The sequence below is a fragment of the Miscanthus floridulus genome, chromosome 3 (genome assembly GCF_019320115.1).
Source record: "Miscanthus floridulus cultivar M001 chromosome 3, ASM1932011v1, whole genome shotgun sequence".
Classification (NCBI taxonomy): Eukaryota; Viridiplantae; Streptophyta; class Magnoliopsida; order Poales; family Poaceae; genus Miscanthus; species Miscanthus floridulus.
The window spans coordinates 55734531-55805999 of record NC_089582.1 but is presented as its reverse complement, the minus strand read 5'-3'; the positions used below and the strand labels follow the sequence as shown (position 1 = coordinate 55805999).

The 71469-nt window shown below is 47.4% G+C and overlaps 4 protein-coding genes across 4 annotated transcripts; 3 read left to right on the top strand and 1 right to left on the bottom strand.

Annotated features, from left to right (window-relative positions):
- The first annotated feature begins 22087 nt into the window (after positions 1-22087).
- On the top strand, positions 22088-24021 carry LOC136545770 (CASP-like protein 1D1). The gene is made up of 3 exons (XM_066537747.1): positions 22088-22483; positions 22622-22748; positions 23641-24021. The coding sequence occupies exons 1-3, from the start codon at positions 22233-22235 to the stop codon at positions 23860-23862; spliced, it is 600 nt and encodes a 199-aa protein (XP_066393844.1). The 5' UTR covers positions 22088-22232; the 3' UTR covers positions 23863-24021.
- A 14497-nt stretch (positions 24022-38518) lies between these two features.
- LOC136541674 (glutamine-dependent NAD(+) synthetase) lies at positions 38519-69611 on the top strand. Its single transcript, XM_066533682.1, has 14 exons — positions 38519-38948; positions 39573-39878; positions 40264-40487; positions 41150-41253; positions 42188-42322; positions 43236-43404; positions 46764-46899; positions 47699-47837; positions 48745-48921; positions 49068-49235; positions 61147-61242; positions 68657-68785; positions 68855-69114; positions 69225-69611. Exons 1-13 carry the CDS (start codon positions 38755-38757, stop codon positions 69074-69076), a joined length of 2199 nt encoding a protein of 732 aa, XP_066389779.1. The 5' UTR covers positions 38519-38754; the 3' UTR covers positions 69077-69114; positions 69225-69611.
- Positions 43676-46038, top strand: LOC136542892 (uncharacterized). The gene is made up of 2 exons (XM_066535520.1): positions 43676-45264; positions 45979-46038. Exons 1-2 carry the CDS (start codon positions 43900-43902, stop codon positions 46036-46038), a joined length of 1425 nt encoding a protein of 474 aa, XP_066391617.1. The 5' UTR covers positions 43676-43899.
- On the bottom strand, positions 58417-61106 carry LOC136541675 (uncharacterized). Its single transcript, XM_066533684.1, has one exon. The coding sequence runs from the start codon at positions 60454-60456 to the stop codon at positions 58417-58419; it is 2040 nt and encodes a 679-aa protein (XP_066389781.1). The 5' UTR covers positions 60457-61106.
- Positions 69612-71469: the final 1858 nt, after the last annotated feature.

Genomic DNA, 71469 nt, shown 5'->3' with positions numbered 1-71469 from the left:
CGGACGCTGGGGCGCGTCAGGTCGGCATTGACCTGATGCATCTGTTCATGTTTTCGCGCTCTAGATGCTCTCTATAAACGACCAGATGCCGAGGGCTCGAGCGTCAGGTGGCGCATGCGGCGCTTCCGGTCATGACTTAACCGCTGGGGATCAGGTTCTAGCCATTGAGATTGCGCGGTGGAGGTTGAATAGAGAGGACACATGGACGGCGATAGTGGACCGGGCGCTGGGCTCATGTGTCTGGTCACAACCCTTCTGCGTGTCTGGTCATCCCGTGAAAAGCAGCAGTGAGAGCCTAACGACTCTATTCCTTTGGGGGCGTCTATAAATAGTTGGGGGTTAGCTCCAAGGTGTTTCTCTTGGCCATTTGACATCTTTGACATCCTTGTGAGCTGAGCATACTCCCTCCCACTTAAGGATGAAAACGGACGAAAATGGAGGGAAATAGCTCTACCGTTTTCATTTTCATAATTTTTGATGGAAACGGGAGCAGGAGCCGGACAACCGGAATCAGAAACGGTAGCGAAATAAACGGTAATGCAAAAATGAATAAATACGATAAAAAAATAGGTGTAAACAAACAGTATGCGAGAACTTAAGCCGGAACTACATGCCACGTATGACAAGCCAAAAGGCTTGCTACGGTACTCCCAAATAAATGTGAACCGTCGATTTATATGATTTTTATCGCATATTACCTTCTAGGAGGTAATAGAACGAAGAAATATATATATTAGCAAAATAGGTAAAATATCTTCCAATTAGGTCTAATTTCCATATCCTATTAGATCTAACTTGCATGCATGATGTAAATTATTCCTATGTTTGTGATGAAGTGACATATCAAGCTAAGATGATTTTTAAACATTTTTGTAACATTTTTTTCAGATACGTTTGCGTGTACGTCACTTGCTAAAATACACGTGTATATCCATGCTTAATCTTTTTGTGCTTAACCCTTTTATGGTAGGCAGCTTTCATGCATAGCACATAGAAAAAAGAGACATTTGACACATGTTTTTGCATAACATATACATATATGCATACATGTACGAGTTACGAGTAATGTTATGTTCTGCATGCAGCCGAACAGCGCAGAAGCTAGCTGACTGCCCGCTCATGGCACACCCCGGCTCAACGCCCTCTGGGCTTGTCCCGGTGAACGTATAAACAGGATAAAAACAGAAATATCCCGGTCAAAAACGAGATACCAGCAATACGGACGGAAAAACGCTCAACCATTTATGGTCCCGATCCCGGTGTATCCCGTCCCGTTTTCGGTCTCGTTTCCGTTTATCTCGCAAAAAATGAAAATGGACAGGAAAATACGGTATACGGTTGCGGACGGAATGGGATTCATCCTGTCCGTTTTCATGTTTACTCTCACTCATCTCTCTTGCTTGATTGCCAATTCAAAGTGAGATTGAGTGATTCCAAGTGCATTTGATTGAGTGATTGCCTCTAGTGGCACTTGGGGATCGTTATGGCTGTGGATTTCTTGTTTCTCTTTGTGGTTGCCGCCACTTAGATGGCTTGGAGCAGCGGAGGAGCTTCGGCACGTGTTGATGATTGTTTGTGGTCGGCTCCGGTGATTGTAAGAGGTCTTGCACCTTCCACGGCGAAGCGCCGCGAGGTAGCTCTAGTAAATTGCTCATGTCATTGAGTTACCTCACTTGTGGGTAGGTTCTTATGACGTCCAATTATGTGGACGAGGTTCATGCAACATCTCTTAGCCGTCGAACCAACAAGTGTTGGTCGGCACAACGGGGACTAGCGTGTCGGCAAGTACGTGAACCTCGGGAGAAAAATTGCTTGTCTCTTGCCCATTGGTATTCTCCTGGTGAGTGAATTGGCATTCATATTATGATTGGTTCATCCCTCAGCGCAGTGGTACAATCATCTTACTCTCTCCATTACTTTCCCGTAAACTAGTTGTAGCTTAAGTTCATCTGATTTGAGAGCTATTAGTGAGTAGCAACTTAGCTCTTATGTGTGCCTAGTGATCATAGTAACTAGAATTATTGGGATAGGTGGCTTGCAACCCTTGTAGAGCTAGAGCAAGTTTGCATTTCGCCTTTTGTCATAATAATCAAATTGCTCTAGTGATCTTGTAGATTTTTAAATAGGCTATTCACCCCACCTCTAGCCATATTAGGACCTTTCACTCTCTCCCTTGTATTACTTTGTATCATACTTGTTGTAGCTTGAGTTGAGGCCGATAGCTAGTTGAATAGTTTATTTAGTCTCTTGTTAGTTTGTAGCTAGCTCAACTAGAGTAAGAGTCGTGACATAGTTTGTGTGTGTGCCTAGAGATGGTAAAGAACTAGAATTGTGATACAGGTGGCTTGCAACCCTTGTAGAGCTAGAGCCAAATTGTTTTTCACCATTTAGGTTACTAACTCTTTGCTCTAGTATATTTGTAGAGAATTTTTATAGGCTACATTTGGGACCTTTCAGCTGTCCTCCTCCCACTAGTAGAGAAACGACCTTTGATCCAGCTTGAAATTTGGCTTTAGTCCCAGTATTTTTCACGTCCGGGACTAGAGAGACCTTTAGTCTCGGTTTGTAGCTCCAACCGGGACTAAAGGTCCCTACCCAACGGCTACTGCGGTAGGCTTTTGCTGCAGGGGACCTTTAGTCCTGGTTGAAGCTACCAACTGGGACTAAAGGTTAACTTTTACTCCCGGTTGGTCCCTCCAACCGGGAGTAAAAGTCTACTCCCGGCTAGAGGCTCCGTCCGAGACTAGAAAGGGACCTTTAGTCCCAGTTTTTGTCTCCAATCGGGACTAAAGGTCCCCTCCTATATAGCCCTTCTTCCTCCCCGAGCCCGAGCCACTTCGAGCTCAGTGTTCTTGCTTCATCGCCGGCCTCTCTTCTTCCTTATCGTCGGTAATCATATGATTTCTTCAATTCCTCCATCGATTCTTCAGTTCTAAAGGTTACCAACTTTATACTCTCATATTTCATCAGTAGCATATCTCATTTTGTGGACTAGATATATGTGGTTTTTTATGGTGGATTTTTTTATTTGTAAGCCATTTAAGCTCAAAATCACTTTAAAGTTTGCATATTTGGATGAAAGAAGGTTAAAGTAGTTATTCAAAACTAGTATTCAGCTTTCATTTGTAGCATGCATAGCACACTTCATGGTTTAGAGATATAGAGAATTTTAGAGTTTTTTTTTAATTTTATTTGTTTATAAAATGAGAAGTTTATATTATATTAAAAATGAGTATAGAGAGTAGATGTCAACTGCTTTCGGGTCCTCGGCCTCTCATTGGGTTCCAAAGCGACTGAGGCCAGACCTTCCTCTCATTGCATGCGGCAAGTGTGAGGAGAAGATTGTGATGGAGTACCGGGTGAGGAAGGAGTGTCCCAACAAGGGCCGTATCTTCTACAAGTGTCCAGATCGCAATGTGAGTTATTTTGTCGTATTTGATGATTATGGTTAATTTATACTTATTTTCATGATGATTGTGATTAAAGTTCTAATTTTTTGTTTTAATTTCAGTGGGATGGCACTGGATGTTCAGGCTAGTACTGGGAGGAAGAGTATGTTGAACACGTACAAAACTCTCTTGCATAGGCGGCTACGGTGGCTAATGAGGCAGTGATCCTACGAAAGAAGCCCATAGATGTTGAACAAACGCATGATCTGTCTGTTTTAGTTGGGATTGGTCGCAAAATCCTTATGCTGCTGAAGTGTATTTTAGCTTTAGTTTTTTTAGTGGTAGTTGGGATTGTCTACATTGTAGAAAGACTTTCATAAATTAATACCTTGTGTGGTAGCATACATGTCGTATAATTAACTAATTATGTTCTAAGTTTTAATATGGTATGTATGTCATATAATGCAGATGAGCTGGCATTGGATGTACAATGCTGATTGCCGCTCCCAAGAGTTCATTGAGGGCGTGCATTCTTTCTTACGTGTGGCCGAGGCAAACAAACGCGATGGTTTCATGTGCTACCCATGTGCCATATGTAAGAATTTGAAGGAATATGCTAGCTCAAGGAGTCTTCATTCACACTTGTTGAAGTCAGGTTTCATGTCAAACTATATTTGTTGGACGAAGCACGGAGAAACCGGGGTTGTAATGGAAGAAGGTGAAGAAGAACAATGGGACAATGATGACATTATTGCTGAATATGGTGCCTTCAATGATACTACAATGAGGGAAGCTGAAGAAGAGGTAGTGGCAGAAGATGAGCCTGCTGATGATCTTGGTTAGGCCATTCGTGACGCACAAAGAGAATGCAAAAGTGAAAAGGAGAAGATCAAGTTCGAGCACATGCTAGAGGATCACAAGAAATTGCTATACCCAACTTTTGATGCGGGACAGAAAAAATTGGGTACCACACTGGAATTGCTGCAATGGAAGATAAAGAATGGTGTATCTGACAAGGGATTTGGGGAGTTACTGAAAATCCAAACGAAGATGCTTCCGAAGGATAACAAATTGCCTATCACTACGTACGAAGCAAAATAGGTAGTCTGCCCTTTGGGATTAAAAATCCAAAAGATACATGCATGTCCTAATGACTGCATCCTCTACCATGGTGAGGAGTACAAGAAGTTAGATGCATACCCGGTATGCATCGCGGTATAAGATCAGGCGAGATGACCCTGGTGATGTTGAGGGCGAACGTCCCACGAAGAAAATCCCTGTCAAGATTATGTGGTATGCTCCTATAATACCACACTTGAAACGTCTGTTCAGAAACAAAGACCATGCAAAGTTATTGCGATGGCGCAAAGAAGACCGTAAGGTAGACAATATGTTGAGACACCCTGCTGATGGGTCCCAGTGGAGAGCAATCGATAGAGAATTCTCGGAGTTTGCAAATGATGCAAGAAACTTAAGGTTTGCTTTAAGTACGGATGGTATGAATCCTTTCGAGGAGCAGAGCAGTAGTCATAGCACTTGGCATGTTACTCTATGTATCTACAACCTTCCTCCCTGGTTATGCATGAAGCGTAAGTTTATTATGATGCCAGTGCTCATCCAAGGCCCAAGGCAACATGGCAACAACATCGATATGTACCTAAGCCTACTCTAAGTAATCTTTTAGGACAATCAAACAAGGGATATAATGCATGCATGCACTGTTTCGATGACATTAAAGGTATATTCTTAAAAAATGTCAAAAGGTCATGTACCTTGGCCATCGTTGATTTCTTCCTGTGAATCACCCCCTAAGAAAGAAAGGCAAGCATTTTAAAGGTAAGGCAGACCACCAGACCGAGTCGGGTAACCAAACTAGTGAGGATGTACTCAATATAGTCAAGGATGTGAAAGTAGTATTTGGAAAGCACATGGCAGCGAACATGTTCTGAACGACGCTGACGGTCACACACCCATGTGGAAGAAGAAGTCCATATTTTGGGAGCTACCCTATTGGCAAGTCCTAGAGGTCCGTAGCGCGATCGACGTAATGCACCTGATGAAGAATCTTTGTGTAAACCTGCTAGGCTTCATGGGTGTGTATGGGAAGCCTAAGGACACACTTGAAGCATGATAGGACCTATGATGTTTGAAAGAACGAGACAACCTACATCCAGAGAAGATAGATGATGGACGCCATTACTTAAGTCCTGCCAGCTACACTCTTAGCAAAGAAGAGAAGGAAAGCATGTTTGAATGCCTAGCAAGCATCAAGGTGCCATCTGGATTCTCCTCGAATATAAAGGGTATAATAAATGTGCCAGAGAAGAAATTCCTAAACTTAAAGTCCCATGACTGCCACGTGCTCATGACGCAATTGCTTCCAGTTGCATTAAGAGGAATTCTACATCCAAATGTACGTCTAGCCACCGTGAAGCTATGTGCATTCCTCAATGCAATTTCTTAGAAGGCAATCGATCCAATGGATCTAGCTAAACTATAGAATGATGTGGTTCAATGCCTTATCAGCTTTGAGTTGGTGTTCCCTCCTTCCTTCTTTAATATCATGACACACCTCCTAGTTCACCTGGTCAAGGAGATTAGCATTCTCGGTCCTGTGTTCCTACACAACATGTTCCCCTTTGAGAGGTTCATGGGAGTCTTAAAGAAATATGTTCACAACCGTGCTCGGCCAGAAGGAAGCATCGCCAAGGGCTATGGAATAGAGGAGGTCATTGAGTTTTGTGTTGACTTTATTCCCAACCTTGACTCGATTGGTGTTCCTGAATCGCGACACGAGGGGAGACTAAGTGGAAAGGGGACACTAGGGAAGAAAACATATATTGGTACGTAGGACAATTATTTTAATAAAGCACACTACATAGTTCTGTAAAACTCCTCCTTGGTGGATCTGTATATCGAGACACATAAAGAGTTGCTTCGATCCGAGTTTCTAGAGAAGTCTGAAGCTTAGATTACACGTCAGCACATGGAAACTTTTAGCGACTAGTTGCGAAAAGAATGTCAGGGTGATTAGAGTATTGATGAGCAACTGTATTTGTTGGCTAGGCAGCCATCGTGGCATATCCTTACATACAAAGGGTACGAGATAAATGGGAATACATTTTACACAGTAGCCCAAGATAAAAGGAGCACCAACCAAAACAGTGGTGTCCGCATAGATGCCACCGACCCTAATGGCAATAAGCAAACATATTATGGCCGCATAGAGGAGATATGGGAACTAAACTATGCACCTACTATTAAGGTACCTTTGTTCAAGTGCTAATGGCTAAAGGCGACTGGAGGCGGGGTAGCAGTCGACAACCAGTATGGAATGACAACCGTGGACCTCAACAATATTGGGTACAAAGATGAACCGTTCGTCCTTGCCAAGGATGTGAATCAGGTGTTCTATGTCAAGGACATGTCTACAAAACCGAAGAGAGGGAAAAACAACAATGACCCAATCAATGAGCCAAAGCGCCACATAGTTCTTTTAGGGAAAAGAAACATCATCGGAATTGAAGACAAGTCAGACATATCAGAAGATTATGAAAAGGATGACCGAATTCCACCCTTCACAGTGAACAAAGACCCAAGCATCCAGCTAAATGATGAGGACACTCTATGGTTACGGCGCGATCATAACCAAGGGATATACGTTAAGAAGAAGTTCACTACTGTGCCCGCTTGATATATATAGAGTATTCATATTTCTGTCATGTATTCATATTTTCTATCATTTAAATGAATTTTCTGCTTGACGGTGGATTTCCTGTGGAGAATGTGTGATGAAAAAACAAATGATCAACATCAATAAGATGTGGAAACTAATTTCCTATCGAAGAGCAATAGTTTTAATGATTTTAATTAAGTAGTACATTTTTGCATGGTGAAAATTATGATTATTATTTACACTATGTTAAATATTTATACGGTAAAACAAAAGAGTTTAGGTTACAGATTTTTCTTATGTACAATAATGCAAAACCAGGTCCCAGAATTCTTTTTGTATTTTTTGCTAATATTTTATTTACTAGGCAATTAACAACTCTCTGCATATTTATATAAAACAAATATATAAAAAAGAAAAAACTTCTACAAACTGGCGGGAAGCCAAACTGTAGCCTACCTTTACTCCCGAGTGGACCAACCACCCGGGACTAAAGGTTAGACCTTTAGTCCTGGTTCTAACCATCTCCTGGGACTACTAAAGATGGGTTACGTTTTCGTGGCCCGCCAAAACCCCCTTTACTCTCGAGCCGCGGCTACACCCAGGACTAAAGGTCAGACCTTTAGTCCCGGTTCTAACCATCACCCAGGACTAAAGAACCTTTAGTCCTGGTTCTAACAATCATCCGGGACTATAGGTCCCCCTTTATAAACCACGCCCTTCTCCCTTAGTTCACTTCCTCTCTGTCTTCGCCGCCTTCTTCTCCAACTGGATCTAGTAGCCGCCAAGCCTTCTTCTCCGTCGTCTCATCTTCTCCACCAAATCGATCTGATCTAGCAGCGCTGCCTCCCCCAGGCGACCACCCTAGCCTTGCCTCGTCATGCGCGCACGCTGTCACTGGCCCCACGTGCACGCGCGCTTCTTCTCTGGCCGGCCAGTGCACGCCTCACATCGTCCTTGTCCCCGGCCCACCTCGCCCCCAAGCGGTTCAAGGTTCTTCGAGGTGTCTATCTCCTCCAATTCATCCCCTTCTTCATCCTCCTCTCTGTGCTATGTTTGAACTTTGAAGCCCTCGTTCTTGTGTTAGATCCACGAGATGCAGTCTTCTCCAAGATCCACAGCAGGCCACAACATCTCTATTACGGCATGTCTTCTCCAGGTTTGGCCCGGTCTCCCTCTTCCTCTGCACTCTCTTGCTGCTGTATGGCCAACTCGTTTAGTGTCGTTGCTTAATGAATGTATCGCTTTGATTTGGTGCTAGCTAGTAGCCTTTGCAATTGGTGCATACTTCTGTTTATATGTTAGGCTCCTTGGTGCTAGAATGTGGGCGACTGAGGCCATGAATTCATACTGATATTTATGCTTGTGTCTGGCCCTATGTAATATGTATTTGCATGTGCGTGTCGATGATCAAATTAAATGGCAAAGACGTGTACCACTATTATTACCGATCAATCACCCATGCCACTTGAGGTTGAGGGTAACAATTTAGCTAGTCTGCTACTTTTGCATGGCAATATTTGATTTCACCTAACCATACTTACTGCTCTTAAGAGGCAAAGCTCGAATGGATGGGCTTTCCTGCAGCCATATTTACCATCGGCATGTGATCCGTGACTTGAATATTCTTTCTGATTGTAGGAATAGTGATAGCTTCCCAGTCCTATAATGAAACAGATTATTACTGTTTTTTAGTAAAGTCTAAGTCTCTAACATGTTTTTTGGCTGCAGGAGCTGGACCACGCGTTTGACACCTTGGATGTGAGCCACCTCCGCCACCATATATAATCCGTTTATGACGGATTAATTGCTCCAACCTTTTGTAATCGGATGGATGCGTGTGCCGGCAATCTTGTAATGCAATTTTGCGCTGAGCCATCGAGCTCAGTGGAGCATGGGCGTGGCCCGGTGTCTCGTCGTTTCCTCCTTTTTGCGCGGTAGCTTATGATGATGCCGGCCCCTAGATCCGAGACGTTCGACGGCGTCCGTGACGTTGTAGTAGCAGGGCATGTAGTTCTCATACTCGGGTGGGCATACCTCCACCTCCTTGGCGTGGACTATTTAGAAAATTGTAGAAAATCCGTACTAGTTGAACTTGCAGACCGTGTTCATCTCGGCTAGCATGTTCTCTGCCGAGCGATAATGGATGTCAAGGAAGAGCTTTGATTCTACGAGGGAGAGCGGCAACGGTCGTGGAAGACCGTGTTCCCTTTCTTGTAGAATCGGAGCTCTTCCGTGGCCAAGTACGGTGCCATACGGTGGCGAAATGCCCGCCGAGATGATCATGTAAGCAAGGTCAACTAGTATGGAAGCTTACGTGGTCTTAGAAGATGTGTGAGGTTATGAGAGCGTGTGTTTTTTCTCAATTTTGTTGAGCAGGTCACTTAGAATTAATTTTTCCATGAAACGCCCGCGAGCTCGCCGATGTCGACAGGTCACTTAGAATTAATTTTTCCATGAAATAAAATACTTAGAAATCATGCCTTTTATTTTTTAGAATTAATTTTGCCATGAAATGAAAAACTAAGAAAATAGTTAGAAAATTATAGAAAATATGTACTAGTTGAACTTGCGGACCGTGTTCATCTTGGCTAGCATGTTCTCTATCGAGCGGTAACGGACGTCAAGGAGGAGCTTTGATTCTACGAGGGAGAGCAGCAACGGTCGTGGAAGACTGTGTTCCCTTCCTCGTAGAATTAGAGCTCTTCCGTGACCAAGTACGGTGCCATCCGGTGGAGAAATGCTCGCCGAGATGATCACATAAGTAAGGTCAACTAGTACGGATGATTATTTATTTAAACATGTTTTGAGCTAGAATTTGATGGATATTTGATAGATATAGTTTTTATTTTTTATAGATATATCTAGTGGTGTAAAAGCTAGATGGCTGCCCCGAGAGGCAACATGGATGAAGAAATGATGGATATTATCAACACCGGCACTCAATTTGCCAATGGTGACCAGCAGGATGTAGATGACAGAAGTCAATACCTGGCTCTTGAAGATAACCAAGAAAATATTGTGCAAGAAAATACTGGCGAGGTATATATATTTATATATATATTTAAATATTATATATATATATATATTTGAATATCTATCATCTATTATGTGTACACATGATATTTATTTATTCTTTTTTATACGTAGCCCTCTGGATCGACGACCACAACGGCAAAAAGCAAAAATATTCGAGGCCCAAAAAAGCCATTGGAGGGGCGCTACATAATATCGGAATTCAATATCGAGACAGGCGAACCACTTGGTCCACATGCAAGGAAATTCGTGCAACACTATGGGTGCCTTGTAAGGGACAGACTTCTGATCAGTGCCCGTGAATGAAAGCAAAAGATCAACGAGCCTCATGTTAATTTTGTCTCTGATCTTGATAAGAATTTAATTTAGGATGATATCCTTCAACATTTCACGTTGCAAGCGGATAATTATGATGCTATCAACGATGATGAATTGAAGGAACTAGTTCGAAAGTGGGCTATGAAGAAGATGACCACACAATTTCAAACTTGGAAGAAATCCCTATACACGAAATACGTTAAGAAGAACCTAACGCCTAATTTCAATACTAGTGGCCCGCTCACGAAGTTGAGGCGCTACTGGAATGATTTTGTACAGTACAAGACATCAGAAGAGGGTGGGGAATGGGTGAGAAGGAACCAAGAGAATGCCCGACAGAAGGTATACCACCATGGCATGAGATTAGATGGCTACGCGACTGCCGTTCCCGAGTGGGCAAAAATGGAAGCGGACATTCTTGCCAAGGGTATCACACCAGAATCACTCAATTGGCCCAAACACGTGAAGAATTGGTTTTTCACTCATGGGGGAAGACTGGACCTAGAGACCGAGAAGCTGGTTCACGGCCCAAAACTCGAAAGAGCAACACAAAGATTTTCTTATGCTCTACAAGCTAAAGCTATTGATGCGTTCAGGCCCAATAGAGAGAAGGATGAACTGACGTATGACATCGGGACTGTTGAACACAGTGGCCGAACGAGAGGTTTAGGACGGAACATTTCTTGGGAGCATGGTTTCCCTAACGACAGAGATACCTACAGAAGCCGGTAGAGAAGGAAGGATGAGGATGCAGCGCGGATCAGCAAGTTGGAGGAATATGTTCGTGAGTCACGAGAGGCGTTGCTTCAAGTACAGGAGCACGAAAAAGACATGTAAGCTAGAATACATGATGAAATCATAAAGTGCAAATAGCAATGAGTGCCCAAAGACAGGCATCAGATCTAGGAATCAACATTAATATTAGCCCCCTGATTAGTTGAAAAGCAGCTACGCTTCCACGGAGTTGCCAAATCAGGTTGACGCAATGCTACGTTTCCCCGTGGATGACATCACTGCACTGTTTACATCATGTGAGCTACATATTCCAAAAGAGAATGCCACAATCATGGTGGCTCTCGGTGTTTTTTCTCCTCCAGATCCTACCAAGACACCAAGAATTCATGGGACAATAATACCACCTGGATATGTTAGCGTCTCAGTGGATAGAGTTAACAAAGGTTTTAGTGATCTGGCTCTTGACATTTCAGGAGGTGATGGGGAGAAGACTCTAGGAGAAGCAGAGAAGACATTCATACTATGGTGCAAGCGCTACATCATTATTCCCGGGGTCTCTAGTCCACCGCCGCTTCCTCAACTGCTAGACAATAGGTGCGGACAAAAGTGAACAAAATAATTTTATCACTAATTTTCTATTGACATGCATGATTAATAATAACAATATTTCTTATACCTAATTATTCTTTTTTGTACTCACACAGTAGGGCCTCCGCCAACCTAAGTCCAATTATTCAATCTCCAGATCATCATAGTGCTTCGGGCAATGCGCCACCACCGCCACCTCTAAGGAGGTCTCCAACGCCTTCAAGGAGGTCTCCAACGCCTCCAAAGAGGTCTCCAATGGCTGCCCCGTCTCCTTTCATGACCAAGAAGCAGCCAGCTCCTAAGAGGTCCGCCCCACAAATGAAGCCGTTGGCCCACCAGCCGGCAAAGAAAAAAGCCTCTTCTAATCCAGTTATTCCCCAAAAACTGGCTTACGAGAAAAGTGAAAAGGAATTATATGCTGCAGTACAAAAAGATGTGAGCAGTTTCATCGAAAAAGTAAGAAAGCAACAAGAAGCGAGGGAGAACCCGGAGAAACCGTACTTCTACCTACCTCCAAATCTTCTAAGAAAGAAGGTCGACCAAAAAAAGCGGGAATCTCAAAAGACCCTGCCAAAATCAGACTACAACCGCTCTCTCACCAAGTCATTTGAGGCGAAGCAGAAAAAGACTAGAGCAGGGAAAGGTGTTGCACAACTCAGACAACAATCACAACAATCAGTCCCCCCTCTTGTCATTCGTAATGAATATGGTTCAAACTTAGACGTACTGGACGTTGATTTTGAGGACCTAGCTCGGTTTTACGAGGATACCGGTTTGGACCTTGCCCAAGTGCTCGCTGAAGGACCATCTGCTCCGAAAGTGGATCCTTGGAAGAAATTTGAACATGGAAAGAGACTATACAACCCTAAGGCCTTAGGTGAACTGGGTACGCAAATGTACCTGCTAAACAAGTGGTACATGACGGCGTGTGAATGGGGAGAGACCTTTGTTTCTGTCAGAGTTAGAAACCAACATTACTTCTGTGGCGATGACGTTATATATGTCTAGTTTTCATAATTACACCAACTATGCCACCTGGACTCTCTCAACAAAAGTCTCATTAGCTGCTATTGTCTGTAAGTGTGATTATTTTCTACTATTAAAGTGTATATATATAAAGCTACATGTATATATATATATATATTATATATCCTCACACTATATTTTTATATATGCAGATATGAGATGACAGAACTCAGAAAGAGAAAGGATAATGATGTTGGTTTCGTTGATCCATATGTCGTATTCAAACATCCTAATCCCCCACCTCAATGGAAAGCTAAACTCGAGAAAAATCTTATGAGGTTCTTAGTGAACCAACAAAACAAGGATATACTCTTCCCCTACAACTTCAAGTGAGTGTTAAATAATTAATGTCGATCATATGGACATTTGTTCAGTTATTTGCTTACTAGCTAAGCTATCTTCCATATATATATGTTGACTCTAGTTAATGTCGATCATATCTGTGTATAAAAACATATGCAGCAATCACTAGATATTGATGGTCATCGATATGGCCAATAGTCGGTTGAGCATCTTAGACTCATTAAGAAAAGAGCAAACAGAGTACCAAGACATGATAGATATTCACCCTGTTCGCTTGTTAGTTTCAGCCAGCCCAAACCAGCCAGCCAACAGTACTTTCCTCTCACAACAAACCAGCACCAGCCAGCTCAAACCAGCCCAGAAACCAACCAGCGAACAGGCCGATTATCCAAAGGTAATTTGGTCTCTTTAGCAACTATATATATCCTGATCTCTTAACTGCAACAATTATTAAAGGCCAAATTAATTTTTTATTTTATTGGGCGCAGTGTTTGGAAAAGTTTCATTGAGGAACACCACACGAAACATTGCAAAGCGCCATTGGATGTAATTGCACACAAAGTAAGTACTATATATATATATATATATATATATATATATATATATATATAATTTAATTAACACCGTGCATGCTTTTAATTCACCGGCTCTTTTTCTCGTAAAAGTGGGTTCTGAGGCAAGAACAGGGGGAACAACTACTGCGGATACTATGTTTGCGAGTTCATTATGGCGTACTCAAAAAGAACTTCTTAAGAGAACCTCAAAATACGTTATATAAATATATTCATATATTCATAATTTCTTTTATTGCTCATATATATAAGTAATCACGTGACCAACACACACACACATATATATATATATATATATATATATATATTAATACTTTTCCTTTAACTTTTTATTGAAGACTCTATGGTTGAAGGAAAAAGTCATACGATGTGACCAACTGAAAGCAATTCAAGATACCATAGCAGGATTTCTTAATGATCATGTCCTAAACCCCGCCGGTGAGTTCTACAATGACGTGAACGAAACATGAAAGCCAAACCAGATGGAGTGAATTTGTTATCTCAAGGATATGATAGAATATACAACGCAAACTTTATTTGTAATATATATATACATATTATATGTACATAAAATAACGTACATATATATATATGCATGTAATATATACGTTAGTTTCATAATTTAGTTTGTACAAAATATTCGAACATTATAAACATGTAGAATACATATATTATTAGCAGCGTAGAATGCGTATTCGAAAACCTATTCAAAAACCAAAACGAATCATCAATTGAAAATAGAAACAAAAAAAAAAGAAAAAAAAAGAAAACCTTTAGTCCCGGTTGGTAATACCAACCGGGACTAAAGGGCCGGACCACGTGGTCAGGCCGGGAGGCCTCTTTAGTCCCGGTTGGTATTACCAACCGGGACTACCTTTAGTCCCGGGCGCGAAACTGGGACTAAAGGAGGGGCCCTTTAGTCCCAGATTCGTGCTCCCGGTTCCAAAACCGGGACTGAAGGGGGTTGAGAACCGGGAGTACAACTAGTTTCTCTACTCGTCGCCACTCCCTCCCTTCCTACGCTCCTCCCTCCCATACTGCTCCTTCTAGTCCACCTCTCCTCTGCTGTCGTCAGCTCGTTTTGTTGGCCACATCGCCAAGCCGCGCCGCATCCTCTTCCGCCGCCGTCCTCCACCTCCGAGACCGCCGGTGACTTGGAAGACGCCGGGTGCGCGCTACTGCTCGTATTGGGAGCGAGTCCAGGTCCCTCATCTTTGAGGGATTGGAGGATGGATTCTAAGGGACGACTGAGAATTTTTTTTCTCTCGTTGGGGGCTAGATTGGGGTACTACCGGAGGTCTCAAGTCCTTGAAATTACAGTTTTTTCTGGTTGGGGTGGAAATTGGGGACGTACTGTTGGAGATGCTCTAAGAGATGGAGATTAAAGTGCTAGAATAAACCACCTTAATTTTTTTTAAAGAACAGAATAAATAAATTAAAACAACAGGCAATAAAAAGTTGTTTTCTTCTTCCATTCCCTCAGCCAAGCACAACCACTCCTGGCCGGGCCCCCGTGACTGTCTAGCTAAGGTCCATGGAAAATGGCGACCTAGCCGAACGTTCTATTCTAACAAGTTGTCCGGTGCCGTCTCTGAGTGCACATGATATACACACACATACATACACGTAGATGTGAGCATCATCATACGAGAAGGTTGCTTGACTTCGTCGAGTGTGAACAAAGCACTCGAAAACGACGTGGTACAATAAGGGCCGCGCGCGAGCTGAGGTTGCCTGCTTTTTAATTGCGATGTCTAAAAATCCGCCCTCATCTTCCACGTACTGTATACTGATAGTATGATCTACCGTCGGATCAGCAGAGGATGGCGTATTGGCGTAGCACTCCACTCGCTAGTCACTAGTCAGAGCAAGCTAAGGCACACTGGTAGAGAACCGAGCTTTACTCCCGGTGGGGAACCCCCTCTAGTCCTGGTTCCCCACCCGGGAGCAAGCATCCGGGACTAAAGGGGGGTCCTTTAGTCCCGGGTCAGGAACCGGGACTAAAGGAGGACCTTTAGTCCCGGTGGGTAACACCAACCGGGACTAAAGGTGCCTCCTGACATGCCACGATGGCCGGCACCTTTAGTCCCGGTTGGTAATACGAACCGGGACTAAAGGTTTTTTCTTTTTTCTTTTCTTTTCATTTTTTTGTTTTCTTTTCAAAATAGGTTTTCGAAGTCGTATTGTACGCTGCTAATTATACATTTATATGCGCATATAGTATGTTTCGGTTCAAGCACAATGAACATATTAAATCACACAATTCAAGCATAGAAATATATATATATATATATGCATGCATCATATATATATTTACATGCATGCATGCATATGTGTATTTTACATTATATTATTTCATGTGCATATATTACAAAAGATTGCATTATAGTTGTTGTGACATAACAAGTTTCTTCTCATCCTCTAGCTTGGCTTCAATGGCAGTGTTGGGTCGAAGTAGAACTCGCCCTTGGAATCGATGACCTGCTCATTAAAAAATCCGGCTATAGACTCTTGAATTGCTTTGATTTGGTCTTGCCGTATGACCTTTTCCTCCAACCATCGAGTCTACAGGTTTGAATTAAAGGAAAATAAATTAATATATGTACATATATATATATAAAGACATAGTAACACAATCAATAATAATAATTAAATGAATATATAGTGTATTTTTAACGTACTTTGAGTCTCTCTGTAGGAGTTCTTTGGGAGAGCACCTTGATAAACTTGCAAACATAGTAACCACAGTAGTTGTTTCCCTGTTCCTGCCTCAGACACCACTTTACGAGAAAAAGATTTGTCATCCAATCTGGTGATCCGGTGAAAGCTATATGTTTAATTAATAAAGATGATGCGATTCAGGGGACTTACTTTCAATGTGATTACATTCAGTGGCGCTTTGCATTTTTCCATGTGTTGCTTCTCAATAAAGGTTTTCCAAACACTGCCTAATAAAAAATTTGCCACGTCATCAGATATAGTTAATCATCATGTTTGTGTGTATATATAGTTGCTAGAGATCCCGAAATTACCTCTGGATAATATCTATCATATCTTGGTAGTCTTGTTGTGGTTTTCTCATCGAGTCATAGATTATCAAGTGACTTTTCACCAGATCGATGTCCATCAATATCCAGTGATTGCTGCATGTGTTTATAGGATATAACGCATAACACTCATTAATTAACTAGAATCAACATATGAGCCATTAAGGCTATGATCGACATGATTAACACTCACTTGAAGTTATAGGGAAAGAGTATATCCTTCTTGTGGTGTTGGTTCACTAAGAAGTTCATGATGTTACTCTCTGACTCAGACTTCCAATTAGTCATTGGAGTAATTGGGTCTTTGAATACTATATGGGGATCAACAAAACTAATTTCATTGCAGCCTTCCTTTCTGAGCTCTGTCATTGTAAATCTGCATATATATAGTACTTGTTAGGATAATTTATATGCATATGCACACATATGATGAGTTTAATAATAGATCGAAAGAATTATTACTTACAGGCAATAGCAGCTAATGATAACTTTGTCCAGAGAGGTAAGGTGGCATAGTTGATGAAATTCTGCAAAGTCAACATACATAACATCATCGCCATGGAACCAATGTTCGTCTCTAATTCTGACACCAACGCAGAAGTCTCCACTGGTAGACGCCTGCATGTACCACTTGTTTAGCAGGTACATTTGCGTCCCCAGATCAGATAAGGCTTGAGGGTTGTATAGACTCTGGCCTAGTACAAATTTTTTCTTCCAAATATCAACCTCCGCCGCACTCTCAATGTTTCCATCACCAAACATCTGGTAAAGGTCGAGACCAGTCTCATCAAGAAATTCACCAAGGTGATCCAAATCGACATCCGGAGGTATGTTTGCCTGATGCATTAATCCTAAATTCGAACCATATTCATTACCAACAACTAGCGGGGGGATTGATTGGTGCGCTTGTTGTCCGAGTTGGGCAACTCCTTTCCCTGCCCGCTTCTTTTTCTGTGCCGCCTCAATTGACTTGGTGAGAGTGCGGTCATAGTCTGATAACGTTGATTTGGACGGCTTACGAGATTCCTGCTGTTGATGCTGGTAAGAAGTCACCTTTTTTCTTAAAATATCCAGAGCTACGAAGAAGTACGGTTTCTCTGGGTTTCTCCTTGCTTCTTGATTCATTTTAAGTTTGTCATAGAATCTAGACATGTCTTTTTTATATGCATCAGTTCCTTCTTCCTTCTCTTTAGATATTATTTTGGGAATAGCCCTTGGTTTCACGGTGGCTTTCTTTGCAGGCGGGGACTGATTCTTCGTTTGAGGGGCTGGCCTCTTGCTAGGCTTCTTGGTAGGCGGGGGCGGGGGAGGCGTTGGAGACCTCCTTGGAGGTGTTGGCAGCGGCGTTGGAGACCTCCTTGGAGGTGTTGGCAGCGGCGTTGGAGACCTCCTTGGAGGTGGCGGCTGTGGCGTTGGAGACCTCCTTGGAGAGGGTGTGGATGCAGCCTCGTCTTCCAACACAATGAGTACAAACAGGAACACGATGGCCAAGGTACACGACCTTTCGACATTTTTTCAAGAATACACCTCTAATATCACCGAAGCAGTGTGTGCATGCATTATATCCCTTGTTTGACTGTCCTGAAAGATTACTTAGAGCAGGCCAATCATTGATTGTTACGAACAACAATGCTCGCAGATCAAAGTGTTCCTGTTTGTACTCATCCCACACACGTACACCTTCTTTATTCCACAAAATGAGAAGTTCATCAATAAGTGGTCTCAGGTACACATCGATGTCATTGCCAGGTTGCTTCGGGCCTTGGATGAGCACAGGCATCATAATGAACTTCCGCTTCATGCATAACCAAGGAGGAATGTTGTAGATACTTAGAGTAACAGGCCAAGTGCTATGACTACTGTTCTGCTCTCCAAAAGGATTGATACCATCTGTACTTAAAGCAAACCTTAAGTTTCTTGCGTCATTTGCAAACTCCGGGAATTCTCTATCGATTGCTCTCCACTGGGACCCATCAGCAGGGTGTCTCAACATATTGTCTACCTTACGGTCTTCTTTGTGCCATCGTAACAATTTTGCATGTTCTTTGTTTCTGAACAGACGTTTCAAGCGTGGTATTATAGGAGCATACCACATAACCTTGGCAGGGATTTTCTTACGTGGACGTTCGCCCTCAACATCACCAGGGTCATCTCGCCTGATCTTATACCGCGACGCATGGCATACCGGGCATGCATCCAATTTCTCGTACTCTTTGCCACGGTATAGGATGCAGTCATTAGGACATGCATGTATCTTCTCTATTTCTAGCCCCATAGGACAGACAACTTGTTTTGCTTCGTAGGTAGTGGCGGGCAATTCATTGTACTTCGGAAGCATCTTCTTTTGGATTTTTAGTAACTCTCCAAATCCCTTGTCAGATACACCATTCTTTGCCTTCCATTGCAGCAATTCTAGTGTGGTTTCCAACTTTTTCTGCCCTGCATCACAAGTTGGGTACAACAATTTCTTGTGATCTTCTAGCATCCGCTCGAACTTGATCTTCTCCTTTTCATTTTCACATTCTCTTTGTGCATCACGAATGACCTGACAAAGATCATCAGCCGGCTCATCTTCTGCGGCTACCTCTTCTTCAGCTTCTTCCATTGCAGTATCATTGAAGCACGCACCATCAGGAATAATATCATTGTCGTCCCATTGTTCTTCTTCATCTTCTTCCATTACAACACCGGTTTCTCCGTGCTTTGTCCAACAAATATAGTTTGGCATGAAACCCGACTTGAACAAGTGTGAATGAAGAGTCCTTGAGCAAGGATATTCCACCGTATTCTTACATATGGCACATGGGCAGCACATGAAACCGTCGCGTTTGTTTGTCTCGGCCGCACGTAATAAAGAATGCACGCCGTCAATGAACTCTTGTGAGCGGCGATCAGCATTATACATCCAATGACGGCTCATCTGCATTACATGACATAAATATCATATTAAAACCTAGATCATAATTAATTATTTATACAACATGCGTGCCACCACAAAAGATACAAATTTATGAAAGCATCGCTACAATGTAGACAATCCCAACTACCACTAAAAGAACTAAAGCTAAAATACATTTCAGGAGCACAAGGATTTCGCGACCAATCTCAACTAAAACAGACAGATCCCCCGATTGTGCAACATCTTTGGGCTTCTTCGGCTGGATCACTGCCTCATTAGCCGCCGTATCTGCCTGTTGTGCAAGATATTTTTGCACGAGTTCAACATACTCTTCCTCCCAGTAGAAGCCTGAACATCGTCCACTGCCATCCCACTGAAATTAAAACAAAAAACTAGAACTTTAATCACAACCATCATGAAAATAGGTATAAACTAACCATAATCATTAAATACGATAAAATAACTCACATTGCGATCCGGACACTTGTAGAAGATACGATCCTTGTTGGGACCCTCCTTCTTCACTCGGTACTCCATCACAATCTTCATCTCATCACGACACTTGCCGCATGGAATGAGAGGAAGGCCCGGCCTAAGTCGCTTTGGAAACCCATGAGAGGCTGAGGACCCGGAAGCAGTTGCCATCTACTCTCTATACTCATTTTTTAATACACTATAAATTTCTTTTTTTATAAACAAATAAAATTAACAAACTATAAAATTATTTAGATCTCTAAACAATGATATTTTTAATGGTCATTGTGTTCTCGTCTTTTACTGCGGCAGGTAAGTAATTCATATGATATTTCCGCAAATTAACAGAAGAATGGGAATGTACACACATAACAGACTACTACGACGATATCGGGACGTGTGAATAAATAACCATCCGTACTAGTTGACCTTGCTTACGTGATCATCTCGGCGAGCATTTCTCCACCGGACAGCACCGTACTTGGTCAAGGAAGAGCTCCGATTCTATGAGGAAGGGAACACGGTCTCCCACGACCGTTGTCGCTCTCCCTCGTAGAATCAAAGCTCCTCCTTGATGTCCGTTACCGCTCGACAGAGAACATGCTTGCCGAACTGAACACGGTCCGCAAGTTCAACTAGTACGGATTTTCTATAATTTTCTAACTATTTTCTAAGTTTTTATTTATATATACTACGTTTAGGTACGGTGATTGACAGACTACTACGACGATATCGGGACATGTGAATAAATAACCATCCGTACTAGTTGACCTTGCTTACGTGATCAGCTCGGCGAGGATTTCTCCACCGGACGGCACCGTACTTGGTCAAGGAAGAGCTCCGATTCTACGAGGAAGGGAACACGGTCTTCCACGACCGTTATCGCTCTCCCTCGTAGAATCAAAGCTCCTCCTTGACGTCCGTTACCGCTCGGCAGAGAACATCCTCGCCGACCTGAACACGGTCCGCAAGTTCAACTAGTAAGGATTTGCTATAATTTTCTAACTATTTTCTAACTTTATATTTATATATACTTTAACCTTCTTTCATGTAAATATGCAAGCTTAAAGTGATTTTGAGCTCAAATTGCTTACAAATGAAAAAAAACCACAATAAAGAACCATAAATATATATAGTGAATAAAATGGCATAAGAAAATGGTAAAAAATGAGAGTATGAGATTGGTAACCTTTACAACTGAAGAATCGACGGAGGAATCGAAGAATGGATGGAGGAACAATGGAGGGAGGGAGGAAGCAAGAACACTACTGCAGTGAGCTTCAAAATGTGCTGAGCTCGGGCTCGGGGAGGAAGGAGGAGACGGCCGATTTATAAAGGGAGAACATTTAGTCCCGGTTGATAGATCCAATCGGGACTAAAGGTAACTTTCCAACCCCGGGCGCAGCCACGACCCGGGAGTAGACCTTTACTCCCGGTTGGAGCCACAAACCGGGAGTAAAAGTATACCTTTAGTCCCGGTTGGTGGCTCCAACCGGGACTAAAGGTCCCTGCCACCTCTGTCTGGCGTAGTAGCCGTTGGGCAGGGACCTTTAGTCCCGGTTGGAGCCACCAACCGGGACTAAAGGTATTTCTAGTCTCGGGGGCAAAAAATTCCGGGACTAGAGCCCATTTTGGCCGAGGATCAAAGGTCTGTTCTCTACTAGTGGCAGATAGAGACTAATCAAAGCTCTAGCTATGTGGACATATTGTCCTGTTCGCTTGGCTGATAAGCCATGACTAAAAGTACATTTGACTGATTTATTGTGAGAGAAAAATTTTATTCGTTGGCTGAAAAAGTAGGATTTATATAGCGATACATCCCAGACTAGCTAGAGGACTTCCGGCGCCATGCTGCTGGGCCCTCTAGCTGGGCTGGCTGCTGCCCCCGTATCAGACAAGTTGACGTCGCGTTCTCACGTGCCGGTGCCGCCGTTGCATGCTGCCACGCCGTCCCCTGTGTGTACATGTACGTACGTGCCACCCGGCCCACCCCGGCCGCCCGGCGCGCGGCTCGGCTATATAGCAAGCATCTAGAGCCGCCGTGCCGCAACACACAACAAGAGACACGCCCCGATCGACGACTGCCGGCTAGCTAGCTCCTGCCCTGCAGCTTCGTTCTCTAATTAGCTAGCTACTAGCTGCCTTAGCCAGAGAGTCGATCATCAGCGCGCCATGGCCACCGTGGACGTCGCCACGCCGACGGCGGAGCCCGGCAACGGCAAGCAGGCGCCGTCCCCTCCGGCGGCGCGCAGAAGCAGCTTCTCCGGCGCCGACCTGGCGCTGAGGGCGCTCCTGTTCGCGGTGACGCTCGCGGGGCTCGTCGTGCTGGCCACCGCCAAGCAGACGGCGCTCGTCCCGGTCCCGCAGATCCCGGGGCTCCTCCTCTCCCGCCCCGCCAAGTTCAACCACTCGCCGGCGCTCATGTGAGTAGTAGCTTAACTAGCACGCACCAAATGATATTTGTCATCACGGCGCCGGCGCGCCTTAATTGCATGGAGCATGGCCTCTGACGGCGCCTCTTTGCATGCATGTGGCCATGTGCTCGTCGCTCGCTCTGGTAGATATCTGCTGGTGGCGCTGTGCGTGACGTGCTTCTACAGCCTGCTGACGGCCCTCACCTCGCTCAAGCTCATCATCTCCGGTTCCTCTCCCACCAAGACTCTCTTCCTCCTTGTTCTGCTCGATGTGGTGAGCACCTTGTTTATTATACAAATTATTAAGCTTGGACAATATATTTAATTTCTTCTTCTTTGTAATAGTGTTCTTTTTCCCTGCGCTTAATTTGACATATAAAAATTTTGGGCAACTACTGTGTTTTTTAATTAAAAAATGGCTATGTCACGCTTAATTTGGATATTGTTATAGTATTTCACGTTTATTAATTAGTCTCTGATCTTCACCTAAATATTATTTCATTAAAAAAATCTTTTCATGAAAACATAATAGGGATCTTGCTAAAAAAACATAATAGTGATATCATGATTTCCATATATATATATATATATATATATATATATATATATATATATATATATATATATATAACCATCTTTCGTAAGAAAAAAAAACAATATAGATTTTTCTATTTTTTTAATAAATAATAGTCATGTTACACCACAATATTTTACTAAATTTCGTTTTTTAAAGGGATTAGGTTTCAAAAAAAAATCGTTTCAATATAATACACGAAGTATTATGACTAGATCATATGTTCCGGTGGATAAGAAGATATTTTTCCTATGACAAAAGCGACAATTATTGACTATATAGATGTGACATGTACATCAAAATATTGAGTATTTGATTCAAGTTACTTTAATTCACGCAGAGTTTTTCTTTTTCTTTTTGAGAAATTCACGCAGAGTTATTAGCCAATCTCTATATATAGGCAGATCTTATTGTTACTTACCAGTATTTAGTCTCCAGTATTTGAAGTCACTGGGTCCATCTTTGAAAACTCTCAAGAAGAGAGCTTATTACTAGTCAGCGCGAAAAGGAAATGTATTTATTTCTAACATAACATCCATTTAATTTGGGTGCATCTCTATCTCCCTGTGTGCGCGTGCATGCATGGCGGCAGTTATACGCAGCTATCATGGCTTCAGCGACCGGCTCAGGGGGTGGTGTAGCATGGATCGGGTTCAAGGGCAACACGCACACCAACTGGAACAAGATCTGCAACATCTACGGCAACTTCTGCCGTCACATTGGCAGCTCCATCTTCCTGGGCCTCATCGCCTCCATCATCCTCGTCCTGCTCACCATCCTCAACACCCACTCCTTGTACCGCCGCAGTCGCTAAGCTAGCTGATTTACATACATCGCCGGCTCACGGTGTGACATCTATTTCTATTGTAGTCTAAATTTACAGGGAATCGAAGAATGTAGAGGGTCCGCTGTGTATTATATTTGTGTGTTTGTGCTGTTATACTTCACTCTTATAGGTATTTTTTTCTCCGACCATCGTTAGTCGTTGCTGTATATGTCATTATTCTAGCTGGTTCATCTTTTGCTTGTGCAACAAACATTTCATTATTAGTTATAACAAGGTGCGGTTTGGTTAACGATTTTTTGGCCTTAATCCGATCATTACACATATGCGCAATACCGTTACACAACCATGGAATTGGATCCAGACCCTATAGAAAGTTGTCACTTCACTCCCAATCGAGCGTGTTACGGGCCTTATTTAATAATTTATGACTGCATGTCATCCACTCATCCTTCCTAAAATATAACAAACTGTGCGTATTAACCGGTTAGGACCAATTACTAATTTGTTTTTGAACAGAATTAGAACTAATTACTAATAAAAAAAAGAACCTGGTCCGTGGTCTCGCACGTGTGCTTGGTCCACGGTGATGGGTGAGGGAGTGAGAGAGGAAGGCCTGGTTTGAGCCCAGGAACCCAACCAACAGGTCCTAAATCTATATCTATATATACTCTTATAATAAAGCTAAATCCCACTAGATGGTTTTTCTTTTCATGCAAAGTGTCCACATCATTCCTATAGATGTCCATGCAGCCCGTAGCCCAGTGGCCCGGCCCGAAGCACGTTTTTTTTGGCCCGGCCCAAGCACGGCACGGCCCGGTGTTGTGCGGGCCCGGACCGGTCTGCTACGGTGCATAGGGCCGTGGCACGCCGGGCGGCACGGCACGGCCCGACATTTAGAGGTCGGCCCGGTGGCAGCCCGGTTGCTGGTGCAGCCTGCTAGAATTCCCCACGCCCCTAGCCCAGCCCAGCACCCAACCCCCTCCTAAACCTACCCAGCTGAAAGCTCTAGTTTGGTTTTGGTGAATTGATGAAACCCTAAGTGCTAACCTATTTCTCTAAGTGATCATGAGATAGGGTAGCACATTCCAAGTGGTGGAGCAAGTGATGATGATCATGTTGGTGGTGATGGCCATGGTGATCATGCTCGGGCTTGGAAAAGAAGAAAGAAAAAAACAAAAAGCTCAAGGCAAAGATATAATTTGATTGGAGCTTTTGTGTTTTGATGATCGAGACACTTAGCGAGTGTGATCACATTTAGGATAGATAGCCGTACTTTTAAGATGGGTGAAACTCATCGTGAAATGCGGTTATCAAAGTGCCACTAGATGTTCTAACTCAATGAATATGCATTTAGATTCTAGTGAGTGCTAACACCCTTGAAAATATTTGTGAAAATATGCTAACACACGTGCACAAGGTGAAACACTTGGTGGTTAGCACATTTGAGCAAGGGTGGAGAGGTTGGTGAAGTCGAGAAAGTCACTAGAGCTAACCGGACGTAGGACCGGACGCTGGACCTGCGCATTCGGTCAGTGTTGTGCAGTGAAGGGCTCAGCCTCGGCCTGTGACCAGACGCAGGCGAGGGCAAGCGACCGGATGCGACGGTGATGAGTCCGGTCATGCCGACGTACGCTGACATAATGCGTCGAAGTTGGGCAGTGGTGAGTGGATGCTGGTGTGGGTCCGGTCACCGTTGTTCGGACGCGTCAGGTCACAAAAAAGGCACTCGGGGAGCTTACTGGAAGTGACTGGACGCCACATTTGTTGCACGTTCGGTCAATGCGTCGGTGCATTATGTCGCCAGCTTGCTGGCTCAGGCGCGCGTGCGATCGGACGCCGCGGTGGTGAGTCCGGTCGGCTTGCCTGCGCATCCGATCATGACTTAGCTGTTGCGCTGAATCACTTGACCGTTGGAATCGAGCGGCAGGCGTTTGAAGTGGGGGACATGTGGACGACATCCGTTGACCGGACGCTGGGGGTCATGCGTCCGGTCATGGTGACCAGTGCGTCCGGTAGTCCTGAGAAAAGTGTAGTGAGGAGCCCAATGGCTCTATTCATTGGGGCTCTCTATTTAAGGCATGTGGCCGGCTCTAGCTCATTCTCTTGGCCATTTTCATTGACATGGCAACCTAGTGAGCTAAACTAAAGCCCTCCCACTCATCTCCATCATTAATTCATCATCTTTATGAGATTGGAAGTGAATCTAAGTGCATTGCTTGAGTAATTGCATCTAGAGGCACGTGGTGATTGTGTTTCGCTGTGGGATTCACTTGTTTCTCTTGGTGGTTGCCACCACCTAGATGGATTGGTGCAGCGAGGATCGTTGAGTGGAGGAAGATGATTATCTCCGGCTCTAATCATGGTGATTGTGAGGGGTTCTTGACCTTTTCCCAGCGGAGAGCCAAAAGGTACTCTAGTGGATTGCTCATGGCTTGTAAATCCTCATCTTGTGTTGGTTGTGAGGCACCCAATTGTGGGTTAGGCGTGTGATGTATATTAGCGTGTGAACCTCCAAGTGAGTGAATCGCCACAACGGGGACTAGCTTGCCGGCAAGCAAGTGAATCTCGGTGAAAAATATTTGTGTCATCTTATCTCTGAGGATTTCATTGGTATTCATTGTGATTGATTGATCATCTCTTGCCACGGTGGTATAACTCACTATCCCTCTTGTGTATTTATATTCCTAGTGTAGATATGCTCTTTAGTGTAATTAGTTTTGAGAACTAGCTTGTGTCTTGTCTAGTGGTTAGTGAGGCTCTTTAGTTAGTCTTTGAGAGCTCACTAACTTAGTGGTAGTGACATAGCCTCTTGTGTGTTATAGAGATCATAGACAACTAGAATTGTGGATAGGAGGCTTACATTTTTTAGTAGGCTAGCGCAACACTCGCTTCACTTCATAATTATCTAACCACTTGGCTTAAGTGTTGTTGTAGAAATTTTTATAGGCTATTCACCCCTCCTCTAGCCATTAGGACCTTTCACTAGCCCCTGCATGCACCCCCTCCCCCAACCCACGCGACACCTCCCCGCACTCACAATCTCGCAGGCGCCGCACTCACCACGCTCGCCTCGTCCATGCGACCCCATCCACGTTGCTGCGTATTCTTTCCCCGTCGCTCCCTCTCTCTTCCCCCACCCCTCCTTGTAGGGAAAATGGACCCTAGGCCCATTTACTTTGGATTTTGGTGTTTGATGACCAACACAACTAAATTGGACTAATGAATTTGCAAACGATTGTTTTATAGTTCAATAGGGTGCAAGACGTGACTTAGACGAAGGCGACATGATGATCCGATGATCAACACCTTAAGCAAGACCTAGAAGCACAAGAGAAAACCCAAGATATCAAGCAAAGTCCAAGCACGAAGATGGAAACCAAGCCGGACGCAAGATCACGAAGAAATGTGCTCGGCAGAGGTGACCGAACGCGGCCCTAATAAGGACCGGACACGTCCGATCAGTAGCACGGCAACACCAAGCGTCGACAGTTGTGACTGGACGCTGAGCAATAGTGACTGGACGTTGAACGAAGCAGTGACCGGACGCACCGGTGACACTGTTCATCATCACGGCAATGTTTTCAGCGTGACCAGACGCAGTGGTACTGGACGACCGGACACATGAAGTGCAGCATCCAATAATTTCTAGAGAGGTTCTAGACTGGCGCCAGCGTGACTGGACGCGTCTGGTCGATGATGACCGGACTCAGCCCAGAGTCCGATCAGCGCACGCGCTCCAACGGTCGGGACGACCGGACGCGTTCGGTCAGGACGACAGCAGCGTCCTGTCAGTAGCAAAAAGCTGGGTTTCTTCCCCAACGGCTACTTTATCCATGAGGCTTATAAATAGACCCCCAACCGACCATTTGAGTATAGTGGAGCTGAGGAAACATACCAAGGGTGTTGATACACCATTTTAGTGATCTCCACTTGCATAGTGCTTAGTGATTTATTAGGTGATTAGCGTAGGTGCTTTGCGAAATGCTTAGGTTGATTAGACCACCGCTTATGCGCTTGCTCTAGGTTTGGACCTAGTATTTAGTGAGGTTTGTATACCTCTTACCACTCGATGCTTGCGCGCACCATTGTTGTACATCGGAGGGCCTTATAGTCTTGTGAGATCACACCAACCGTGTTTGTGGTGTGGCCGCCACCGTGTACCGAAGGGAACAAGGCCCGCGGCGGTTCGACCAAAAGCTTGATAGTGAAGACGGCGGGGAGCAGTCCAGGAGAGGCTTGTCAGAAGACACACCAGAGACCCACTTGCGCGTGGAGAAGGCCCAGGGCTATCCAAGGAGTTACCCGACCAGAAGCTTGGCCCTTACGAGGGATTCCTTATGAGGGGCTCCAACGAGAACTAGGGGGAAGCTTGCGTGTTTCTCGATACCTCAGTAAAAATACCAGAGTCATCGACGGGAGTTTGCATATCTCTACCTTACTCTTTAGCTTCCGCATTTACATTATTTTCATAACTTCTTTTGCGGTAGAGATAGCAACACACTAGCAAAACCGTAGTTGCACATTTAGATAGTTTATCTTTTGTATAGGTTTTGCTAAGGTTAGAAAAAGAGGCCATAGTTTAGAGTTAAACTTTTAAGTTGCCTAATTCACCCCCCCTCTTAGGCGTCATGGTCCCCTTTCACTCCTCTCTCTGCCGGCCTCCTCCTCGCTGCCGGCAGCCCCCTCAGCCTCTTCCTCTGCATCCCTGTAGTGGCGGCTTCAACCTCCACCTCCCGACTCCCGCGAGTGACGAAGAATATGGCAAGGGTGTAGAAGGATCTAGCCTTCTAGGTGGCGGATTCGGACTCCACCTCCCACCTCCTGTGGCTGCATACCTTCCCCTGCCACTCCCTCTCTCTAGCTCTCTAGTGTACGCGATGAAGAAGAGTCTCTGCTGGGCCACGGGCTGGCACGACACGTAAATTTTGCCGTGCTTAGCGGGCCGGCATGGCACAAAAAACGGCCTATAGTGCCATGCCTAGGCTAAAGGCTAGGCCCGTAGCCCGGAGAGGCAAGGCCTGGGGGGGCACGACGTGCCATGCCGGCCCAACCCCCTTTGGGCCGTGCCCGCCTGGTATGGCCCATTGGCCACTATAATCATTCCCCACAAAGTGACTCCACTAAATCTTCTATCTCTTTCATGCAAGATGTCCACATCATTTTTCACTAAGTCCATATCATCCTTTATTAATTACAAAAAAAATATCCATGTCATCTCTATCATGTGCAATACTTTTAATCTTTACAAGTCATCTACATATGCTATTTGTTTCATCACCTATTTCTCTATAATGTAATCAAATATTTTATTGGTTTTTCTTCTATTAGCTTACCGGTTTTTACCAGATCTGATACAATAAAATAACATACAAGTCAGATTCATATATACATAGTATACATAGTACCATATAGTAATGCTATGTATATAACAGATTTATTTTAAAGAAAATCCCGTGGCAACGCGCGGGTATGCTTCTAGTTTCTAAATTCCAAACTCCCATTGCCTTGTTTCAATTACTCCAACTAAACCTGCCATAACATATGCTTTATTTTTGGATAACGGTATCACTAGCGCCCGGATGTCCGACACAAATAACCATCCAGACGCTTCTGCTCTACCCCCCACTCTAGCGCTCCTTCCCTTTGCTGACACACGTCACAGATCCCTTCTTTTCTCTTGTGATGCAATTGTAAAATTCGGTGATGATGGTTGCGCTCCCTGTAGCACCAATGCAGACTCTGCACCTTGTCGTGTGTAAGTGAGAGATGGAAAGAGAGACAAATGGATCAAATGTTAATCATTGATAGCAACATTGAGAAACAAGGTTCGTAATATTAAGGGCTTGTTTGGTTCCATTTAGTCCCTGAACTAAATTTTAGTCCTACCTATTTGGATCCAGGGACTGAAGGCCATTAAAGCTACTATACAAAGACCAAAATGCCCTTCTTCTCACCCTCCCTCTCACCTTCTATGCATTAATGAGGACCAGGGGGTGTCTTTTGGCTGGTTTAGTCCCCTTTGGTGCCAACAAAAGAGGATCGGCAGTCCACCGAGGGGTATGCCCATGATGGTAGATTGATTGGTAGAGATGCACGTGATTAGGAACCAGATGGTACCAGAGACACAAGACACAAGATTTATATAGGTTCAGGCCATCAATGTGACGTAAAACTATACGTCATGTGCTCTGCTGGTTTGTATTGCTGGAATATGAGATAAGGTGTCGAATGGAGATGTCGACTAGGGGACCCCTGCCTCTCCTTATATACTCTAGAGGGATAGGGTTATAGGTCGGTTAAATCTTAGTCTAATCGGGCAAGTAATAATCTTTACAAGGAATCTAATATACAGCATATCCTAAGAAATCTTACGCCAAGGATATCGTCTTGAAGCCTTGCGGTGTACGCCGACTTGTGCCGTGCACCGCAAGTCTTGATGTCATCTGCTGGTCCATCCCTGATGTTGCGGCTCATGTCCCTCGCCGTGGGTACCTAGGGGTAGACCCCCCACAGCTAGTCCCCGAGCACCTTGTATCCGCTTGGTGATGCCATCTTGGTCAAGTCCGAGCAGTTTGTCATGAAGTCGATCATCTTAACTGATGATCCGAGCGGTGAAAATGATAGCCGAACAGTTTAACTGATGGCCTGGGCAGTGAAGATTGGAGCCAACCAGTTTAACTAGTGACCTAGACGGTGAAAATTAGAGCCGACCAGTTTATCTGGCTAGCTGCCCTCGGACTGAGCCAAGTAAGGCTCACCATTAGGATGTAAGAAGTTCAAGATAAAAATTTGAAAATTGTTGGTTGGAGAAATGTACACACTTAAGTGCCACGTGCAATGGCGCTGACGACATAATCATCAGAGCAGAATAGAGGCATTAAGCGACAAATTTGACATAGTCAAAACATCATGAAGAAGAACCTATACGTGCACCGTAAGGTGTAGTGTACACGCTGTAGTTCCCAAGCCTAAGATTAGGTGTAAGGTACACCTAGTGTCAGGGTCTTGAAGAAAAAGAAGCAATACCCAGCGTAGCTGAGAAAGCATATCAGTACATTTCACCGTAAGGTGAAGAGTACACACTTAGTCCCCAAGCCTGCTAGAAGATAAAGAATAAATCTTGTAGCAGGGTCCAAAGAAATCAGGAGCTTGATATTCTAGTGTTGATGCGTGGAATAGCCAGCGTCATCTGCCATTACAGATGGCCATCGGGCCGTGCCGTGTCGGCGTGGCGTCGTGCCTGCACGGGCCACCATGCCAGTCGTGCCATGCCGCTGCCGTGCTCGTGCCGCACCTCTGGCCCAAGGCACGGCCCACGGACCGTTTTTCCGTGCCGTGCCGCCCGGTGAGCACGGCCAATTTCACCGAGCCGTGCTGGCCCATGGCCCGGCTGCCAAAAAACCTCGCTTTTTTCATCAAATTTTTTAAGTGTTTCACTTTCACAGTTCACAGATTCCATTTCACAGACAATAAGACATAAGAGAGATATTATCATAATATCAAAATGAGCTATTTGTGCAATGCTGCCTCACTAAAAACCTTTCTAGGTAAAACTCACCCTTGTGAGAAACCCTAGAAAGGAAAAAAGAGTACAGCCAGCTCTAAATTGTTAAAGTCTTAGTTCTATCGTATTACAATAGCCAACATCAGTGGCAAAGTCACAGTGAGACTTAGTGAGTTCACATGATCACATCACAGCAGCAAGAAGTTCTATTTCTATCCTATTACAAAAGTTCATGTTCATCCATCCATCATCCTTGATCCTTGACTCACTCACTGCCTCAACTATGTCACAAACTCACAGTCCAAAAGTACCTGCAAAATGTCAATGTTAGATTGTTACTTTGTTAGACATAATGAACTTCAAATCTTGAATGTAAAGAAGTTTCAGTTTAGTGACTACCTCTCCTCTTCTCTTCTTCTTCTATCCACCACCAACAGCAGTATCACCGCTGCCGCTGCCGGTGTCTCTGCCTTCACCTTGTTCATCGAGGAAGAGGTTGTTGAATGCCTCCTCCAGTTCCAGGTCCTCAGGTGTATGCTGTTCCCTTCTTGCACCTTGTTCCTAGTCCTTGATGTAGGTGAGCATCTCAACATGCTCAGGCAACAAGCGCCGCCGCCGATCTTCGAGTATCCTGGATGTACAGCTGAAACAGGACTCCAAAGAGACAGTAGACACAGGGACAGACATAATATCTTGAGCCATAATCGATAGGATTGGATAGGTTAGCTTGTGGTCACGCCACCAGAGGAGTATGTCAAAGGATTCCTCATAACATGTGACAGGGTCATTGTCCAAGTTAGCTTTAAGCTCACTAACAGCAGATGGAGTAGAAGAGGATGAGGGGGAAGAGACAGGGGATTCACCAAGACCTCCAAAGATCCTTCCCCATGCCTGTTTTGTCTTACCAGTATGAGCTGAAGGGACTGAAACCCTTTGACTCCTCACTGCACCAAATTTCTGTTCATACTTGGCAAACAGTTTATACAATTCATCTTTAACATCAGCATAGTACACACTATAAGTGCATCCAGTTGCCTTAGCAAGCAATTCAAGCACATTAAAGAACCCTTTCATCTTAGCTCTAGGATCAAGAATGAATGCATATGAATAAATGAGTGGAATTTTCTCCCAATATTTAAGGAATTTAAGCTTCATAGGAGTAGCAATCATTCTAAAATTAGCATCTCTTTCAGCACTTTGTAAGTGTTCAGCCATGTCAAGCATATGGTGCAAAATATGTGGAGCTATGGGATAATACACACCAAACAGAACAACAGTGGAATTATAGAAGAGTTCCAAGAATATCATTATTTGTTCAGCAACATACCAATGTTGTGCAGTCAACAAAGTAGAACCATAATTTGATGTAATGAACACATGAAAGACTTTCTTATATGGCAGCAAATGTTTGAGCATCAAATAAGTAGAATTCCATCTAACATCCATATCCAAGCCAAACTTTTTAGGTCTAAGACCCTAAGCTGTGCAGTAGTTCTTAAACAATGCAATTCTTTGATTAGAGGAATTTAAAAAACTTATTGCAGTTCTGAAATCTTTAGTATAAGGTTTCAACCTCTTTATGCCAGATTTAACAATCAAATTTATTATATGGCATGCACAGCGTTGATGCACAAGCAAATACTACACCTTGTTAGGATCATCTCTTGTAGGTGCAGGATAAGAACCTAAATAGCCAAAGAACATAGGTTGCAAAATCTTAAAAGCCCTAGAATTAGCAGAAGCATTGTCTAGAGACACAGAAAAACCTTGTCAATCAAACAAAACTCCTCAACCACACTAGCAATCCTATCAGCAATGTTTTCACCAGAATGAGAAACATCAATCAACCTTAAACCAACAACTTTTTTTCTGTAATTCCCAATCTACACTAACATAATGAGCAACAACAGAAATATAATCCTCTTTAGCATTACCAGACCATATATCAGATGTTAAAGAAACAGAAGATGCAGCAGGCAACAAAGATTTCATAACAATAGCACGTTGTTCATCAAACAGTTTAGACATATCTCTAGTGGTGGTCTGCCTAGAAACCTTTTGAAACAGAGGATTGTGAGCACGCTTAATGTAATCCTCCCAAGCCTGGGTCTCACCAATCCCTAAAGGAAGGTCTAGCCTAGCAATCAAACAGCACAACTCAGTGCGAGCAAGCATAGGATCATACACCCAATTTTTCAAACCATCAGGATTCATAGCAAGTTTAGACTGGACCATACTAGCATGCTTACGTTTTTTCATACAGGAAAACATGTGCCATCTCAAATGCCTAGTGCCAGCAGCAGACCTAGCACTATAACGTGCACCACAGTGTTTACAGATGGCCCTCACTCAAATTTTATTCTCCTTAATCTCATGGAAGTAATCCCAAACATCAGAAACTTTCTTACCAGAGGTGGAAGAGGTTCCATGAGTGTCAGTGGAGACCTCAACTCCACCATCACCGTCATCGCCATCGCCATCACCGAGATAGTCAGGGCTGGTTGCCATCACCATCACCGAGATCGATGACGAACAGACCGGCTACGTCATCTCGCAAGTCATCGTCGTTCTCGATTTCCAACTCCTTGTCCAGGTGCGGCGCTAGGTCCTCGCCATCGATAAGGGGGGATGTTGATCCAACCCCCGCATTGCGAGCCCAGCACCAGCACCAGCCTGAGCCCGACCCCGACATCTAGCTCCAGCACCGCCCCTCGACGGGTGCTTCGGCGGCCTGGCCATGTCCACTCTAGAGGAGGATGCGGCGTCAGGCACGAACCTACAACTCAAAAAGACAGAGACAGAGTGAGTAGAGAGAACAAGAACTGACAAGCAGATCCAAAGAAAGAGTAGGGTTAGGGTTAGGGAAGAACAAGATGAACATGCGCTCCGGAGCCCGGTGCTAGAGATGAAGAAGCTAGAGCCAAAGGTGGGGAGGAGGAGACAACGATTAGAATCGACGGCGAGGTGGGTGAGGTAGGGTAGGGAAGAAGAACACGAACTCACATGGCTCACGGTTCACCGAGAGCGAGAGGAGAGGGAAAGGAGGAAGGAGACGGGGACAGCTAGACGGGGTTAGCGAGGTGGAGTGGAGGAGCACCGGTGAGGTCATCGGAGCTGAGGACGGGGCCGATGGCGGTGGCGGTGGTGGATCGAGATCTAGAGCAGAGCAAGAGCGAGGTGGAGCGAGAGAGAGAGAGAGACGGCTGCACGGCGGTGAATGATGGGGTTAGCGAGGTGGAGTGGAGGAGCACCGGCGAGGTCACCGAAGCCGAGGACGGGGCCGATGGCGGTGGCAGTGGTGGATCGAGATCTAGAGCAGAGTGAGAGCGAGCGAGCGAGAGAGAGAGAGAATGAGGATTAGGGTTAGGGATTGGGGAGGCCGGGAGGGAATGAGGGATTGGGGGCAGCCGAGCGGGGCTCCTGGCCTCCTGCGCTGCGCTTATATTTGCCGTTGCCGCCCTTCGTGGGCTGCTAGGCCAAATAGGGCACCGGGCCATCACCGTGCTAGCCTACACCACCGTGCCATGCCCGGGCCGTGCCACGGGCCAGGGTGGCGGCCCAGACACGGCCTGGTCCATCGGGCCATGCCAGCACGGGCCCGCTGGCCACCGGGTCGTGCCGTGCCTGTGCCGGGCCAAAAGGCCGGGCCACCGGGCCGTGCCGTGCCCGTGCCGGGCCAAAAGGCCGGGCCACGGGCCGTGCCGATGGGCCTCGGGCTGCATGGCTTTCTATATCTGCCATGTATCTATCAAGGCCCCAACACGCCGCCCAAGATCAGCACCTTGATTCGAACGGCATGGAGCAGCTTTGATAGCACACATGGCATGCAACGCCATTGAAACATAGTAAAATCCGACCACCAAGGGAGTTCCCAGCTTGACTGGCGACGCTTGCATGAAGAATCCGAATGACGAGGAGTCCCCAGATTAGCTAGCGATGCTTGCATGAAGAATCCAAATGCCGAGGAGTCCCCAGCTTAGCTGGCAAGCCCTAGCATCACTGATGATGAAGGGACGAATAATCCGACCAGCTGCTCGGTGAAGAATCGAGCACCGAGTAGCCCAACCAACTAGTCGGCGGTGAAGTGAGCGCTGAGTAGAAGTGAGCGCCGAATAGTCCAACCAACTGGTCGACGACGAAGTTCATGAACCTAGCGGTCCGACCAGTTGATCAACGGAGAAGTTCGAATGCCAGGTAGTGCGACCACCCGAACGATGATCCAGCAATACAAATATGTAGAATGGGTAGTACATGATGTAAAATAAAATATACGAACTCGGCGATGAAGGCAGTAGAGCAGAGTAGATAAACATTATGTTTATTTGAAGTGTTCATATTTTAAATATGAGTAACTTCCTGCTAGTTGATTCTATATCACGTCACCAGCCCTGACTAGCCCAAACTCTATAGCGCGGAGTGGCCGACACCCGTGTACTCGTAAGAGAGAGCGCGTTGCCAAGGAGCCGCTGCTGACTGTCCATAACGCAGAGCGTGGCTCGTGCACGTGTAGGAGCAAAGTTGAGGATAGGGCCATCTCTGGGTAACACGAATGAGAACATGACCGGTCGATGAGTCGGTGGAGAATAAATGGAGTGTCTTAAAGAAATTACGCATGGAGAACGATCGGAGTATTTTAAGCATGGAGAAATTAATTGTGGAGAACGATCGGAGAAATAATAATTGGAGAAACACGGCGAGGAGAAAGCTGTATTAAATGTAGATATAGGAAGTATACTTATCTTTAGACAGAACGTCTGGTCGACGGCGTACGACGTTATCTGGTCGGCGTCGATGAAATTGCTCGGCCCTCGAGCTTTCCGACCTGTCATCATGGCGACGGTTGTCATAGTGTCGTTCTTCGCGACGATCATCATTGCGATGCGGCATGACTCGCTTCGTGGCTTGGGCGGCTCGCTTAGTGGCTCGATGCAGTCGGACGGGCGCGTGGAGTTGTAGTTGTAGTCATTGCATCCGTGCATGTGCACATGCATACAAGCCTCATTGCTTAATTAGCTTGCATGCCATGTTGATCTCACGATCGTCTCTTCCTGCTTGTTCGCTATTGATCGGCTCCTTATATGCTCCAATCGAGACGGTATCTTGTCAGCCGGTGCACGCGTGATGCCGCCAAGTACTCCGAGCTCCGCAGCCTGAGGCTGCGGTTGATGACGCATCAAGCTGGACGTAGATCGAGGAGGAAAACAAGAGCGCGATGTCTTGCGGGCTGCGGTTGATGACGCATCAAGCTGGACGTAGATCGAGGAGGAAAACAAGAGCGCGATGTCTTGCGGCCAACGGCAAGCTTGATTACTCGGGTTGCTGCAGGACGCAGAGCCATGTGCATGAACAGGATCTGCCGCTTGACTCCATGTACCAAAGCGTACTGCCGCGAATTCGCGACGAGTTGTGTAGTGACGTCGAGCCATTGCGAATAGCCTCAAGACGGCGGCTCCATCATAGGTGAAGGGTGGCACCGCCAAAAGCTAAATTGCCACGGATGGCGGTGATTTTGAGGTCCATCTGGTTCGCCAGAGGATCAACATGCACGCTCTTTACCTGGCGCACTAACTGTCGACTAAAGATGTTCGACAGTCCACCAAAGGGTATGTCCACGATAGTAGATTGATTGGTAGAGGTGCGCGTGATCAGAAACTAGATAGTAATAGAGATACAAGACATAAGATTTATATAAGTTTATACCGTCAATGTGACGTAAAACCCTATGTCGGTTCAGGCCGTCAATGTGACGTAAACCCCTACATCTTGTGCTTTGCTGGTTTGTATTGCTGGAATACGAGATGAGGTGTCGGATGGAGATGTCGACTAGAGGACCCCTGCCCCTCCTTATATACTCTGGAGGGGTAGGGTTACACGTCGGTTAGATCTTAGTCTAATCGAGCAAGTAATAATCTTTACAAGGAATCTAATATACGGCATATTCTAAGAGATCTTGCGCCATCTTTAGGATATCGTCTTGAAGCTTTGCGGTGGACGTCGATCAGTACCGTACGACGCAAGTCTTGATGTCATGGGCAGGTCCGTCCCTGATGGTGCGACCCATATCCCTCGCCGTGGGTACCTGGGGGTAGACCCCCACATTTGGTCACCCCCAAGAAACTAGAGGACTAAACCAGTTTAGTCACTTTTCAGTCACCCTATTTGACAATTTAGTGAATAAAAGGGGCCAAAATCAGGTGAAACCTAACATGGCCTAAAGAAATAGTGTATCCAACATTAAAAATAAACTTATGTAACATCGAGGATACGAATTAAAGCTGAACATCACACACACATATAGATGATTCGAACAAAAAAATCTCACCACAACATTGCCTTTTGCTTCACGTTCAAACCACATCTCAAAATCAAACCATCTGTCATATCAAAATTATCCAATGAAACATATTGAATCACCTCATGTAACATAAAAAAAAGCATGTTACAACATCTCAAATAAGCTATTGCAATATCACAAAATCCAATTTGTACGGAGTCTGCCATAAAACTTGTAACATCCAAAATTGATTGTAGCAACATAATCACATACTACGACATAACCCACCATAGAGTGTAGATCCGATTGACCTTTTCTTGTGAAGGAGCCCAAACACCATGGAGTAGTTTGCCGCCAGCGAGGCCACTCCTCAATTGTGTAGTTCGTCGCTGAGAGATAGATCCAACCATAGAGGAGTTCATAGTCGAGAGACACCTCAACATAGAGGTATCCACTTAGATCCATAATGCTGCCATGGAGGCAAGGCAAGAAGGCGGGTAGGCGCAGCGGCGAATGAAGAAAGAGGATGGGCATGAGCAGGCAGGGCCATGAGGGAAGAAGAGGCAGTGAGGGAGTAAGACGGTCAACGGCAAAGGAGAAAGGCAAATAGAGATGACTAGACGCGTCAGAGAAATGAAAAGCGGTGTTAGAGAGAAACATGTCGGAGATGTTGGGGCCGCTGGCAGGCTGAATGGCCTGTGATTTCCGATAAAATAGCGTCGGACCTCCGCGCAGGAGCATTTCCGTTTAGAGATCTACAGCAGTCGTCCGTCCCAAAAACGGAACCTATCGACCGGCGAGGTACTGTAGCAACGTAGCGTAGGGCTTCGAGTTCTGACACGGGTGGATCCCGGTCCCACTAGACAGCTGGGGCCTGATTCCGCCTTCGGAGCCGCCCACGCGGCCACGCCTCCGGTGCTTTCTATGTTCGTCGATTCGATTCCCCACCGGCACAGCCACTCTCTCCACAGGCCCACACGAAAAGCCGAAACATTCTTCCGCCGCCGGCCCGCCGCCGCCTTCAATCCTCTCCCCGGCGCGCCGAAGGCCGAACCAACGAGCCTCGCACGCCGGCTGTCTCGATTCGGGAGGAGGAGGAGGAGGAGGAGGGGAGGAGCCCCTGATCTGGGTGGCGGGCGAGATGAGGCTACTGCGGGTCGCCACGTGCAACCTCAACCAGTGGGCGATGGACTTCGACACCAACCTCCGCAACGTCAAGGAGTCCATCGCGCGCGCCAAGGCTGCCGGCGCCGCCATCCGCGTCGGCCCCGAGCTCGAGCTCACCGGCTACGGCTGCGAGGACCACTTCCTCGAGCAGGACACCACCGCCCACGCGTACGTCACCGCCTAGTACCTTCTATCTCTACTAGTCTCGGCCGGCCCAGCCCGGCTCCCATGGCTCATATATAAAATTCGGTAGATTACCGTGTTGCTCGAGATTAAGTATCCCGCACTTAAATTACAGTGGCTACCTTCTCGTGTGGTGGAGCCTTAATACTTTTCGCAATTTGGGGATTCTGCTAGATTGTACTCTGGTAGGATAGGATCAGCTACTTCCACTGCACTCTGGTAGAATCGGTTACTTTTTACCTCACTCTGGTGGAACCAGTTCACTTGGGGTGGAATGGGTTACTCCTCTTCTCCACCTTGGTTGAATTAGCTATGTCGTCTAGAAATTGTACTAATTAAGTTCAGTCTTTTTATAGGGAAACTATCTCTGTCTGCTGTACAAAGAACGTGTAAATAAATAAATTGATAAGTAAAAAAGTAAACGTATGGCAGGACAACCAATTCACCCATGTCTTTTAAGTTGTATTTCTCTGCATTCAGGGACTTCAAACCATTCCATTTATCTTGATACAACTGCCGAATATGCACTCGTTATCTGGAAGACAATATATTGCCCATGTGACTTATTATATGCATCTGCTGTTAGTTATTCCGTGTATCAATCTGCAGGTGGGAGTGCTTAAAAGACATTTTAACTGGGGATTATACGGACAACATCTTATGCAGCATAGGAATGCCGGTTATTTTCAATAGTGTGCGGTATAATTGCCAGGTCTTCTGCCTAAATCGCAAGATAATCATGATCCGGCCAAAGATGTCCCTTGCAAATGATGGAAATTATCGGGAATTCCGTTGGTTTTCTGCTTGGACATTTAAAGACGAGATTGTTGACTTTCAGCTCCCCATTGAAGTCTCAGAGGCTATATCCCAGGATACTGTGCCTTTTGGTTATGGATACATGCGATTTTTAGATGTGTAAGTATGAATGCTACTTGAATTTATTTCTGTCGTTGTAATTTTAGCTTCCTGCTTTTCTAATGAACATACACATGCAGACATGCTAGAGAAAACCATTGGTTTGCTGCCATGGATTAGAAGTCAATTGTATTATGTAGGAGTACATGGTATCAAAGAGCTGAATAAACTTTTTTCAAATTGAGTTGGATATTGGATTGAAATAAGACATACCACTTTCTTAGTTTGAAATGTTCTGCAGTTTGTCATGAAGGTTTAATCTATATGCTTCATAAACTAGTGAATTTGTATACTCTCTGTGATGCTATTATTGATGATAAAGCACTACTTAAGCATTAGTTACTATTTGATCTTTTTTTTTTAAAAAAAAAATCCTTTTGTCCAGGTCTTTGGCTGCTGAAACCTGTGAAGAGCTCTTTACAGCAAACGCTCCTCGGATTGACTTAGCATTGAATGGTGTTGAGGTTTTCATGAATGCAAGTGGAAGCCACCATCAGTTAAGGAAGCTCAATCTTCGGATTGATTGCATAAGGAATGCAACTCAAACATGTGGCGGTGTTTACATGTATGCTAATCATCAGGGATGCGATGGTGGCCGCCTTTATTATGGTATCTCAAAATGCCGTTGTTTGTGCTCTTGTAGATTTGTTTTTTATTATCTGATTTTCTTTTCTCATCTTCAGTTGTCAACCAACTTACAACACGAACACAACATTCATGATTTTTTTTTTATTCTTTTATACCTGACTTGAATGTCTGTTTATCATATCCACATGATATTATCCACTGCGCTAACAAAACTTAGGAGCAAAATGCTTTGTCCTCTCCCTTATTGTTGGAGGTTGCAGTACTGAAACTCTATGTAGGATACGTGGCATGTCAGTTTGGACTTAGTGGTTTTGGGTAGTCCGACAGAGGGGATGTGATGTTATGAATGGAATTCTTAAAAAAAAAATCTTCTTGCAAATAACTCCTGTGGCTATACCTCATAATTGCTGATGGCTGGGGTAGCAGGTGCTTATCCATGAATCCATGACGATATTTTACTGGGGACAGAAATTGAGTTTGTTCTTTTATGATTTATGAACTGAAGTGCCTTCTGAGTGCTGTTTACAGAAGATGTATTAACTACTATGTATGTTGTTTTCCACTTTAAGGTTTCTGAATGGCATTCCTGATTTGGCCCTTCCTTTCTTAATTCTGCAATTGTGTTCTATGTTGATCATACTTATTCAGAGAATTTTTCTGTTTTTTTTAAATGTTCCCACTAGATGGTTGTTGCTGCATTGCGGTAAACGGTGATTTGATAGCTCAGGGATCTCAATTTTCGTTGAAGGATGTAGAAGTTCTGGATGCTCTGGTAGATCTTGATGCTGTAAGTTCTAATCCTTTAGGTATTTTTTGTATTTGTGTAATCCTTTGATTGTTTCCTGTTCCTTTTTGTTCTATTTTTAGTTACATGAAAATTATTCTTTGGTTTGTTGCCCAACCAACCTTGATAAAATTGTTCCTAGTAGCCAAAAAAAAATGTTGTCCATAGTGCCCACAAGATTGCCAGGATCTCAAGATTGACAATAAAATTCATATGATGTGAACTAGGGCCGTGAGGCGTAAAAACAAAGGGCGTACCCAGTGCAGAGAGCTCCCGCTCTGTGCGGGGTCTGGGGAAGGGTGTTAGTGGCAAGCCTTACCCTCGCCTGTGCAATGCGAGGAGACCGCGACTCGAACCCGGGACCTTCCGGTCACACGCGGTAAGACTCTACCGCTTGCACCAGGCCCGCCCTTCGAACTAGGGCCATGAGCATTCAAAAAATTTGCAACTATCCAAGCAAGTGCCTAATTCTTTGAACCCTACCAAAAATTGGTAAGGTGGGTTGTGGCAAAAACAATACATTCAACTACTCCCCAATTTTCTATATCTACCATCTAAAACACCTTTCCCTGTTTGCATAGAAAGAATATTTGTTAAGAAATTATCATTATGGGTATAATAGTTAGTTTAGTTGTTAGGCCTGGTATATCCATTCCGTGCTTTTACTTATTCTTTGCATCTTTTAGAAACTTATTGAGTGTTTGCCTGTTTGCAATTCTCCAAAGTCCATATTTATTCCGCTTTACTATATTTCGTAAGCTTTAGGTTTGTGAGCTATGAATTGTGCAAACATGGGTCGTATTCTACTTTACTATATGCAGTTCTCCAAAGTCCACATTTGTTCTGCTTTACTACAAATTATGAGTTATCTAGCTGTAGTTTTATTGCAAATATGAGTCATATTCTAGCACAGCTGATCATTCATTTCTGTGATCAGGTATCGAGTTACCGATCATCTGTTTCTAGTTTCAGAGAGCAAGCAAGCCACAGAAAAAATGTACCTTTTGTGAAGGTACCATATAAGCTTTGCCAATCATTTCAGAGTGGAATGATTCCGACTTCTCCAGTTCAGGTTAGTTGGTCTTTCAATATTTCAATGTTATTCTGTAATGCTTTAGAGCATCTCCACCAGATTTCTCATATTACATCTCCTATAAGTTGCTTTAAGATAGTACCCTAAAATCAATTTAGGATATAGGAGAGTACTGCTGCAGCAGATTACCTAAAACTTGTCTCCTTTATTTTTTTAAGGATAGGGGAGAGGGTGTTGTCGCCTTTATTTAGGAGAGATGATGCTTCTTTTAGGAGATCTCTTAAAAATTATAGGTATAGGAGATGCGATAGGAGATCTGCTGCAGCTCCTCTATCTCCTAAAACACTATTTTTTAGGTATAGGAGATTGAATAGGATATCTGACGGAGATGCTCTTAGTAGGTGTTTTTTTGTTACCATATCTGAAAGCAACTCAAGCTTTCTTCCAGTTAGAGCATTTAGTATGGGCCTCAACAACGTAAACCAGTCACCAGTGTATGATGATTAAGCTTTGATAGGTAATGCCTGTTAGCTCATCCCATAATCATATATACAATATGAACTAATTGCTTTTAGAAGAATTTCACAGCAGAGCCCAACTGGTTAATCTTAAATCAGCCTAAGGTATTGGCCAATTCTTGGAGCTTTTATTGACTAAACATGCTTGGGCTTTGGAATTTTATAATCCTGTATGTATGATTTTTCTAGCATCGTGGGTTTATTTTGTAAAGTTTCTTCCTGCTATGGTAACTATTGTTGACAATCTATTTGAACATCTTCTTTATACTGAGAAAACATTGCATAAAATCATTGTTACCCTGATTGTCGTTTTATTAAGTATTCATAGGCAAATGCTTTCTCCCTTGTCTATCTCTTGAGCCCTACAAATCATGAAAACTGTGCAAATGGGTATTTGGAGTAACCTTTTCTGTCATGTCTATCTTTGAGCACAGATTGTGTATCACTGTCCTGAAGAAGAGATTGCGTTTGGACCTAGTTGTTGGCTATGGGATTATTTGAGGAGGAGTCAAGCATCAGGATTTTTGCTTCCCCTTTCTGGTGGTGCGGATAGTTCATCTGTTGCGGCAATAGTCGGGTGCATGTGCCAACTTGTTATAAAAGGTCAGATCTAATTTCTGTATTCCTTCGTTCACCTTTTAGTAGAATGTTCTCTGAATTGTCTTCGAAACATAGTTTACTGGAGTGTTCACAGATGCATAAGTTACTATTTAGGCATAAGAAAAACCTTTTAGTAGAAGGTTCTCTTAATTGTCTTCGAAACATAGTGTTAGAGGAGTCAAGGGCCTATTGGGCCTTAGCCTATTAGGGTTAATTAGTCGCTTGCTTAGGGACCAAGTCCGACCTCTCTATATAATGGGAGGAGATGTATCAATCTAATCAAGCAAGAGATTAGAAGGAAATCCCTTCTCTTTTGCCGGCCGTGGGCGAAGCCCCGCGGCCGGCCTCCCCCAGCGCCCTTGCAGCCCTAACTGCCGCCCATGAACAGTACCCGCGGTACTGTAGCTCCGCGGGTACTGTATCGCGTCAGCCGCCGTCGCTCCCCTCGACTCTCTCCTCTCAATCCTAACAACCACATAACATCTGGTATCAGAGACCATGGCCAGATCCTACGCCGCCGTGCCCTTCTCCACACCGCTCAGTGCACATCCCTGGGCTGCGCCAGCCCTGTTCTCCGCAGCGCCGCCGGCCGGATCCTACGCCGCCGTGCCCTTCTTCACACCGCTCGGCGCACATCCCTGGGCTGCGCCAGCCCTGTTCTCCGCAGCGCCGCCGGCCGGATCCTACGCCGTCATGCCCATCTCCACGCCGCTTGGCACACATCCTTGGGCTGCGCTGGCCCTGTTCTCCGCAGCACCGCTGGCCCTGTCCTCCGCAGCTCCGCCCGTGTTCACCACCGCCACAGCCACTGTGGCGCCCTTGCCTGCGCAGCAGCCTGCACCTTCCACAGGTGCCTTCGGTGAGTGGATGGCGACCTTTGACCACCTGCAGTGCCAGATGGACGTCCTCGCGACCCTCGTCCATAACATTGAAGCACAGCCAGCGTCGGTGCCGAGCAGTAGTCCCGCGCTGCTTTCCACCTCTCCTTCACTGATCCCGTCGTTCACCACCCCCAGCCCCGTGCCACCACAGCAGGACAGCGATGGCGTCTTTTACGGGGGAGTGGATGGCATCCAGGCATCGGCGGCGCAGCTGCAGGCGGTGGCGCATTGCCTCCTAGCGCGCCGGCAGGGACGACAACACCCCATCTTCAAGCGGCGGCGTCCAGTCGTCCCTACAGCAGCAGCCTTGCAGCTCACGGAGAGGAAAGCGATTGCGCGGGCAAGTGCCTGCAAGGTGTTTGCGGCGGTGCGGCTGCAGGCTGCGGCGCGTGGCCTCCTAGCGCGCCGGCGGCTGCAGAAGATGCGCTCACCTATGCACGAGGCGACCTTGGCGGCGGTCGACCTCAGCATAGGGGAGCGCGACCTAGCATGGTCGGTCGACCTCGCCTGGTCGGACGGCCACCAGCAACCGTGCCAACCTGCTGTTGTCTTCAGGCGCAAGCATGGTGTTTTTTCCGTGGGCGGCGAACTCCAACTCTGCGGCACCGGCGATATGGGCGCAGCTTCCCTCCTTGTCACCGGCGGGGACGCACTGCCTAGCGCCATCGCATTCCGCCACCGTCCGCCACGAGCACGTCTCCGCTGGTTGCTGTTGCCACCAATTCTAGGTGGCCATACCCGTGCACCCCTCTCGTTCCGATGGTCTCCATGGGATCCAGGTGGCTACACACGTGCTGGTCCAGCAAGCGGAGGGTGCCTGCCGTATCTTCAGGAGTCAAAAATAAAGAGTCGTAATCTTCTTCAGGTCAATAAAATAAGCCGAGATGTAAAAGGCTTATTTTTAGGTGTTAGGGTTGTGTCTAGTGGAGGCATCGTTAGTGTCATCGTTAGATTGCAGCTCGAGGACGAGCTGCATGTCCAGGTGGGGTGTAGTGTTAGAGGAGTCAAGGGCCTATTGGGCCTTAGCCCATTAGGGTTAATTAGTCGCTTGCTTAGGGACCAAGTCCGACCTCTCTATATAATGGGAGGAGATGTATCAATCTAATCAAGCAAGAGATTAGAAGGAAATCCCTTCTCTTTTGCCGGCCGTGGGCGAAGCCCCGCGGCCGGCCTCCCCCAGCGCCCTTGCAGCCCTAACTGCCGCCCATGAACAGTACCCGCGGTACTGTAGCTCTGCGGGTACTGTATCGCGTCAGCCGCCATCGCTCCCCTCGACTCTCTCCTCTCAATCCTAACAGCCACATAACACATAGTTTGCAGGAGTGTTAACAGATGCATATGTTGACATTTAGGGATGAGAAAGCCACCTAACTATGAGTTATCAGACTTGTTAACAGATGCATATGTTAACATTTAGGGAGGAGAAAGCCACATGACTATGAATTATCAGATGAAGTGTTGTTTTATTCCATTGAAATAAAACTATGGTTCATGTCATGGCATGGGGAATAAATTAGAGCAAAGTAATTATTCTAATATCAAAATTAACACATAAAATATCATGGAAACTCTACATGATGATCAAATGGAACGATACTGAAGCATTACTTTGGGCTGACATGTATAGGGCTCAGTGCATTGTCATAACCTTTTAAATTTTCCTTTTTGAATAAAGTGTCTCTGTTCACATCTCTAGTTGGCATTTGGTGGGCCAAAACAAATGAAAGAGTGGATGGTCAAGTACAGAAAGGTCTAAACTCCATTATCATCCTTGGAGCCTGGCAATTTGGAATCACCACAATCTTTGCGTGTTTGATGGGATCTTGCCTAATTTCAAATTTTAAATGGGGGTAATAGAGTTCATTAGGGAGGAGTTACAACTTTGGTGTTTAGCTGGGGCTTGAGGGTTTCACATCTCCTTGGTCTTGGGTCAAGTGATAGTTTGTTGGTCGAGGTCGTTTTAGTGTTTGTGTTCAGTGGCAAGAGTCTATGTTGTGTGGTTTGACTGTATGGTGTTGTATGGGTTCAAAACCCTTTTTTCTTCTTAATATATGATACATGGCTCTAATTCATACTGAGGGTTTGCGCTGTAATTCAGACATTTGAAAGTGGTATGATGGAATACTTGTAATTCAGATATTTAAAAATAGGTATGATCGAATACTCTATTGACATCATCTCCATTTTTTTTCCATTGGAGCTTGATGTAATTGAATAAACCAAACAGGTTGATGATATATACACCATACTAAATAATTGTCTTATGAGTTGTGAAGTTGCAAGCATCATTTTTGCTGCCTATGTGAAATTTATGCCTTCTTTAAATCTGCACTTGAGCTGATATGACCGAAGTCTGTGAATTGCCCACATTTGAATTCTTGTCAAATATCTCACTGGACGAAGTTCCTGGTGTTCTATTTCCTCTTGATTAATTGATCAAATTTTGTCAAAAGAATTAATGATCATGTCAACAACCTGCAGATATAGAGAAAGGAGATGAGCAAGTTAAGGCGGATGCTCTTCGGATTGGGCAGTATAAAGATGGGGAGATCCCCACAGATAGCAGGGAATTGGCTAAACGTTTGTTTTACACCGTTTACATGGGAACTGAAAATAGGTGAGTTTTTCTTTGTAGTGACCTTATTCTACTGCGTGCCCTTCCCATTTCCTTTTTCTCAAACACAAGAGAGTTGTGTATCATTTCTTTAAGAAAGAAGAGAGTACAAAGGGAAGTAGAGAAACCCTAAAAACACACACCCAAGACACAGTCACAAGATACACTCCTAACACAACTTAATGAGAAAACAGAAGCAGCAAGCCAATTGCAGCAGCTGGCATGGGTACTTTGGCAACACAAAATCCCCACATTAGGCCAATTCTCCAACTACCCTCACATTAGGCCAACTCTCCATATAGCTGCATGGGTACTGGCAACACAAAATCCCCAGTTTCAGTGTGGAAAAGAAACTTCAAAGATGAAGTTACTGTACAAGATGGATCATGGCGATAGTCTTTACTTCCTTTTTGATTTGTTTCCTTAAACTCTGTACACATGTTTTCTTCTTTAGTTTAATTGAAAACAGCTTGTGCTGTGGGGATTGGGGAACCTCCCCACAATTTTTCATTAAAAACGTTGTATTTGGCACATGCATGGCTGTAGTTGAAGTTTGAATTTTTCCTTGATGTGATGGAAGTGTTTTAATTTCTAATTGCTACAGCATTGTAACATGATTTTTTAAATGGTAATCATGTGATGATTTCAATGTAAATCAATCCAAAGAATTAAATAGGAGATATCTGCTTTTCATTCATTTTTGTTTAATTTGTATTCTAGATTATCTGTGATTGTAGAAGTTTTGTTTGTTGAAGTTGTAGATTGTTAGTCTGCTTTATTTACATTGCCATGTTCTGGACAGTTCTGAAGATACCAGATCACGTGCCAAAAGGCTAGCTGAGGAGATTGGTTCATTCCACCTGAATGTACCCATTGATAGTATAGTATCTGCTTTTCTTTCCTTGTTTGAAACATTGACTGGGAAGCGACCACGCTACAAGGTATTTCTTCAACGTGACTTCAGTTTACTAAATTACTGCAGTGCAGAGAACATAAAAATAAACTAGACCAACCTAGGAGGAACTAGGTGGCATTTCATTAAGAAGAAAATAAGCACCCAAATCGTGTCGACGAGGACTTGAACATGAGTGGTCTGGGTATACATGACTAGCCAAGCTAGCTCAGATTCGTGTGCAGAGAACATATATATTTGAATTCATGTTTATTCACCTTTTCATAGTATTTTAGTCTGTGGCTATTGTTGGACTGAAAATTTTGCTTAATACCCCTTAACAGGTATGCCATGCAAACTTTAACTATTTTTTCTTTTGCAATAATTGTGAAATGTGGCCTGGGCAATGGGTAGTTAGGCTTAGGTGGCTTTGGTCACTGTCAGGCTTATCTCTTATGGGTTAGGTTCTCTTGTCTCACTGGCATTTTGGGCTTCTGGGAGGAACTACTAGCCCTGACCTCAAGACACAAGGAGTCAATGAAAAAAGGGGAAAAATTGCCACCCCTACATCTAAGGGACATTACGCTTTTATACTCTACATACCTTAGCACCTTATATGTAAGGCCGTCCTTATAAGTTACCAGTCCTAGATCTACAGGCTTTAAAATATAGATTGGTATCATGAGTGCAAGGGGTTTCGATGATATTGTTGTGGCCAAAAGTTCTCATTAGCATTTAGCAAGGATAATAGATTAAAATATTGATGGTAGCCAGCCGATTGGCATCTGGCTACCCTTCAGCGGTAAAAATATAAGACCGAACAGTACATATGAGTTTCATTTTTTTCCTCAAACCATGCACGAGAGCTGCGTGCCATTTCATTAAGAAGAATATGATTTTCAATTTAAGGGAGGGAGTCTATTTTACTACCCAAAAACATTTCTTGTTTGCTTCAGATTGATGGGGGGTCAAATACCGAGAATCTGGGATTGCAAAATATTCAAGCCCGAATCAGGATGGTGTTAGCCTTTATGATGGCTTCTCTAATGCCATGGGTCCACAACAAATCTGGGTTCTATCTTGTTCTTGGAAGCTCGAACGTCGATGAAGGGTTACGTGGTTATTTGACAAAGGTAACGCATTGCCCAACTTAGGTGTGTCTTTAGATTGCTCCATAGATGCCCAATGGGTATGGCATTTGCTTTATGATTTCTGTAACTGCAATATATTGTTTGCTGGTGTGCGGAAATGGTAATAACACTGTTCTTGCTTTACAAAGTATGACTGCAGTTCAGCTGATATAAACCCCATTGGAAGTGTAAGTAAGCAAGACCTGAGGGCTTTTTTACGATGGGCAGCACTTCATCTTAAGTATTTTTCCTTGGCCGAGGTTGAAGCTGCACCACCTACGGCAGAGCTTGAGCCAATACGGGCAAACTACAATCAGGTATATATAAACTTGATCTCCAACTTTTATATGGAAATCATTAGAAGTCATGTTCGATATATCTGCATAAATCTGTAGTGCAAAATTGTGAAAACTTTGAACTTTTACTCGAGGCTTGTACCATGGTAGCGCTCATGCATGCTCATTCACACATAATGGTATAAAATTTAAGTTCTTCAGATGTTATTAAGATGAACCAGAGAGGGCTAGAAAGCCTCATGTAGACATGGAGGCTAAAACTGATATCACACTGTTTACAATTGGACCTGACATTATGCATAAGAGCTGAAAGGGGGATCCATGGACTGAATTAATTTTCAAAGCACCTTTGCTTGATATGGAAAATGTTGGCCTTGAAGATCACTTGTATGCATTCAACATCCTAGCTGTTCCTTCTTAATGCAATGATATGCAGTCCTCCTGCGTATTTGAGAAAAAAATCATCCTAGCTGTTCTGATTGATCTTCTTTGCTTTAGGGAGTTGCTGTTATTTTTATCATGGTGTTGTTTTCTGTTTGTATTAGCTACTTGGATTCCATATTAAGTGAAATTAAATGTATGAACTCCTTTCTATGACCGAAAGTTACATAAATTTTCAGTGTCATGTTGCATTTTCCGTGGGTCTAGTTTCTCTTTATGCAGTTCGTATCATATCTTCCTTTTGAGGTGCTCATTGAAAATTTGACTGTCCCATGCCCTTGTGGCTAATGCATGTTTATGTAGACAATTGGAATGCATTTGTACAGATTAAAATATATAGACTGCCCTTCTCCTGGTTGAACTGTCGAGGTTTGACATAAGAAGTAGCAGATAATTTTCAATTCATTGTGTTAGTGTTACGACGTCGTGCTTTGCTTCGGAGGAAGTAGGGAGGGGATCGAGGAACGTGAGAGCGTGCAAGGGGTCGGCGGTCTGGAGCCGTGGTTGCGGCGGCAATAGATGACGATGAACAGTAGATGGCGATGAAATGGGAGACGCCAGGCGCCCAAGGGTGACTTGTAGTCACAATCCCAGGCTACCTTTCCATTCACCAAGAGTTGGACTCTTATACAATTGACTCTAACAACTTGACGTTGAAAATAAGGATTCAAGTTGCTAACAAACTCAACCCCTCTAAGACTCCTAATAATGCTAACAAACCCAATCTTTGCCGGACCTGTTTGGCTTACCCACGATGCTTGCTCCTCCTCTCATATGTGACCCCGACCATAACATCTCTCCCCTCCTCCGGAAACAGCTCGTCCTCGAGCTGGAACTCAGGATGAGCAACGCGAAACTCGGTGACCGACTCCCAAGTCGCCTCAGAAGCTGGCAATCCTGCCCACTGAACAAGCACGTGCCACTCGCCGCGCCGGAGACTGGAGTGGAGCACACGGTCAGGGCAAAGAAGCGGACGGCCATGACGAAGAGGAGGCAATGCTGAAATTGCTAATGGAGGTGCACCACGGAACGGCTTCAACACACCCACATGATGTAGAAGTTAAGTCCTGCTCCCAGTTATCACTTAGTTATCTGTGCTTAATTATGTTTCTGCTATTAAGGCCTTGGGCAGCACAAGTGACTGTGCAAGTACCCAGGCAGTTAGCTGTTTAGTTAATGCTCTAATGAGCCATCAATGTAATCAATGTGCTACTTATCTCCTATATATGAAAGAGCAGTCGCCTGGGTGTGTCATCCCTGGCTGAGTAAAAACCTCCAACAATTGGTACCAGAGCCTAGGTTAGACACCTCTCTCTCATCTTCTACTCGAGCCCCCTTCCCTGCTTTCTCATCCATGGCCTCGACATCTTCTGAGCGCCGAAGGAAGGCTGCCAAGGGCGTCAGCGATGCGGAGGACTCCTCTGGCCGGGCCGCGCGCTTGAAAGTTGCAGAGGAGGCAGCTGCGCAGGCGGTCCAGGCGGCGCGGCAGGCGGCGGCGGCTGCAGAGGAGGCGGCAAGGACCGCGCGGGTGCTGAGGGAGGAGATTGCAGCAGAGAAGGAAGAAGAGGAGCTGGAGTATGAAGAAGGAGAGGAGGAGGTCAAGAGCCCGCGCCGGAGGTCTCCATCTCCGCCAGTCCGCAGGCGTGGCCGCGGTGGCGGGCGTCGGGAGTCGCCTGTGTACGACAGGGTCGTATACAGGGACTCGGGCAGTGGCACGAACTGGCCGATGCTGTCCAAGACGAACTACCACGAATGGAGCCAAGAGATGAAACTGCGAATGCAGGCCCGCGATCTGTGGGACGCAGTTGAAGGAGAGCGGGTCTCGTTCCGCGACGACCGGCGGGCTATGGAGGCGATTGTCGCAGCGGTTCCCAAGGAGATGGGGATTCCGCTCATCGACAAGCGGACGGCGAAGGAGGCGTGGGACGCCATAGCTGCTGCGCGCATCGGCGTGGACAGGGTCCGCCGCGCGACGCTGCAACGCATCCGCCGCGACTGGGAGAACATCAGTGTCAAGCCAGGAGAGAGCGTCGAAGATTTTGCCTTCCGCCTCTCAACTCTGCATCGACAGCTTGTCCTTCATGGTGATCAGGACATCGATGAGAGGCGTGTGGTGGAGAAGTATCTGCGTACAGTACCGTCGAAGTATGCGCAGATTGTGGTTGCTATTGAGCAGTTTCTGGACTTTGACATGCTCACGCTTGAGGAAGCCACTGGGAGGCTCAAGGCTGTTGATGACCGTGAAGAGCAAGCACCTACCGAGCCAATCACCGTCGGCGGCAAGCTCATGTATACTGAGGAGCAATGGCGCGCACGCTGGAAGAAGGAGAAGAAGAGCGGCGGGGATGATTCTGCTGGCTCTAGTTCAAAGAATCAGCGCGGCGGCGGCCAAGGCGGCGGTGGTGGCCGCGGTCGCGGCGGCTGGCGAGGAAAGGGTCGTGGCGGCGGCCGCGATGGTGGACGCTGTGGCGATACCTGCCACAATTGTGGCCAGGAGGGCCACTGGGCAAGAGACTGCCCTCATCCACGCCGAGACAGAGATGGTGACCGTGATGGTGGCGGTGACCACGGCGGCGGACGGGGCAGAGGCCGTCGTGGCGGCGGCCGCGGTGGCAATCAAGGCCAGCACGCTGGTGGCCGAGGGGGCGCAGGCGGCGGTGACGGCGGCCACAATGGCCGTGTGCAGTATGCAGAATGCGAGGATGATGGGGCTCTGTTTCTGGCGCATGGGCTCGTTGATCTTGATAAGTGCGCGCCGGCATACACCTATGCTGCTCAAGAGGTGAATCTGGAAGAACCAAAAGCCCGCGCCTTCCTTGGTGCCAATGGCGATGAAGAAAAGGCAGATGTGTGGTACCTTGATTCAGGAGCTACACACCATATGACTGGACGGCGTGAGCTCTTTTCTGACTTGAACACGGACGTGCGAGGCACGGTCCGATTTGGAGATGCGTCCAAGGTTGACATCAAAGGCATCGGTTCGATTGCTTTCGAAGGAAGAACTGGTGAGCATAGGGTGCTGCAGGGTGTGTACTATATACCAGCCCTGAAGAATTCCATTATCAGTCTAGGTCAGCTTGACGAGACTGGCTCCAAGGTGGAGATATATCACGACGTGTTACGTATCTGGGAACACACTGGCCGTTTGATTGCCAAGGTGAAGAGAGGGGCTAACAGATTGTACACACTCCAACTTCATGCAGCCCAGCCACTTTGTCTTGCAGCATGCAGAGGAGATGTAGCGTGGCAGTGGCATGAGAGGATGGGGCATTTGAATTTTGATGCACTCCGCAGACTTGGGAAGGAGGAGATGGCGCGCGGTGTCCCGGTTATTGACCATGTGGAGCAGGTGTGTGACACCTGTGTCACCACCAAAATGAGAAGGCGCCCATTCCCAGCTGCAACACAGTACCGTGCCAAACAGCCCCTTGAGCTGGTGCACGGCGATCTTTGCGGACCAGTGACACCTGCAACACCTGGAGGGAATCGATATTTCCTGCTGCTCGTCGATGACGCTAGCCGTTTCATGTGGGCAGCGCTCATACCAAGCAAGGATGCAGCAGCAGAAGCCATCAAGCGCATCAAACTGAGCGCAGAGGCGGAGAGTGGTCAGAAAATCAGGGTGCTTCGCACCGATAATGGAGGAGAATTCACAGTTGCTGATTTTGCTACCTACTGCGCAGAACAAGGCATTAAGAGGCACTTCAGTGCTCCCCACTCACCTCAGCAGAATGGGGTAGTTGAACGGCGCAATCAGTCAGTAGTGGCCATGGCAAGGGCACTGCTTAAGCAGAGGGGCCTGCCAGCTCGGTTTTGGGGGGAGGCTGTGATGACAGCAGTCCACATACTGAACCGATCACCGACACGTGCGTTGAAGGGGATCACCCCATATGAGGCCTGGCATGGACGTTCACCAACTCTGGGACACATGAAAGTGTTTGGGTGTGTGGCATACACAAGGAAGCTCAGTCAGCTGCGCAAACTTGATGACCGCGGCGAGGCCGGCGTGTTTATTGGTTATGCAGAAGGAGCTAAGGCATATAGGGTGTTTGAGCCTGTGAGCGGGCGTGTCAGGATCAGCCGTGATGTTGTATTTGATGAAGAACATGGCTGGGATTGGTCCTCGCCGGAATCTGGGCCATCAGCTGTGAACAGTAGTGAATTCATAGTTGAGTATGTCTGGTCAGAGGAGGTGAGCGAACCAGCGCCGCCGTCGTCGCCTCTGCTCCCGGATTCACCAAGAACACCCGCACCAAACAGCCCAATTGGAGTTGAAGGAGCAGAGGGCTCCGCATCAACTCATCCTCAAGCTAATTCTGCTCCAGCGGCACTGGAAGTGTCACCACCGCCACCAAGTCCTCAGATTGAGCATGCCACGCCTCTGGAGGATGATGATGATCGACTGGATGCTTATCACGAGGATGAACCACTTCGCTACAGAACTGTCAGCAATATCATTGGCCAGCAGCCCACACCGCCACCTGCAACTCGCCTGTTCGCAGAGCTGCATCTAACGCACTCTGGCGAACCAACTTCGCATACTGAAGCCAAGAGAGATCCAGCGTGGTGCGCAGCAATGAAAGAAGAGCTGCGATCAGTAGAGAGAAACAAGACCTGGGAGCTTGTGAAGCCTCCTGCTGGTCACCGTCCAATCACCCTGAAGTGGGTGTTCAAATTGAAGAAGGACGAACACGGTAATGTTATCAAACACAAAGCCAGACTTGTCGCTCGTGGCTTTGTCCAGCAAGAAGGCGTGGATTATGATGATGCTTTCGCCCCTGTCGCACGCATGGAATCCGTTCGAGTCTTGTTGGCTCTGGCGGCACAGGAGGGTTGGTCTGTTCATCAGATGGACGTCAAGTCCGCATTTCTGAATGGAGACCTCAACGAGAAGGTATATGTGCATCAGCCGCCTGGCTTTGTTGTTGCTGGACAAGAAGACAAGGTGTATCGCTTGCGCAAAGCTCTGTATGGCCTACGGCAAGCACCAAGAGCATGGAATGCAAAGCTTGATTCAACATTGAAGAAGAAAGGTTTCAGACAAAGCAACCATGAAGCTGCAATCTATAGGCGAGGTTCTGGAAACTCTCTGTTGCTTGTCGGTGTGTATGTGGATGATTTGATCATCACAGGGGCCAAAGAGCAGGATGTTGAAAGCTTCAAGGCTGAAATGAAAGCAACATTTGAGATGAGTGACCTCGGGCTCTTAAGCTTCTATCTGGGCATTGAAGTACAGCAGAACACCGATGGCATCACCCTTAGACAGACTCACTATGCCAAAAGGATACTGGAATTGGGTGGTATGGTGGACTGCAACCCAGCAGCCACTCCTATGGAGGAAAGGCTAAGATTGAGCAAGAAGAGTACAGCCAAGGAAGTTGATCCAACACAGTACAGGCAGCTGGTTGGAAGCCTGCGATATTTGGTTCATACTCGACCTGACTTGGCATTTGCAGTCGGGTTTGTGAGTAGATTTCTGGAAAGGCCCACCATAGAGTATCAGCAGGCAGTGAAGCGTATCCTTCGGTATGTGGCAGGCAGTCTGGAGTATGGCCTGCACTTCACCAAGGCATCCAGTGAAGCCAGATTCATTGGCTACTGTGACTCAGACTTGGCTGGAGATATTGACTCAAGCAAGAGCACTACAGGTTGTCTATTCTTCCTAGGCAACAATCTGGTCAGTTGGCAGTCCATTAAACAAAGAGTGGTTGCCTTATCTAGCTGTGAAGCAGAGTATGTTGCCATGACTACTGCTGCAACACAAGCTCTGTGGCTGTCCAGGTTACTTGCTGAATTGTTGGGAAAGAAAGTGGAAGTAGTAGAGCTGCGAGTGGATAACAAATCAGCAATAGCACTTGCAAAGAACCCTGTCTTTCATGACAGAAGCAAGCATATCAGAATCAAACAACACTTCATCAGAGATTGTGTTGAAGAAGGCAGCATCAAGACTGAGTTCGTCGCCACAAATGATCAACTGGCAGACATTCTGACTAAGGCCTTAGGCAAGGCCAAGTTTGAAGACATGAGAAGCAAGATTGGGATCATGAAGATCAAGGATGGGGGAAGCAGGTCTTAGGGGGAGAACTGTAGAAGTTAAGTCCTGCTCCCAGTTATCACTTAGTTATCTGTGCTTAATTATGTTTCTGCTATTAAGGCCTTGGGCAGCACAAGTGACTGTGCAAGTACCCAGGCAGTTAGCTGTTTAGTTAATGCTCTAATGAGCCATCAATGTAATCAATGTGCTACTTATCTCCTATATATGAAAGAGCAGTCGCCTGGGTGTGTCATCCCTGGCTGAGTAAAAACCTCCAACACATGAAACACGTAATGAATCCGTGCACCTGCTGGCAACTGAAGGCGGTACGCCACTTCACCAATACGCTCCACCACCTGATAGGGTCCAGCATATTTAGGACCCAGCTTGCCACGACTGGCGGGGTCCAGAGCCTGGGTGGACCGATGAAGGAGGCACACAAGCACCCAGTCGCCTACCGCAAACTCCAGAGCACGATGACGAGCATCATAGGAACGCCGTGCATGCTCCTGCGCCTGAAGAAGTCGGGAACGCACTTCCAGAAACTCGTCCCGGTTGGCGAGAAGCTCATCGATTGCCGCAGTCTCGGCACGACCAGGCACATAGGGCAGCAGCTCCGGCGGCGCACGGCCGTAGACCACGGTGAATGGCGAGGTCCGAAGAGCCGAATGGTAAGCGGTGTTGTAACAGAACTCCGCCCAAGGAAGCCAATGGAGCCAATCGCGAGGACGATCACCAGTGAGGCAGCGAAGGTACATGGCAATCGTCTTGTTAACAGCCTCAGACTGTCCATCAGTTTGAGGATGGAAGGTTGTACTCATCTTCAACCGCACACCAGCCTGCCGGAAGAGGTCACGCCACACATGGCCGGTAAAAACGGGGTCGCGATTACTGTCAATGGAGTCCGGAAAACCATGTAGGCGCACGATGTCGTGGAAGAAGGCACGAGCAACCGACGCAGCCGTGTAAGGGTGGCCCAACGGAATGAAGTGGGCGTACTTGGAGAACCTGTCGATGACGGTGAGGCTGACACTCTTGCCATGGACCTTAGGAAGGGCCTCGACGAAGTCCATTGCAATGTCGGCCCACACGAGACGGCACGGGCAACGGCTGCAGGAGACCGGTTGGGTGTAGAGTCTCTGTCTTGTTGCGCTGGCATGTGGAGCACGCCCGCACAAAGTCCCGGACGACGCGGCGATCATGTTCGACGAAGAACTCGGTGCGGAGGCGCTGCAATGTCTTCTGGATCCCCTCGTGCGCGCCCGTGTGCGCCAGCTGGAGTACGTCGTCAAGCACCGACGAGGAGGCCGGCACGAAGACGCGCCCCTTGTGGAGCACGAGCCCCTCGCGCAGCCCCTAGTCGTTGCCATAGTCACCGGCGGCCACAGCGTCCTGGCACGCGCGCAGATCGACGTCGTCCTCAAACTCACGTCGCAGCTTGTCGAACAGCTGGAGCGTGGGCATAGAGAGCGTCACCACGGTCGTCTCCGGACCATGCAGCACCGCCAACAGAGGTTTGTCGCCATCCCGTCGAGACAATGCATCGGCGGCGATGTTGAATCGTCCTGGTCGGTACTCCACCCTGAAATCATAACCGATTAGTTTGCTGATCCAATGATGCTGTGGGATGGTGGATAGGCGCTGGTCGAGGAGGAATTTCAACGCATAATGATCTGTGCGCACGACAAAGGCCTGCCCCCAAAGGTACGGGCGCCAGTGGCGAACGGCCTGCGCCAGCCCGATCAGTTCCCGTTCATATGCCGCCACCTTCAAGTGCCGCGCCGCAAACGGCCGGCTGAAGAACGCGATGGGGCCTGCCCCTTGATGCAAGACAGCCCCAAACCCGGAGCCTGACGCGTCGCAGTCGACCACAAATTCCCGGTCGAAATCTGGAAGATGCAGAACCGGGGCCACTGATAGCGCCGACTTCAGGGCTATGAATGCTGCTTCGGTAGCCTCTGTCCACAGGAACGCGTTCTTCCGCAAGAGGCTTATTAATGGCGCCGCGAGGGTGCCATAATCCTTGATGAACCGCCTATAATATCCCGCCAAGCCGAGGAATTCGCGGAGACCACGCGCCGATCGCGGCTGCGGCCACGATTGCACCACTGTGACTTTGGATACGTCCATGGAGACACCTTCATGCGAGATCACATGTCCCAGGTACTGAACTGATGTAGCAGCGAATGAACACTTGGACTTTTTGAGGTGCAGCTTGTGGGCGCGCAGGACATCCAGGACCGCGCGCAGTCGCAGAAGGTGCTCCGTCCACGTGGCGCTGTAGACGAGGATGTCGTCGAAGAACACAAGCACGCAGTGTCGGAGGAACTGCTTCAACACTAGGTTCATGAGCGCCTGGAACGTGGACGGCGCGTTGGAGAGCCCAAACGGCATGACCAAAAATTCGAAGTGGCCGTGGTGAGTGCGGAACGATGTCTTAGCCACATCGTCAGGGTGAACTCGCACTTGATGATATCCCGAACGGAGATCGAGCTTTGTAAAGAACTTGGTGCCGTGGAGCTCATCGAGTAACTCCTCAACAACTGGTATAGGAAATTTGTCCTTCATGGTGGCCGCATTGAGGGCGCGGTAGTCCACGCAAAATCGCCACGAGCCATCTTGTTTCTTGACGAGCAACACCGGTGCCGAGAAAGGAGAAGTCCTGTTGCGGATCGTGCCTTGCTGCAACATCTCCTCACATTGTCTTTCCAGCTCATCCTTCTGGAGCTAAGGATAGCGATAGGGACGAACCGCTACGGGCTCTGTGGACGGCTTGAGGTGGATCCGGTGGTCACACGCACGAGCCGGAGGCAGGCCCGTCGGCGCCACGAAGACATCAGCATATGAGTCCAGTAGGCACTCGAGCGGTGCAGGCTCGGTCCCCTTGGCCGAGAGCCCCCGGGCGGCGAGGAGGCCACCTGTCGGAGGAAAGGCCGCGGACGGCGAGCCCACACCCCGACACAGCACGCGACGCCCCTGGTATGTGAACGCCATGCATAGGTTGTTGAAGTCCCAGAGTATCGGGCCGAGCGTGCGGAGCCATGTGACGCCGAGTACCATGTCGTAGGAGTCCAGCGGAATGGAGTAGCAGTCAACCTTGAAAGTTTCCCCGCCGGTCCGGAGGTCGACGTCACGAGCCAAGCCGCGACACATGACGCGGTCACCATTGGCCACGACGACATGGGCACCTCCGCTGTCGTGGAACTGAAGTTCAGCGCGTCGTGCGGCGGCACCACTGATGAAGTTGTGTGTCGAGCCCGAATCCAGGAGCGCGGTAAGCTCATGTTCGCCCACTCGAACGCAAAGCTGCATGGTGTCCGCCGTCCGGATACCGGTGATCGCCGAGAGAGATATCAGGGGCTTGTCCGGGTCGAACGAGGTATCAGCCGACGGCGTAGCTGGTGCGTCGTCGGCGTCGTCCGGCTCCTCGACGATGTAATTGGTGGCCTCGAGAAAGAACAGTCGGGCACACTTATGGCCCCGGACGTACGGTTCATCACAATTATAGCAGAGGCCCTGCTTCCTGCGCTCTGCCATCTCATCCGGTGAGAGCCGCTTGAATGCCCGCTGCGGTGTCGTCGTGGAAGAAGAGGCCGCTGCTGAGGTCGCCGCGGACAAAGCAGGTGGGATGGGCGGCGCCCCCGTTAGCCGACGCCGCTGCTGGGCAGGCAAGGCAAGCGGAGCCGGCGCGTTCCGGCGCTCGTATGCGCGCGCCAGATGCATGGCGCGCTGCAGATCCTGCGGGTCGTGAAGCTCCACATCGACGCGGATGTGACTCGGTAGCCCACCCGTGAAGAGCTTCGCCTTTTGACCCGGAGAGAGACGCCCGACGTGCGCCGCTCGGGCCTGGAACGCTTCCATATAGGCATCCACCGTCGAAGTGAAGGGCAAGCGCGCCAGGTCCGACAGGTGGTTCGTGCCGAGGGGAGGACCGAAGCGCTGCTGGCACAGCGTGCGAAACTCCTCCCATTGCGGCCGGCCGGCGTCGGCTTCGAGGACCAAGTACCACTGCTGAGCAACTCCGGTGAGGTGGTACGACGCGAGCCAGACTCGGTCAGCATGGCGCGTCTGGTGGCCATTGAAGAATTGTTCGCACTTGTTCAACCACCCGAGGGGATCTTCCTTCCCGTCGAACGTCGGAAACACCAATTTGTGGTACTTGGGCACCACCTGTCCCTCCAGCTCCGGTGGCACATGCACACGGGACGTAGGGGATGCCATTGGCGCGGAGGACACCGGCACCGACCCCCGCAAGATGGACTCCTGGGACGGCACGGGGGATAGCAAGTGAGGAAAGCATATCTGGCCGATCGGAACACCGAACGGATGAGTCGCCGTGGCGGGCAGCGTGGTCGATGCAGGCGCCGAAACCAGTGGAGCCGATGGTGCCGCAGTGGGCACCGCGGACGACGTGGGCGCCGCGGGGGCCGGCTCGGAGATCCCCGGCACCGACGCCGCTGGAAGGGCCAGGGCGGCGTCCAACCCAGGTAGAACCGGCAGGGCGCGGTCGTCTATCGCGGACACTCGCGTCGCCAAGTCCCCGATGTGGACGTTCATCAGCGCCATCTGGTTCTGGAGCCCTTGGATGGCTTTGGTGAAGGCGTTGAGCGCGTCCGTGGGGATGGCCGTCAGTGGTGGTGCCGGCGGTGGCATGGTGGTAAGCGGAAGAGACGGCTCAATGGCGGCGGAAGTGGTGGAGATGGCCGGCGGCGTGGAACCATCGGAGGTGGGAGGCCTGGTCGCCGACGAGGTCCCGGACGTGGCCATGATCTCTGATACCAGGTTGTTACGACGTCGTGCTTTGCTTCGGAGGAAGTAGGGAGGGGATCGAGGAACGTGAGAGCGTGCAAGGGGTCGGCGGTCTGGAGCCGTGGTTGCGGCGGCAATAGACGATGATGAACAGTAGATGGCGATGAACAGGGAGACGCCAGGCGCCCAAGGGTGACTTGTAGTCACAATCCCAGGCTACCTTTCCATTCACCAAGAGTTGGACTCTTATACAATTGACTCAAACAGCTTGACGCTGAAAATGAGGATTCTAGTTGCTAACAAACTCAACCCCTCTAAGACTCCTAATAATGCTAACAAACCCAATCTTTGCCGGACCTGTTTGGCTTACCCACGATGCTTGCTCCTCCTCTCATATGTGACCCCGACCATAACAGTTAGAATGCTCATTAATAGCTCATTGTTGTTGTTGTTGTGTGTTAGAATGCTCATTAATAGCTAATTATACCTTTTTCTGCTTAAGTAATGCTTCCATCTTCACTTCAATATCTGTTAGACTAGGTTCAGTTTAGTATCATCCTCATATTTCTTTTTTTTTTCTACACTATCATTAAGTTCATTTGTTTGTGTCTTAACCAGCTGACAAGGAAGTTTATATCATGTCAACTTGACTATTTTCCTTTTGTCCATCTTGACTCTCATTTGACCATATTTATATTTCATTATTAGTTGGATGAAGTAGACATGGGAATGACATATGAGGAGTTGTCTATATATGGAAGGTTAAGGAAAATTTTCCGATGTGGTCCTGTTTCAATGTTTCAGGTATGTATTTTAATATTTAAGGGCTTGTTCAGAACACAGGGATTGCACAAGGAACCCTTTGATTTCCACAAGAATCAGAGAAAATTATTTGTCCCTAACAAAGCCTTGATTATTTTATTCCTCAGCATTCTGTTGAAATTGTATTTTCCATTTGCAGCGCAGTTAAAAATTTTATGTGCTGTCTGTCTAGCTTTATCAGCATATTGACTGCAGGATAGATTTGTATTATGAGGGATAGCATTTTTTTTCTTTGTTATTATTTACGCTATGTTTTAAATTTACCCATGTATAACAACTGAGCCTTCCGTGGTTAGCAATTTCCTTCTAAAGTATTTTTGTAGCGGCTTCTGTGTTGTGAAAAATCCTTCTTTTCTGTGATTTTGCCCTAATATTTTATATTTTTCATGACCAATTGCTTCACCTCTCTCCAGTCATGTGTAGGACTAAATGATTGAAAACTGTTTCTGAAGCACAAAAAGTAAGGGTTGTGCAAATTTTAGTTAATATAGGAATCAGTATGAACTTTGCAGGAATCTCATAGCAGCAGTTCTATTCACATGGGAATATTAAACTTTTCCTGCATGTTATATAGTGTCTAACATGAAAATTCCTAAAGAACTTTAACAGTTAACTGATACAATGACAATAACACAGTACTTGCTAAAGTTATCATAACTTTGTTGTTGTGTATGAGTTTGCAACTTGTTAACTATCATGCAGAAGAGGGCTAAACAAAATTACTTTAGCAAATTCAAAGAAGTTACCAAGGATGAGTCACATGTAAGGAAACTTAAAAAACAATTTGTTTATTTGGAGGACCCTAGATTATAGACTCGGAAATTGGGAAACATTAATCGTTGTCTTCTGCTTCGTTAAAAACTAAAAAGATGTGTATATGAAGGTATATATTCTGCAATTGTTATGACCGGTATACAGTATAAGAGGCGCAACTGGTCCAATAGTGGCTGAATAGGCCCGTTTAGTTATTGTTTACAGTGAATTAATATTTACCTATTAGCTTGAGGGTTATTTCGTAAAAGGATATTTTAGAGTATAAATTATTGTAATTGGGATTATTGAGAATTAAGCAGAAACAATCTTAATTGTTTCCGGCTTCCCCCAGGGAGCCGGGATTTGCCCTAGCCGCCCCCTGTCATCTTCCACGCCTGCAACCTCGCGACGGCGCCCAGCCGCCGGCAGCGAGGCTCTAGGCCTGCTCCTCCTCCCTCACACCCATACAAGCTACGCAACGTTGCTGGTAGGATCAGGAATCCTATCAACCTGGTATCAGAAATGTCAGGTTCTCCTCCACTCCCTCCGCTGCCGCAGTCCAGTTTTCCCCCAATCCCTCCGCTGCCGCAGTCCTCTTCCTCCGCCGTGTCGGCGGTATCCTCTACGGCCGCCTCCCCCGCGTCCTCGGGTGCCCGGCCCCTTACGCTGGACTCCCTCGCCGAGGTTGTCGCCGAGATGTCGGCGAATATGGCCGTGATGAACCGGAGTATCGCGGCGATGCAGGCCGCGTGGACGGGGCTCACGCAGCAACATCCTCCGCCAGCGTCATTGCCTCCACCGCCCCCGCCGCAACCCACCCTCCCCGCGCCGGCCGCCGCGCCCGCAGATCACTCCGCGGCGGTGCCGCCCGTGAGTCTGCCGGTGCTTCCGAGCACTGGACTCCCCCTCCACATGCTCCCGTGGCCGCCTTCGCCGTCACCAATCCCGTCATGGGCGATGGCGGGCTCCGCAGCCGCTCCGATCTACACCATGGCCACTTCCACGTCGACGGCGCCACCACCGCATGCCTTTGCGGGTGGGGATGTGTCCCTGCCTCTCACCCCCGGCGTCTTCTACGGTGACGCTGCGGGTAACCTCTACTACAGAGGCGACCCATCCTCGGCTGCGCTGCCCTCGGGGAACGACGCAGCGGTGGCTATCGCCATGGAGGGTGGCGCTCCCGCCGCCGTAGCTGTCCAAGGAGCACACGCGCCCCCGCGTTTCTACAAGCTGGAGTTTCCGACGTTTGATGGCAGCGCCGACCCACTCAATTGGTTGAACCACTGTGATCAATTTTCCGCGGACAGCGAACCCTGGACTCGGACCGGACCTGGCTCGCCTCGTACCACCTCCGCGGAGACGCCTAGACGTGGTACTACGCGCTGGAGCAGGATGAAGGCATGCCAGCTTGGGATCGTTTTCGCGCCTTGTGCCAACTCCGCTTCGGGCCCCCAACGCAGGGCACACGACTCGCTCAACTCGCGCGGTTGCCCTTCACTTCCTCAATACAGGAGTACTCCAACCGCTACAACGCGGTTCTCTGCCACGCGCAGTGGCGGACCCAGCGGGTAGTCCAGATAGGCCCAGGACTACCTTAGAATTGGGCCCAAATTTCTTTTAGTACTCTGCGCAGGCCATGAAAATTTGGCCCATTACTCGTCTCTCCCCGTCTGCGCAATCTCCGTCTCTCGGCTCTCCGTCTGCGCGAGCGAGCGGCCTTTCAAGTTCAAAAAGCTCTGCACCGTTCAGTTTTTTAAGGTGGGAGTTGTATCCCTGAGCAGGGGAGGTGGTACTAAGCAGAAGGTGCTTGGGAGGGGAAGGGGAATCGGGCCAGCATGCCGTAGGAGTGGGACATGGTTAGTTAGTTAGTTAGTTAGTTAGTTAGTTGGGCCGGCCCATCTTGCCACGTCCACGAAGGAAGAGCTGGAAGCACTTATATTCACGTACCATATGTGTTAATGCTACTACTTATTTACACATATTTGGTCAAACTAAATAAGTTTTACTTCTAGACGTACACTTACTTTAAGAGAGAGTGGCACTCCCTCCCTCTGTGAATAAATTAATATCTAGAATTGTTCTAAATTAAGTATTTTTAAGTTTGACCAAATATATAAAACAAAGTATCCAGTTTATGACATCAAATCAATAAAATATATTTCCATATTTTATTTATTTGGTGCCCATATTTTATTTATTTGGTGTCCTAAACATTGTTGTATTTTTTTCTATAACTTTGGTCGATCTTAAATTTTTTTTACTTAAGTTTTGAACCTTTCAATTGTATTATCTCAATTTGGTTAATTTATAGCCATTTTACCGAACTTTTTCTTTGAATTTTGTCGTGTTGCACATGAAATTTTTTTACTAGGACTACCCTGGTTTCGAATCCTGGGTCCGCCACTGGCCACGCGCGTGATCTGAACCCACGGCAGAAGGCCGAGCTCTACGTCGGCGGTCTTCCGGAGCACATCTAGGTGGACGTCGAGCTGCAGCACCCGCCTGACCTGCAGACCGCGATGTACCTCGCGCGGGCCTTCGAGCGCCGCGCGGCGGCCTTCATGCCGGCGCAGCCGCCACAACAGCGGGGTGGGCGAACACCACCACGGCCGTCCATTGCTGCACCAGCAACGGGAGGGGCTCCTGCCACCCAGCCGCCGGCCCTGTCTCCTGCGGCCACCGGTCAGCCGCGCTTTCGGCGTCTGACTCCGGCGGAACAATTGGAGCGGCGACGCCAGGGCCTCTGCTTCAATTGTGATGAGCAGTATGCGCGGAAACACGTGTGCAAGCGCCTTTTCTACCTCGAGACCGTCGACGAATACGCGACTGCATAAGACGAAGGGGCGGTGCCACCGGAGGATTCGGCTACTCCGGCAGAGGAGCCTACAGCTAATGCCCTTGTTGTCTCGATGTATGCTCTCGCAGGCATTCGAACGGAAAACACAATGCTCCTGCCTGTGTCGCTGAAGGGCGAACGACTCCTCGCCTTGCTGGACACCTGGTCCACGCATACGTTCCTCCAGGGCCACAGGATGCGCCGTTTGGGGCTCTCTTCCTCGGGCGCCGCGCACCTCCATGTCACCGTCGCCAGCGGGGAGCGCCTGCCGTGCGAGGGGATCGTCTGCGACATGCCACTCTCCATCGGTGGCGCGTCGTACCCGGTCACCTGCGTCGGCCTCGCATTGGGCTGCTTCGACTTCATCCTCGGCGTCGACTTCTTGCGCACCTTGGGGCCCCTCACCTGGGACTTCGACGCCCACACGGTGTCCTTCCAGCGGGACAACCGACGCATTACTTGGCAGTGCGAGGGCTCTCCACCGGCGCCTCAACACCTGCTGGCCATGGACGCAGCCGACCAGCCTCGGCCCTTGCTGGACAAACTACTACAGTAGCACGGCGCCGTCTTTGAGGAGCCGCGCGGCTTGCCGCCCGTGCGGCCATACGACCATCGAATCCATCTCCTTCCTGGCACGGCACCGGTGGCGGTCAGGCCGTACAGGTATCCACAGCTACAGAAGGATGAGCTCGAGCGTCAATGCGCCATCATGCTGGAACAGGGCATCATCCGGCCCTCTACGTCCCCATTCTCTGCCCCTGTCCTTCTGGTCAGGAAGGCGGATGCCTCCTGGCGCTTCTGCATCGACTACAGGGCTCTCAACGATAAAACATCAAAGGACAAGTTCCCGATTCCGGTGGTCGACGAGCTTCTCGATGAACTCCACGGCGCCAAGTACTTCACCAAGCTTGACCTCCGTTCGGGCTATCATCAGGTGCGCATGCACCATGAGGACATCGCCAAGACAGCGTTCCGCACTCACCAGGGGCACTTCGAGTTCCTGGTCATTCCTTTTGGCCTCTGCAATGCGCCGGCAACCTTCCAGGCGCTGATGAACAACGTCCTTCGCCCATTCCTCCGTAGGTTTGTGCTAGTTTTCTTTGATGACATCCTCATCTACAGCACATCGTGGGCAGCACACCTCCAGCACGTCGGCCTCGTCCTCAGCGCCCTTCGCGCGCATGGTCTCTTTCTCAAGAGGTCCAAGTGCTCCTTCGGCGCCTCCTCCGTGGCCTACTTGGGCCACGTCATCTCCAAAGACGGCGTCGCCATGGACAGCGACAAGGTGGAGGCGATCGTAGCTTGGCCGGCCCCCCGCTCACCCCGCGGCGTACGGGGCTTCTTGGGGCTGGCCGGCTACTACAGAAAGTTCATTAAGGATTTCGGGTCCATCGCTGCGCCCCTCACACGTCTCCTGCGCAAGGAGGCGTTCGCCTGGGATGAGGCGGCTGACGAGGCGTTCTCCAGCCTCAAGCGCGCTTTATCATCGGCGCCTGTGTTGCAGATGCCGGACTTTGATCGCCAGTTCGTGGTCGACTGCGACGCCTCCGGCACCGGCTTCGGTGCGGTGCTGCACCAGGGGGCGGGTCCCCTGGCCTTCTTCAGTCGGCCGTTCGCTGCCCGTCACATCAAGCTGGCGGCTTACGAGCGCGAGCTCATCGGCTTGGTCCAGGCTGTGCGCCATTGGCGGCCGTACCTCTGGGGCCGCCGCTTCCTCGTCCGCACCGACCACTACAGCTTGAAGTTCCTCCTCGATCAACGGCTGTCCACTGTTCCTCAACATCAGTGGCTCAGCAAGTTGTTCGGGTTCGACTTCACCGTCGAGTACCGGCTGGGGCGCCTCAACACCGCTGCCGATGTGCTCTCCCGCCGTGACGAGGACGGCCCCACGGCGATGGCTGTGTCCGGGCCCTCCTTCCGTCTCTACGACGACATCAGGGCGGCATTGGCGCTGGACCAGGAGGCCGGTGAACTCCTCCAGCAGCTGACCAGCGGGGCGCTGGATGCTCCGTGGCGCGCCGAGGACGGGCTGCTGCTCCACGGCAAGCGTGTCTTCATCCCGGCACATGGCGACCTACGTCCCTAGGTGGTTGCGCTGGCACACCAGGCCGGCCATGAGGTCATACAGAAGACCCTTGTTCGTCTCCGCCAAGACTTCTACTTCCCAGGTGACCGCGTATTGGTGCAGGACTGCGTCCGCTCTTGCGACACGTGCCAGCGGAACAAGACGCCGACAACGCACCCAGCGGGGTTGCTCTAGCCCTTGGCTGTTCCATCGCAGGTGTGGGCGGACATCTCTATGGACTTCGTCGATGGCCTCCCCAAGGTGCATGGCAAATCGGTCATCCTAACGGTGGTTGATCGGTTCTCCAAGTACGCGCACTTCATCGCCCTCAGCCACCCCTACACGGCTGCGTCGGTGGCGCATGCATTCTTCGATGGCATTGTGCGCCTCCACGGCTTCCCCACCTCCATCGTCAGCGACCGCGACCCCGTCTTCACCAGCACTTTGTGGCGTGATCTCTTTAAGCTTTCAGGCGTGAAGCAGCGCTTGAGTACGGCTTTCCATCCACAGACGGATGGGCAGTCCGAGGTGGTCAACCGGATCATCGTGATGTACCTACGCTGCGTCACCGGGGATCGTCCTCGCTCCTGGGTCGACTGGCTTTCTTGGGCGGAGTACTGCTACAACACGTCCTTCCAGACGGCGCTCCGGGCAACGCCGTTCGAGGTGGTCTATGGCCGCCCCCCACCGCCCCTCCTTCCGCTCCAGCATGGGGCGGCTCAGACTCAGGCGGCTGACACGATGCTTCGCGATCGCGACGCGTTCCTGGAGGAGGTCCGGGAGCGTCTCCTTCAGGCACAACAGTACGCCAAGCGGTACTATGACGAGCATCATCGCGACGTGTCCTTCGCGGTGGGCGCCTGGGTGCTGCTGCGCCTCCTCCACCGTCTTATGCAGGTCCTCGTCGCGCACTCCAAGGGCAAGCTCCGGCCACGCTACGCTGGGCCGTTCATGGTGCTCGAGCGCGTCGGGCCGGTGGCGTACCGTCTACAACTTCCTGCCGGCACTCGCCTTCATGACGTATTCCATGTCAGTCAGCTCAAGGCCTACACGGGAGCTCCCCCGGCTGCTCCAGTTCCTCTTCCGCCGGTGCAGGATGGCCGCCTTCTTCAAGCGCCTAAGCGGGTGCTGCGCGCTCAACTCCGTCGCGGCGAGTGGCGCGTTCTTGTCCAGTGGCAGGGGCTTCCAGTGGATGATGCGACATGGGAGCCACTGGAAGAATTCAAGGAGCAATATCCTGAGGTCCAGCTCAAGGACGAGCTGTTTGCCGAGGAGGGAAGAGATGTTATGACCGGTATACAGTATAAGAGGCGCAACCGGTCCAATAGTGGCTGAATAGGCCCGTTTAGTTATTGTTTACAGTGAATTAATATTTACCTATTAGCTTGAGGGTTATTTCGTAAAAGGATATTTTAGAGTATAAATTATTGTAATTGGGATTATTGAGAATTAAGCAGAAACAATCTTAATTGTTTCCGGCTTCCCCCAGGGAGCCGGGATTTGCCCTAGCCGCCCCCTGTCATCTTCCACGCCTGCAACCTCGCGACGGCGCCCAGCCGCCGGCAGCGAGGCTCCAGGCCTGCTCCTCCTCCCTCACACCCATACAAGCTACGCAACGTTGCTGGTAGGATCAGGAATCCTATCAGCAACCATCTTAAAGTGAACCTTCAACAGATAGTTTACTTTTGCAAATATGTTTGAGCGTAGTGGGGCCCTAACTATGCTAATACAAATTGCTGCAGAACCTGTGCCACAGTTGGTGTGGAAGATTATCTCCGTCTGAAGTGGCAGACAAAGTGAAGCACTTCTTCAAGTACTATGCCATAAATCGGCATAAGATGACTGTTTTGACACCATCTTATCATGCTGAGGTACCGACCTACTACATTTCATAACACCTGCCTGCTTGCTGTTCTAACCCTGCGCGGCCGCTTTTGCAGAGCTATTCACCAGAGGACAATAGGTTCGACCTTCGCCAGTTTCTGTACAACTCAAGGTGGCCGTACCAGTTTCGGAAGATCAATGAGCTTGTGCAAGAGATGGACAAAGATGGCAAATGGGAAACTTCTGCAGAAGGGAAGCTGAGAGGGCAGACAGGTGCGCAGGGAAGCGGAATGGGAGTTGTGGCGGCGGGATCTGCCAATCCCAGTGCTGGGTTCTGAAGTGAACCATACTAACACACGAGAGCTGGTTCCTCAAGGTAAAGCTTCAGCCAACCATTACATCTGGTTATAATTTTACTTGACCAGGATACCATTTCTGTGCTAACTTTGAAGTGCTGATGAATATTTTGGTTTTTGGCCTTGACAGAATAATACACCGGCCCCCAGGACACGGGCTGCTAATGTAAATTTGTCTGCTTGGTTCTCTTGGACTGCATTACTCTCCCTGCTAACAGAGCTGAAGTTGCTCTGGTAACACAAATTGAACCAATGATGCAAAATGTAGGGTACCAGTTCTTTTTCTCCCATTTTGTCTAGAACGATCTACAAAGTGGCAACAAAAGAACATGTGAATAAGATGGATTCCCTTTAATCAGATAGTTCGATCCGAAACGAACGGTGGTGAAAAAAAAAGGAAAACATTACTGTAAAGAACTGCTTAACATAAACTGTATTTCTTTGTTTTGCCAATGTCCTTTCTAAATAATGATGTGATGTGATTTCTGCTATGACTTAAATAAGTCCATATTTTGCACCTTAACTCTCCAACTTGTCTAATTTTAACATCAAATTTCAATACCGTTTTATTTGAGTATCTCAATTTTTCATTCCGTTTAATTTTAGTTTAGTCTTGGCACCTGGCACACTCAAAGCTTTTTTTTTTTTTTGTGAAATGGGAAATTTATTAAGAATAAGTAGTGTCATTACAAATAGCTGGACTACGACTTGAACTAATAGCTAATTGCGCTAACTCATGCCCAACTTTATTTTAGCTTCTTCCGATCTTGACAGACGACAGAGTCCTTCCATTTCGAGATGAGCTTCACTTTATTTTGGCGGCTTCTGATCTTGACATAGACGACAGAGTCCTTCCATTTTGAGATGAGCTTCACGCGTCAGAGACTAGAGCACATAGATTGGTCTTGCACATGGTTCTTCAACTTCTATGCAATTGTAACATAGTCGGTCTCAAACATCATTGTGGTATCAGGCCAACGTGATGCCAGTTAAATTCCTTCATGACACGCGGCCACTTCGGCTTCCTCAGCGTCCCTACAATGAAACAACAGGCGTCGCTATTAGGACCTGTTTGGCAGGGCTCCTCTCCGGCTCCGGCTCCGGCTCCTCCAGAGGAGCCCTGCCAAATGTTTTCTTAGAAGAGCCGTTTTTCAGTAAAAAACAGAGGAGCCGGAGCCGTTTTGAAGGAGCCATAATTTGTGGCTCCTCCAAAACGACTCCGGCTCCTCCGGAGGAGCCCCTCAGAAAGAGCCGTGCCAAACAGGTCCTTAGTTTGCATGACCCTCATGGTCCCTGATAACAATTCCTACTGCAGTTAATCTGGAATTAGGATTATATAGGCCCCATCCACATTGGTTTTCATAGTACATGCCAGTGGAATTCCTTCACGACACGCGGCCGCTTCGGCTTCCTCAGTCGACTTGGAATTAGAATTATAAGTCCTATGATTTCAAAAAAAAAAAAAAATTATAAGCCTTATCCACATTGATTTTCAGAGTACAGGATCAGAAGGTGTCCAATTCCTTCACGATATGTGGCCACTTTGGCTTTGGCTTCCTCAGCGTCCCTGCAATGAAACAATAGGCACCAAGCTGTTAGTTTCAGATGGCCCTCATAGTCCCTGATAACAACTCTCACCACAGTCGACACGAAATTAGGATTATAGGCCCCATCCACATTGATTTTCAGAGTACCAGGATCAGGCGGTGTCCAACGTTTTGGCTCTTGCACTCAAAGCAGTTAGGGCTTACTGGCTGTGGCTTTCAAATTAGATGGTGAAAAATAAGATTGCGTGCTTCCAAAAGTTTTGGATAAAAATGGCGATGATTTGGAATGATAGGAGTTCCACCTAAGGTTTTAAATATTCTATTCACGTTTTGACTTTTCTAAATACATTGATTTTACTATGTATCTAGACATAATGTGTATCAAGTGCATAGTAAGAGTTATGCACTAGATGACGAATACCTAACACTAACACTAGGGTGTAGGGTTACATACATCCTTGATTTAGCACCTTGACAATGCAATTAGCCCCTTGACTAATTCTACCAATCAGCTAGGGGCTCGAGGCTACACCTAGCGAGTGCGCTAGTTCACTCCTACTGGATACCCGATCAAAGCCTCCCAAGGGGCTCAAGCCTCACTCGGGGGCTCATATTGAGGAGCTCAGAAACGAGCGCGGACTTGCTTAGCCCTCGCCGCTCGGGAGTCCTGACCAAATGAGTCTCGGCGGATGTGGGCCCGGGACCCCTCATTTGGGTAGTCTCGAGGGCTCAACTAAGCAACTATCCTCTGATGAGAGGTGCCCCAAAAGGCTGGTGGATACCTCACCTTAGGACTCTACGTGCCTAAAAATATGTCAAATCCCTGAT

Bases quoted from the DNA above. Each gene is read 5' to 3' on its own strand.
- LOC136541674 (XM_066533682.1), top strand. From the start codon at position 38,755: ATGAGGCTACTGCGGGTCGCCACGTGCAACCTCAACCAGTGGGCGATG. The intron at 43,405-46,763 runs GTCAGATCTAAT...AACAACCTGCAG, and splicing joins GTGCCAACTTGTTATAAAAG to ATATAGAGAAAGGAGATGAG. The intron at 47,838-48,744 runs GTATTTCTTCAA...TGTTTGCTTCAG, and splicing joins GGAAGCGACCACGCTACAAG to ATTGATGGGGGGTCAAATAC.
- LOC136542892 (XM_066535520.1), top strand. From the start codon at position 43,900: ATGGCCAGATCCTACGCCGCCGTGCCCTTCTCCACACCGCTCAGTGCA. The intron at 45,265-45,978 runs GTGGGGTGTAGT...TCACATCTCTAG, and splicing joins AGGACGAGCTGCATGTCCAG to TTGGCATTTGGTGGGCCAAA.
- LOC136541675 (XM_066533684.1), bottom strand. From the start codon at position 60,456: ATGGCCACGTCCGGGACCTCGTCGGCGACCAGGCCTCCCACCTCCGAT.
- LOC136545770 (XM_066537747.1), top strand. From the start codon at position 22,233: ATGGCCACCGTGGACGTCGCCACGCCGACGGCGGAGCCCGGCAACGGC. The intron at 22,484-22,621 runs GTGAGTAGTAGC...TCGCTCTGGTAG, and splicing joins AACCACTCGCCGGCGCTCAT to ATATCTGCTGGTGGCGCTGT. The intron at 22,749-23,640 runs GTGAGCACCTTG...GCATGGCGGCAG, and splicing joins TCCTTGTTCTGCTCGATGTG to TTATACGCAGCTATCATGGC.